General features: G+C 63.1%; 4 protein-coding genes across 5 annotated transcripts; 2 read left to right on the top strand and 2 right to left on the bottom strand.

Annotated features, from left to right (window-relative positions):
* Positions 1 to 966: 966 nt before the first annotated feature.
* EIF4A3 (eukaryotic translation initiation factor 4A3) lies at positions 967 to 8230 on the bottom strand. The gene is made up of 12 exons (XM_037064004.1): positions 7982 to 8230; positions 5951 to 6023; positions 4963 to 5029; positions 4522 to 4584; positions 3941 to 4073; positions 3734 to 3814; positions 2950 to 3091; positions 2509 to 2647; positions 2195 to 2310; positions 1523 to 1630; positions 1316 to 1443; positions 967 to 1182 (listed from the first exon to the last, which is right to left on the bottom strand). Exons 1-12 carry the CDS (start codon positions 8148 to 8150, stop codon positions 1166 to 1168), a joined length of 1236 nt encoding a protein of 411 aa, XP_036919899.1. The 5' UTR covers positions 8151 to 8230; the 3' UTR covers positions 967 to 1165.
* Positions 8231 to 8313: 83 nt separating this feature from the next.
* CARD14 (caspase recruitment domain family member 14) lies at positions 8314 to 34919 on the top strand. The gene is made up of 27 exons (XM_037063932.1): positions 8314 to 8701; positions 9618 to 9687; positions 10563 to 10857; positions 10970 to 10978; positions 11189 to 12293; positions 15871 to 16099; positions 16217 to 16481; positions 17810 to 18031; positions 18978 to 19115; positions 20020 to 20345; positions 21135 to 21302; positions 22063 to 22182; positions 22713 to 22838; positions 23223 to 23372; positions 24268 to 24384; positions 24855 to 24997; positions 25114 to 25208; positions 26665 to 26725; positions 26896 to 27085; positions 28080 to 28206; positions 28478 to 28715; positions 29469 to 29544; positions 30221 to 30335; positions 30925 to 31098; positions 32656 to 32777; positions 33409 to 33524; positions 34028 to 34919. Exons 8-27 carry the CDS (start codon positions 17821 to 17823, stop codon positions 34233 to 34235), a joined length of 3021 nt encoding a protein of 1006 aa, XP_036919827.1. The 5' UTR covers positions 8314 to 8701; positions 9618 to 9687; positions 10563 to 10857; positions 10970 to 10978; positions 11189 to 12293; positions 15871 to 16099; positions 16217 to 16481; positions 17810 to 17820; the 3' UTR covers positions 34236 to 34919.
* SGSH (N-sulfoglucosamine sulfohydrolase) lies at positions 34874 to 41725 on the bottom strand. Its single transcript, XM_037063990.1, has 8 exons — positions 41627 to 41725; positions 40397 to 40557; positions 39631 to 39736; positions 39313 to 39463; positions 38854 to 39010; positions 38416 to 38497; positions 36787 to 36990; positions 34874 to 36204 (listed from the first exon to the last, which is right to left on the bottom strand). The coding sequence occupies exons 1-8, from the start codon at positions 41721 to 41723 to the stop codon at positions 35645 to 35647; spliced, it is 1518 nt and encodes a 505-aa protein (XP_036919885.1). The 5' UTR covers positions 41724 to 41725; the 3' UTR covers positions 34874 to 35644.
* Positions 41726 to 41787: 62 nt separating this feature from the next.
* Positions 41788 to 58059, top strand: SLC26A11 (solute carrier family 26 member 11). 2 transcript variants are annotated; one of them, XM_037063966.1, is made up of 17 exons: positions 41788 to 41887; positions 42874 to 43109; positions 43583 to 43775; positions 44061 to 44146; positions 46020 to 46099; positions 47926 to 48068; positions 50157 to 50332; positions 50967 to 51039; positions 51285 to 51335; positions 53133 to 53193; positions 53857 to 53912; positions 54078 to 54218; positions 55090 to 55217; positions 55507 to 55612; positions 56034 to 56167; positions 56540 to 56612; positions 57280 to 58059. In XM_037063966.1, the coding sequence occupies exons 2-17, from the start codon at positions 42876 to 42878 to the stop codon at positions 57369 to 57371; spliced, it is 1827 nt and encodes a 608-aa protein (XP_036919861.1). In that variant the 5' UTR covers positions 41788 to 41887; positions 42874 to 42875; the 3' UTR covers positions 57372 to 58059. The 2 variants fall into 2 exon arrangements, with proteins under 2 accessions (XP_036919861.1, XP_036919871.1); XM_037063976.1 differs by having other exon boundaries at positions 41808 to 41899; positions 42867 to 43109.
* Positions 58060 to 58664: the final 605 nt, after the last annotated feature.

Genomic DNA, 58664 nt, shown 5'->3' with positions numbered 1-58664 from the left:
ACAGTCAAGGGCACGGGGCTGTGGCAGAGCTCGCCCCTACAACACTGGAGATCGCCATCTAGGGTTATTTCGCAACTTTTCCTCCCATGGACGCAGAGTTTTATAGTCAAGGAACAGTGTCTTCAAAAATTCAACTAGTTGAGCCCCGACTGGCATGCGTCAGTAGATTGAGCGCAGGACTGTGAACCAAAGGGTCGCAGGTTCAATTCCCAGTCAGGGCACATGCCTAGGTTGCTGGCCAGGTCCCCAGTAGGGGGCATGCAAGAGGCAACCACACATTGATGTTTCTTTCCCTTTTTGCTTCCGTTCCCCTCAACTGGTTGAAAGCGGACAACTTTCTAAGCCCAAGTCTGTGAAGGGCCTGGAGGCAGGACAACAGATGCCACCCAGGGCACACCCACATACCACGTCACCGATACCCAGGGTAGTGGTGACTACACCTTTGCTGACAACCACAGGCCACTTCTTGGTCACCAGCCAGGTCAGGCACTGGTGTGACTGCCTCATCTTTAACTGTGACCTGTCCCCTCCACAAGGATACTGAGTCCACCTGTCATCTCCCATCCACAGGAATGAGGCCAGGTGGCAGGTGCGGCCCCTCCTCTCGCCGCCACTTTCTTGGTGGGGGATGAGGGGACGGCTGTGCCCGAGCTGTGCTGTGTCCGTGCCGCTGCTCAGCGCCCGCCCCAGACACGCTAAGTCCCGAGTGACCCCCCCCCGTTGGCAAGTCAGAGGAGAGCCCCTCCCCGAGCGACCCGATCTCACGTGCTGAGTGCGCTGCCTGAGGAGCTTTCGAAATACGGCCAGGCCCCCGCAGCCCCCACCAATTGGCACTGTTCCTGTCCATCCCACCCAGCCAAGCCAGCACTCCCCCCGCCCCGTGGCCGGGTTCCACGGCAAACGACCTGCCAGGGCTGCCCAGCAGGTGACGAGGAGAGCTGGCAGCACCGTAAGAATAGGAGTTCATGGGAAAAGTGTAACTGTTTAATGAAAAAGACAGGCAACAAAGCAGTATGTACACATAGAAGGAGGGCGATAGGACTCTGGCTGCGTCCTGGGAGCCAGGGCGGGACAGCAGGCGGACCTCCTGACACAGGAGTTGCCCCGCAGTGGCCCCCCGGGGCCACCGCCAGCCCAACGGGTCCTTGGTGTTGCAGGCAGGCCCTCAGATCAGGTCAGCAACTGAAAGGAGACAGCACACGGGAGAACGCAGTCGTGATTAGAGGCTCACAGTCAATCTCTGAAACACTCGAGCAACAAAACCGAAAAGGGGACGACCGCCCGGCGCCCCGACCGCCGCCCGGCGCCCCCGCACCGTTCATGGGCATCTCGTCGATCTGTGTGGAGTAGTACTGCTCGATGTCCCGCAGGATGCGGATGTCGTCGTTCTTCACAAAGTTGATGGCCACGCCCTTCCGGCCGTACCGCCCCGACCGCCCGATTCTGGGGAAGAGGCAGAACTGTCAGGTGTGCGCCGTGGCGGGACCCGGCAGCCCGCGGGGGCCCGCGCCCTGCGCCGCACCTGTGGATGTAGAGCTCCCGGTTGTTGGGCAGGTCATAGTTGATGATGAGGGACACCTGCGGCACGTCCAGGCCCCGGGCCCAGACGTCTGTCGAGATGAGCACCCGGCTGCGGGGAGAGAGGCGGTTGGGGCGTACCCAGTGGCCGTGGTCCGGCACAGGATGTGTGTCCAACACACGCCAGGGCCCCAGCACGACACACTCAGAAAGGGCGTTTGGATCGTTGCCCCTCAGGCCACGTGTGCCGGCGAGCAAACAGCTCAGATCCCCTCACTGCACCTCCCGTGACCCCCCAAAGCCCCAGCGGTCCCGGGACAGACGCCGTGCCTCTGCAAACAAGGCCGACAGAGCCTCTGGGAGCCCTCATCCATGGCAGCCACCCTGCCTGTGCGCACGGAGCGTGTGCGCACGGACCCTGTTGGGCCACCAGGCGGCTGTGGAGATGCCGCAAGAGAGCAGCCACACGAAACACGTTCTTTGACCACCACGGAACAGAGCTAAAGACCAACTACACAAACGAAACCTAGACATCCCGTCTACGTGACAGCAAAGACACGTCCTTCTATGGGAGGCCTGGACCCACTGCCCATCCCACCACGGCAGCGGGGCGCCCCCACGCCCAGGAGGAGAGGGCTGGCTGGAGCTGGGCGCAGGTGCCGAGGGGCCCGCCCACCTGGCGCCGGACCGGAACTCCTTCATGATGGACTCGCGCTCCTTCTGTGGCATGTCCCCGTGCATGGACGACACCGTGAAGTTGGCCTCCCGCATCTTCTCCGTCAGCCAGTCGACCTGCCGCCCGAACCCGCACGTGCTACGTGAGCCCGCATGCACGGCCGCGGCACGGGGCTCAGTGCGGCCACCCCCGAGACACGTGCCCACCGAGCCTGGAGCCCCGCACCCCGGGCCCCCACAGTGGCAGAACCGAGTCTGCAGAGACCCGAGCTGCAGCCCGCAGCGCGGGGTGTGACGAGCCAGGCCAGCGCCCACCTTCCTCTTAGTGTTGCAGAAGATGACCGCCTGGGTGATGGTCAGCGTGTCGTAGAGGTCACACAGCGTGTCAAACTTCCACTCTTCCCTTTCCACCGCCACGAAGAACTGTTTGATGCCTTCCAGGGTCAACTCGTCACTAGAGGACAGAGACAAAGCCTGTCACCCACTCTCCCAAGACTGGAGGACGGCCCAGACAAACACCTCTGGACTGGCCTGGGGCCTTCCCACACAACCACCCCCTCCACCCGCCCCACTCTGGGTCAGAGACGACACTTCTCACCACTCTGACCTCGGGTCAGAACAAAACCCTCTATCGCTCAGCGTCACACTCATTTGGCTCTCAAACCACCAACGAGCACTGGCAGCTAACTTTAACATTCGGGGTTGCTGGGTCCGAGCGGAGTCTGCTCAGCACCGCAGGGAGGCAGGTGCGCTCACCGCTTCACCAGGATGCGGATGGGGTCTGTCATGAACTTGTTGGTCATCTCCAGGATCTCGTGTGGCAGGGTGGCGCTGATGAGCACCACCTGTGTGGCCGGGGGCAGGTACCTGTACACGTCGTAAATCTGCTCCTTGAAGCCTGGGGTGGGGGCGAGATGCGGGGCCCGTAAGGCCGCACATCCAGTCTCACGCGTGATCAGGCACAGCTTCGGCGTGACTGTGCGGCCCGGTGTCACCAGGAGCCCTTCCCTGACAGAAACCCCCCAGTCCCTCTCCTCTCCTCAAACCCCTAAATCCTGACGGTCACGGCCCCACCAGCGGGTCCCGAAGGCCCAGTTACGAGTCGTCCCGGACACGGCAGCACTGGGTTCTGGGCTCAGCTGCAGCTACTGCCGCCTGGGAGGACTGGCACCCACAGTGGCCAGATCGGCCACGTTGTAAGAGTCCAGAGATCTGGGTTTTTACCCCAAAAATCTCCCAATGAAAACCCTCACAAATTTCAAATCATGACGTGTACCCGAAACTGCCGTTACACGTTAACTAAATCTCAGTAAAAACACCTCCCAATTGAAAATACAACTAGTTCGCGTTGGATGACGTGGCACAGGCTGAATAAACAGCCCGGAGAACCTGCAAGACGACAGGCCCAGGGGCGAGGGTCATCTGCAGGACAGAGCGCCAGCTGCCCCCCACCCCTCCACTGCTGCCTGCCCCTCCCCACCCCCCAGTGTTGCCACGGTCTCGGGTCTGGGTGCCCACCCAGCCCTCCCGTGACGCGTACCTTTATTCAACATCTCGTCGGCCTCATCCAGGACCAACATCTTGATGGCGCGCGTCCTCAAACTCCTGCGACGGATCATGTCTGTGGAGTCGGATTTGAGAAGAGTCAGAGGCCTCCCCTCTCGCCACAGGTGATCCAGCCGTGCAGGCTCGCGGAGTGTGGGCACCAGTACCACCCTCGGTGCACAGCTGCAGGCAAAGTGCTCACCAAAGACACGGCCGGGCGTGCCGGCCACCACGTGCTGCCCGTAGTCCAGTTTCCGGATGTCCTCCCCCACGTTGGTGCCCCCGATGCAGGCATGGCACTGCACGCTCATGTAGTCGCCCAGTGCGAGCAGGCCCTGGTGGGGACACAGCGTCAGCTCCACTCCGATCCCAGACAGCCGCCAAGTGGCGTCCACGCCCCATGCTCACCGCCAGTAAGCCCCTCCTCCCCTCTCCGTGACAGTGGAGGGGAGGTCAGTGTTGGCGGCTTCCCGCTACAAAAGTGTGACAATTACAGGAGAGCCAGGGGACACATGAGACTCACACCCCTGCCCACCAGGGAACTTAACATGCTGACAGGCAGCTTTCCACTGTGTCCGCTGTCAGCAGAAAAGCCGCAGCTCTGAGACTGCCGAGAACCACTGCAACCGCACAAGCCATGCCAGAAACGCCTGGCACAAACGAGCAAGTCACGCAATGCGTGACACTTTGTGGTGGCACATCAGGGTTCAGGACAGGTCTGTGGGAGCAGAAAGCCCGGCCCCACCGGCCCGCAGGACGACGCGGCACCCGCAGCCGCCTCACCTTCTGGATCTGCACGGCCAGCTCCCTGGTCGGCGCCAGGATGAGCGCCTGAGTTTCACGGACCTGGTGGGACGATTGGCAGAAACGGATGTTAGCGGTTTTGAGGCAGACTGCGCTGGTTCAGACTCAGTCTCAAGCGCTGTGTCTCGCCAACCGCACAGACTCCGAACAGAGGCGAACAGACGTCCTGCCCCGAACCCACGCAGCCCCGGTACATGCTGCTGGCGAGCGCTCCTTTACGCAGACGGGAGCCTCCCCCTGCCTGTAACAGCCCCCCAAACAAGACGGGCTTTGTGACGGGGCACGAGTCGGCTCGGACACCAGTGCACAGGGAAGGGTCTCTCTGCAAAGGAGCCAGCCCCACCCAGACGCGTAAAAGCTGTGCCTTCCAATACCGCGGTGACAGTGAAGCGAGGTGCCCAATGGAGTGGCGGCGGTTACCTGGATGTCCAGGCACTGGAGGACGGAGATGCTGAAGGTGGCCGTTTTACCTGTGCCCGACTGGGACCTAGGGGAGACGGCACAGGTGAGCGGGACCGGCACCCGCAGGCCACACAACACTGTCCCTGTTCCCGGAGCCCCGCCCTGGCTGTGCGCCGAGGCGGGGGGCACAGGCAGCTTCTCCCAATCTGGCGCCCCCACCCCGAAACAGACCACACCTTAGCTGCGAGCGCATGGGATGCAGGCAGGACACCACCACTTTTTAGTTGCAGGGGACAAGGACAACAGCTGCGCTGTGTCTCAGGGCTGACAGAGCTGCAGAATCCGGCCCCGGCAGGCGGCAGCCCCTTCGGCAGTACCATCTGCACCAAAGCCGCCCTGCAGGTTATGTCTGTGGGTTTGGTTTGTTTTTTCGGTAAATGAGTCTCTAAAAATGAGGCGAACCGGGACTAAAGCTGTTTAAAGAGTATTACGAACAATTCTACAGGCCAATGGGGAGGTGACAGAGCTGAGAAACAGAAGCGCTCTGCAACAGAGCGCACACAGATGCAGACACACAGAACACCCCGGGGCTGAGTCACGGACACAGCTGGTAACATGCGGAGAAAACCGCCATCTGCCCGAGTCAGCCACAGTGCCGACCCTCGACAACACAGGGTCGGCAGGGCCGGGCTCCTGCACTGCAAGTTTGGACCCCTGACCCTAACTGCTCCCACCGGCTGCTGACCACAGTCTCAGCACCGACACCGGCAGCTGTCAGTGAACACACACCCGTACGTTACACGCCAGCTTCGTGCAGTAAAGCAAGCTAAAGGAAACGTCAGTAAGAAAACCGTGAGAAAAAAACCCACATTTACTGATCTACTGAAGAGACAATCCACGTACAAGCGGACCCGAACAGCTCAACCACAGGCCGTTCAAAGGTCCTTAGACGCACTCCCCACCCGGCCCCTGGCCACCCCGCCCCTGCCCAGGCGAGCGGACTCACTGCGCGATGACGTCCCTCCCTTTGATGATCTGCTTGATGGCCCGCTGCTGGATGGCAGACGGCTTCTCAAACCCTGCAACCAGGACAGAGGAAGGGGCTCTCACCAGCAGGCCGCATGCTGTAGGCGCCTCGGGGCGGAGATGAGGTCTTCTTTAACCCTCTGCCCCCACCCCGCTCTGGCCACACCCATGTCCAACGTGCTAAGCTCTCACGAAGCTGCTGCTGCGCGAACTGGGCTGAAGCGGGTTTCCCCACACAACACGGGTTGGGATCTTATTCGTGGAGACAGAGGTTTCTGTTACAGGAACGTCCTTGTGGGATGGAGACCCCAGAGGCCAGAAACAGACATCGGTGGTGGAGCCCCGGTGAGGACGGGGGGGCGGGGGGGCTCACTTTCCAACCAGAGTGGAAAGTGAGCCACTGTCTGACTACCTCACAAAAACCTGCATTTTCCTTTTCGTTACTTTCTAAATTAACAAAGAAAACCAACCCATCAGTGTCACAGTCCCCCCACTTTCCTACTCTGCGGCTGGGGCGGCACTGCGGGCGGCCTGCACCCCAGCCCTCTCTTGGGGTGGTCCAAATCCCCGCGGAATGAGGCCACTCTGAAGGAGGACCCGTACTTCCCAAGTAAATAAACAAAACTCCACATGCAAAACTGTATTTGAAAAATTTCTGGTGCTCTTTTAGGATGCAGCACAATTTCCCACCGAACGTGAAGCGGGCGGGCAGGTGACGTAAACCCCTGCTGAGGACCGAGCACACTGGAGACTCCAGGGGTTCGGGGGGGGGGGGGGGGCCCAGGGGCGGGACTGGCTGTCCGCCTCCGACCAGGCCAAAGGGCTGGTTCTTCACCTCCCATCCTCACAGTAAGTCCTGTCCCGTCAAAACGGCCCTGACACCAAGGACTGCTGGGCCACAGCTGTCCAGTCACAGGCCCTCTGTGCAGGCGCAGAGCACTCCCATCGACATCCCTGGTGCCAACTGAGATAACTGCCTCCCACAGGCTCACAGGCCCCTCAAGCTCACCTCCTACAGGACCAAACCCCGACTTCGCCTCCCTCGAGCGCTGCTCGCCTACACTGACCGCAGCATGACCTGCGGGGTCACTGAGGACACCCAGGAGTCAGAGGCCCTCTGCTGCTCACACTCACCCCCAGAGAGGCCGGGCAGCTGCACTCCTCAGCCTCAGAGCTGAGACCCCTCAGCTCTGCCTCTCCCCATGACACGAAGAAAAAGCCTCCTAGTTCCACCCTCACCTAGTTTCCTCACCTCCCCACAAACCCAGGAAAACCCCTGCAACGTGCACTGGTCCCTTGCCAGCCCGCAGCCCTCCTCTGGCTTCCTGGGCACTTGGTCAACACTGCATCACCTCGCGGGACGCTGCGCAAGCTCTGGAGCCCGCCTCGCACTCCCAGCGCATCCCTGGGCTCCCGGGCCAGGAGGCTCTGCTCTTGGGACGCACCCAGTGTCACCGCAGTCTTCTCCCAACGGGCCCCTTAATCCCGACCGCAGCGCAAACGTCACCCATCCCGGGAACCCTCGCATCTCTTTGCTATTCCAGCTTTCGTCACCTCTCCTACCGGGACAGAGCCGATCCCACGGTCCTACTTGTCTTCACAGCCGCCGCCGAAGCGCCCTTCTCCCAGACACAACTAAAGCTCTCCAGGGTACAAGCTGGTCTGGCTCACTGCTCAACACCCGGAGCCTAGAGCAGCGCCCGAACCTCACCTCGGGAACTGCGAGACTCCGGTCCGCTAAATGAATGACTCCGAACGCCTAGAAGGCTGTGCAACCTTTGAGGGACCCGCACGTTGCTCCGCACCGAGGACAACACGCCAGGACCAGGGACGGGGAGTGATGACGGCGCGCTGGAAGGGGTTCGCCCACCAGCGGCCACGGCTCGGAGCCCCGGCGTCCGGGCCCGGCCGGGGCCTCTCAGCACCCAGGATCGGCCCCGCCCGCCCTCCCTCTACCCGGCTCGCGTAGGCTGGCCGCAGCCCCGCGCCCTCCCGGTCCATGCCCACCAACCGTAGGCGTAGATGCCGCGCAGCAGGTCCTCCCGCAGGCCCATGGTGTCGAATGTGGGGGTCACGTCCACCTCCTCGCTGGTCTCGAATTCCACCTTGGTCATGTCCTCCTCTTTGAGCAGTCGCTTCCGCGCCGAGCCCGAATTCGCCATCGTGGCCGCGGCCGCCATGATCCCGAGTCGGCCAAGAGCGGAGAGCGCGCTGCGGGGAAAAGCGGAAGCAGGGCCCTGCGCAGCCGCCGCCGCCAGGAACTGACGTCACCGCGCGCGCCGACGTGCGTACGAGCGGGCGTCCGGGCCGCTCCTCGGGAGGGCGGGGAGCTCTCGTCACGTGAGAGGGGAAGGGAAGCCTGCCGCAGGAAAAGGGGCGGGCTGCTGAGTCTCACGCGACACGCGAGCTCTCGCAGGATCTCGCGGGGCCGGGGCCTCGCCCACCCCCGATAAAAGTTGCGGAGACGGCGCGATGTCGACGTCAGCTGTGTTAGGAGTAGGGTGTTTGTGTTTATCGCTTGCCGTGCGCCGGCCGAGCCTCGCCGGCCCTGCCCCGAGGGAGAACCTGGGCGCGGGCCGCCGAGCGCGTATACGTGTGTGCGGTGTCACTGCCCGGACTCGGAGGGCGCCGGACACAGCGTGGGAAACGGGCTATTACCTGTTGTTATTGATGTCGGGTGGAAATGTTCGCTGCAAACAGTGTGTTTTGGGAAAACCTGGAATCAGCTCTGGTTAGGTCGCCGTTTTTGAACCCCTTAAGGAGTAGCCCCTCCTCGGCTTCGAGTGTGGAGACAGGGCCACGCCTGGGGGTGTGCACGCCTGGGTCCCCCGACGACCCCGGGGCTGGCCGCGTGACCGTGAGGACGCGCCTTCGTTTGACTGCAGCGCCCTCTTCACTGCGGCCTCAGACCAAATCCTGCCGTGCAGACAGCCCCATAGGCGCTGGCTTCTTGCTGCCCCGCCAGCACGCCCCCCACGCACACACTTCCTTAAGTACCCGGGCGCTGAACCAGCCTCTCCGCCCGACCCGTGTTCATTCTCTGTGGTATGAGACTCCACGTTTGTGAGAGTCGCGCTCTTTCCCGTTGTTTTCTTGGTTCACCTCCTGGCCACGCCCTCACATCCAGGGCCGCCTTCCCGTTCCAAAGCACCGCGGGAACTCCCTCCTGTGAGAGTTCATTGAGTGAAAAAAGCTGGGTAATCGGTTCACCGGCTCGGCCAGGCCCAGCGAGAGGGGTGTGACAGGTTGACAGCAAGGAAGCGAGTGTGGGCTTGCTTCTGTGAGGTTCTCGGTCCTCAGGAGAATCTCCCGAACAAGTGTGCCCAGCAAGGATGCCGCTATTAATCCAATATTTAATGCTCATAAACCTGAATTCCTTCCTTAGACTTCCAGTAAATGTAAGTTCTTCGGTCTTCTCACTACGCGGAAGACGTCCGGTGCCTCTTCTGAGGTTGCACGCACTCCTTTGGAAGCCGTGCAATAGGGCCGAGTTGTGAAATACAGATCTCTTGAGACAGTACGAGAAAGGAATGTAAAAGGTGTCGATGATGTTTCCATTGACTTGATGTAGACATGGCCCCTTTAGATATACCGAGTTAAATGTGTTACTTTAACGTCACCGGTTTCTTTGTACTATGGAAACATAGCTACGTTATGGAAACATTGTAACGTGGAAACATTTCACTCCCTGTAATACTCCTGGGAAAGGGCGCCGTGGTAAGTGCCTCATGGCGGGGAAATGAACGGGCTGGCACTGGGGGGAGGGCCACTGAAGGTGGGCTCCCCCAACCCTCCTGCCTGTGACCAGGGGTCGTGGCCTCTGTGGTGCTTGCTGGGCGTTTTAGACTAAATCTCACTCCGGAGCCACCCACTCTTGTCTTTGGCCTTCCCGCTTTCGCGTCGCTTCCCGCTGTTCTGGCAATGTTCCTGTCGCAGTGTGAATGCGCCTCCCTACAGCCTCCTCCTCTTGTTTGGCACCAGAGTTCCATGACAATGACGGGAGCTGTGGGGTGGGACAGGTGTAGGGGGCCTCCCAGTGGCAGTGGGGAGCACAGCAGACTTGTCCTCCTTGGGGTGAGTCTAATCAGGTGGGGTGCCCATCCCTCAAAACGCAGACTGCCTCCAGGGCCCCCCTCCCACCCCGTTATATTTGGTGGAGGAAGTCTAATGTCTCGCCCGATTAGACTCAACCCAAGGAGAGCCCATGTCCGTCTGGTTCTCCGAGGCTGCCCTAGCACACAGTAGGTGTGCCTGGATCCAGGGCAGGGAAGGCAGAAGCCAGGGCCCGGCAGCCCAGGAGCCCCTGGAGCTCAGGCCAGAGCAGCAGGGCAGGCCGGAGCGGCTCCGCGGGCTGCACCTCCTGACCGGCAGGTTGCCCTGGGCCCCTGCTGGACTGGCTTAGATGGGCGCGGTGGCTCGTTCAGTCCTGGGGCAGAGGAGGTTCGGGGGCAGTGCTCCTAGGCCAGCTGGGCTTCCGTGAGTCACCACCATAGGAGGCGGTAGGAGGTGCAGCAGAGGGGCTGCCCCTAAAGACGGACTTCCTGCCAGGGACCCCGCCCAGTACGCAGTGGCAAACACTTGTTCCTTTCTAGGTGAGGCCCCTCCAGCCCCCTCCCCCAAGGAAGCACAGGATGAAGCCCAAAGCCCTGCCTGACCCCACCCGACTGGACGTTGGACCCCCCACTGCCAGCGTCCAGCATCGGGCAGCAGATGCGCACGGGGCATCTGTGGGAGGCAAAAGGGACAGACAGCGCTGCCCTCCCAGAGCTGTGCTCCCGGAGGGGGCAGGCCCGACAGGACGTGCCAACAGAGACATCATGGCAGACAGGAACGTGATTGCAGTTGTCACAGCTTCTGTGATGCAAATGAAATGAGGCCAGTGGAGAGGTGAGTGGGTTGGGGACACACCAGCCGTGGGGGCCGGGGCGGGAGGAAGGCACCCTCCAGGTTGTGAGAGGAGGTGCCCGCGCAACCTCCGGGAGGAGTGTTCTAGGAAGAGGGGACAGGGGTTCGAAGACCCACAGGTGGGCAGGCTGTTGGCAGGATCCCGGGCCGCAAGGCCAGGGCGGTAGTGGCACCAGGAATGTGGGCGGTGGGGAGTGGGAGGAGGGGAGCAGGGGCAGGGCAGGGGAGGCCTGGCAGGTAGTGAAACGGCATTTGGATGCATCACGGTCGCCCTGGCAGCCACTTCAGGGTGCTCTATCCTCGGGGGACAGAGACACGGGCAGCCCCGGATGAAAGATGACCTGGCTGTACAAGAGAAAGACAGGGTGCTTGTCCTCTGGAGGCCCCGCTCCAGGTGGGGAGGCAGGCGAGAAACCGCAAGGACGTGGAATGCACAGTGTGTCGGGAGCAGTGGGTCCAGTGCAGAAAAATGACCTGGGGGGACGGGGAGAGAGGGCACGGCGTGGGGGCTATGAGTTTAGATAGAATGGCCTGGAAGACCTCGCTGGGAAGGCGGCCCTTGTGTGGAGTCCTGGAGGAGGCTAGGGAGAGGGCCTTGCCCTCAGAACCGCAAGTGCAAAGGCCCTGGGGCAGGTGCGTGCATATGCATCAGACTGACAAGGAGGCCCGTGTGTGGGGCAGGCGAGTGGAGACGGGGGTAATAAGCACAGGACACGCAGGGCTTGTGCCTGGGCAGTGGGGAGGACTCAGAGGCTCGTGGACTAAAGAGAATGGCCTGACCAGACCCCCAGTGGCTGTGGCGGGCGGGGTGCTGTGCCAGCTGTGTTGAGAGCTGGCACTGGGGGCAACAAGGAGATGGCTAGGACGTGATTGCAGGGCTCCAGGTGGGTGGTGACTGGGGCACAGCCATGTGGGTGGCCCCCAGGCGAGCACTCTGGGTGTGCGCTCACAGAGGAGGACCAGGGCTGAGAGGTAACCGGGGACACCGATTTTGGGTGGCCTACCGGCATTGCTTAGCTGCGCCCCCGCCCATCACGAGAACCGCCGAGGGGCTCCAGCGTGGGTCCTGGGGTGCGGGACTCTTTCTGAGGGTTTGTGGGGACCCAGGCTGACCATTCACACACAGCTGGAGGCTCTCCCCTGCTCTCAGACCAGGGGCAAGGTCAGTTTCTAGAAGGTTCCCATGGCACCCACAAGGGCAAAACAAGCTCTCCGAGCACAGCAGTCGTGCCGTGAGAAAACTCCGGAGCTTCGGTGAGGTGTGGAGCCCGAGTGAAACATCACTTCCCCGGGCAGGGCAGCGGGATACGCCTGCCAAACCTGTTCCCCCACCGCTCGTCAGCAGGGGCTGTCCCAGTCCTCGGTCGCAAGAGGCGGGTCCTCCAGCAGCAGCGTGGAGTCGGTCCCCATGAGAGCAGGTCAGTGCACTGGCAGAGGGCAGACAGGCCCGGAGCCGGGTCTGAGAGCCATCAGGGGGAGCTTGAGGGGCGGCTTCTTCCCCTGGAGGAGGGGTGGTGCCTGTCTGTGGTCCCTCCCGCCGGAGGAGGGTCTGGGCCGGGATGGGTAAGGGAAGGGTGCTCTGCTTTGCTCTCTGATGTCCGCGCTGCTGCCCCGGGTGGAAGGAAGGGGAGGGGGTGTGGCCTGGAGAGGGCCTGCTGCTCTCTGGGTGGTGAGGGCTGAGCCGACGTGGAAGGGGCACTTCGGTGCCGGATTGGAGGGGAGCAAGGGGGCGTTGCTGCTTCCTTGTGTGCTTGCTGCCCACCTGCCTCACCCACCGCGTTGGGGTTCATCAGACCCCCCAAGAGCTCTCCAACACACTCCTCCCTGTGCTGGGGGTCCTGTGCGCGTGCATGCGTGTGAGGGTGCGGGTACGAGGAGAGTGTGGATGGGAAGGGGCAGACGGGAGGGCACACGTCTGTGGCACTCAGGTGACCATCTGTAGGGTCACCGGAGGGTGAGACCCCCTGGGGGTCTCCACTAGGACAGGACGCACCCCCGCTCAACCCGGGGCTCAGGTGCGAAGGAGCCCTCCGTTCTTGCTGCCGTTCGGGTCCACCGGGAGCTGCTTTGCTGCAGGGAGAAGGGGCCAGAGTGGCCGCTCCTTGGCCGCAGCCACTTACACCTGGGCCCCAATATGGCTGGGGGGGCCTAGGAGCCGAGGGCAGTTGGTCGGGCCTCCGAGAGTCCTGGAGAAATCTCCGTCTCCAGCTGCCCGAGCAAGGCAGCTGCCAGCTTGAGGCCAGACCCTCTGTGCTGGCGGGAGGCCTGAGAAAAGCCGGGTGCTCTCAGGGCCTGCGTGGGAGGCTAGTGGGGCGGGGTGGTGGACAGGCCAGAAGGCCCTCCCAGAGCCCGCTGCCACCCTGGCCCAGCCTGGGGAAGGCACCGAGGACCTGCACTCCCTGCGGGTCCAGGCTGCCAGGCCCCTCAGGACCTGCGTGCTGGAGCCGGAGGGCAATTTGCTAAAGACAGAAGTTCATGCTCAGGGAGCTTGGATTTGGGGGTCGCTGACTCCTGGCCCCAACCTCATCCAGGGCCATCGGTCCCAGGTCCCAGGTCCCAGGTTCCAGGCTGTGGAACCTCTCAAGTCAGGATCAATGGTATTAAAGTGGGTGCTTTGTGAGAAAATTTGAGGGAAAAGAAGGAGGTTTCATAAAGATGCTCCATTCTCCTGTATTAAGTGGAGGGTTAGATCCTGTCCCGGGAGTGAGAAGCAGCCGCCTTGCCCACCGACCCAGGCCTGGGCCAGCCGAGTCCTCCTGCCCCTCCCCCCGGCTTTTCCAGCACTCTCCCCACTCAGCAGCCCCTGCCACCCCTGGTCTGCTCCCACTTTCCCTGCCCACATCCGCCCCTGGCGGGTCTTCCTCGCAGGACAGGACAGAGGAAGGGCAGTGGGGGGCTGGGCCTCCTCCATGACACTTGGTTACCCGAACTGTCACTGAGAGTTCACGCCAGGGCAGGAAGTGCCCCGGACAGCGTGGAGCAGAAGAACGCACAGCCCCAGTTCCTTCTCCGTTTGGTTGAATTAATGGCGTTGTTTTCTGAAATATTGACTCTGGTTTCATGGAACCGACACTCATGAAAGTTTCATCAGCAACAGAAAAGGGGGCATCAGGAACCCCGAAGTTGCACCGACAGGAATGTGACAAGAGGGGGCGCCAGGGAACAGCCTTCCGGAATCTGTGCCGGCACCTACACTCCGTCCGTCCGTCCCACGAGTCTGTGTGCACAGGACTGGCGAGCGGCCGTAGGCGGCGGCGGGAGGGATGGGGCAGGGGGGTGGGCGAGTGCGCAGACTGGAGGACTCCCACAGGGACAGACACACTGACGCTGTTCCACAACAGGGCCACATTCCACGTGGCTTTAAAGGGACATGCACGTTTGACCTACATCCCAGTCATCGTGCAGACAACGGCTGAGTGCGGCGCAGTTGTTCCCGGATGCCCGCGGGCCCGGGGTGAGGGGCGCGGCTGCCACCCTGTTCTTCTCACCGCACGGGAACTGAATTCGCGCAACACCAAAAACGTGTTCTTTTTGCCAATCTGACCAAAAAATAGGTGTAATTTTGCTTGGTTTGCAAAAAGTAATAATAGTCATTACCTACCTTTTTTGCTCTAACGGGACTTTTTAAAAATCGGGTGCCTGGACTTGTGTAGAAGGGTTTCTGGTGCCGAGAATGAACCAATCAGGTCCAACCTTGCTATGCCGGGTGCCCAGTAAGACGCAGCTCTTACCATGTGACCAAGACGGGCCGCTCACACCGCATGGCTGTTGGCCATTGTCATTCTTTGTTGGGTTTTTTTTTAAATCCTCACCCAAGGATATGTTCATTGATTTTAGAGGTGAGAGGAGAGAGAGAGAGACAAGGAAACATTGATGTGAGAGAGAAAGTGGTCAGTTGAATCCTGTAGACGCCCCAACCAGGGGTCGAACCCGCAGCCTCCTGGTGTGCAGGATGACACAGCAGCCACCCGGCCAGGGCCTTTGTCCTGTTTTTATCTGAGAATCTGAAGGACAGCAGGTCAGTGCATGTCTGAGTTAGAGACGTCACAGAAATCGACAGCCTCGTTTGAGATGGCGTCCACCCCTGGCCTGAGCTCCCAGGTGGCCGTCTCCCTGTGCACCCTGCCCACGGCTCCGCGTGCGTGCTAACGCTTGCTCCGCTTTGCTTCGTCAGGGCAGAGAATCTCCCCCTAGGATTTCAGGACTGCGGTCCCCACAAAGTCCTAGGTCTGTGGTGAGACAGCCCCCATGCGCGCCACGCAGTGAGGCGTGCTCGCGGGGTCCGGCGCTCTTCGTGGACCCCCCAGCCCAGGGTGGTCACCCTGCCTGGGGGATCGGAGAGCTTCCTGTGGGGGACGGTGTAGGGGCTCTGGGGTGCTGTCTCTGACCTCCCCAGATCTCCCCAGAGTGGGGAGGCCGCTGGCGCTGCCGCCCGCTCCGTCACGAGGCCCCTGCCCTCGGAGCCCTCCACTGGCTCCAGGGCTTGTCTGACGCTTTCCAAAGTTTTTGGCAGAAAGTTCTTTCCTTTCCGCCTTTCCTTGTTTGTGGCCTCCTTTTTTCCTTTCTTTTTTTAAAAGATTTTATTTATTTGCCCTGGCTGGTGTGCCTCAGTGGACTGAGTGCCAGCCTGCCAAACAAGAGGGAGCTGGCTCAGTGCCCAGACAGGGCACACGCCTGAGTTAGGGGCCAGGTCCCCAGTAGGGGGCGCACAAGAGGTCAACTACACACTGATGTTTCTCTTCCCCCTAGAAATAAATAAGTAAATAAATAAAATCTTTGTTACTTTTAAAAATCTTTTTTAAGAGAAGATTTTATTTATTTTTGGAGAGAAGGAGGGAAGGAGAAGGCGGGAGAGCGGAGACGAGGCAGCGGGGAGAGACGAGACACCTGCTGCTCGTGCCGAGGAAGCGTCTATATTTGCTGAACAAACCACGAGGGTGAAAGGTCTGCCCCTTGTTTCCTGGATCTGAGTTTGCCTTTCCCACCCTGCACTAGTCTTCGTTTCCTGAACTTTGAGTTTCGGAGCAAGTCACACGGCGTGAAACAGTCGTCAGGTGGCCTCGGCGCTGGCGGGGCCGGCTCCTCCTGCCCAGCCCTGTCCCAGCCGCCGCTGGGACCCTGCAGAGGAGGCAGCACCACGCCTGGCCTCCTGGCCCGGGGGCAGGGGCTCCGGGTCCCCTTCCACCGTGAGCAGTCCCTGCGCAGACGGACTGAGCGTCTCCCGGTGAGTGTGCTGTGGCCGGTCCCCGGGGGTGGGCTGTGGGGTGCAGCCCAGGCTGCTTCGTGTCCTCGGCGACTCGCTCTGGTTCCTGAGCATTTCCGGTGTCCCCACCTCTTCCAGAGGCGCCGGACACCAGCCAGGGCAGCCTGTTGCCCCAAGTGAAAAGAACCGTCACAGGTGTTCTCGGGTCCAAGAGACACATCCCACCTGTGCCCGGCCTGTGTACAGGGCGTCACCACAGCACCGAGTGTGCCAGGAAGAGTAGACACAAGGCAACGCCCAGCCCGGGGCCATCAAGAAACCTGTCTGTCGCTGACTCGGGCACTCAGCTGAGGGAGGGGTGTGGCCGAGTGTCACCCTGCACTAACCCTCGTGGCCTGTCCAGGTGACACTGTCTCTGTGAAGTGAGAGTGAGCAGTGAAGCTGTCGTGCGTGTGACGTTGCCAGAACCCTGCCTGGTGCTGTGTGTAGTGGGGCTGAGGGGGAGGGGCAGCGGGAGAGGGGCAGACGGAGCTCTGTCTGAGGGTGCATCTCTACACAGGGGTCTGAAGTCCCAGCTGTTAGCGTGGGGGGGGAGGGGCGGGGGGTGGACAGCCCAGGTTCAGAGACGTTTTGGAATGGTTTCGATGCACCGATAGGCTCCAGACCTCGTGCGGGGCCAGGGGGCAGTGGGGAGGGGAGAGTCGGAAGCAGTGGCTGAGGAGGTGGGAGGGAGGCAGGGAGGAGCCCTTGGGAGGCAGTCGTGCCCCCGGGACCTCGGACTGGGGATGCTCTAGGCTGAGCTGCTGCAGGGCCTTTACCCACACAGGCCGGGAGCTCAGGGCCCACCTGAGTCTGCCCGGCCCGGCCATCTCACCCCAACCAAGGGGGCGTGGCCTTTCCTTCTCACCCCGAGTTGGCTCGGTGTTTTAAAATTTTTTATTTATTTGTAGAGGGAAAGAAGAGAGGGAGAGAAACATCAGTGTGTGGCTGCCTCTTACACGCCCCCTACTGGGGACCTGGCCTGCAACCCAGGCACGTGCCCTGACCGGGAATCCTGCCCTTTGGTTCACAGGCTGGTGCTCAGTCCACTGAGCCACACCAGCCAGGGCCGGTTGACTCCGTTTTGTATCAATCTAGGATGTGCTGTTAACAGTGTCCCCCCACCCCCCAACCTGTCCCTTGCGTGTCCTAGCATGAGTGCCCACCATGCCAGGCATAAGCAGCAGCCTCCCACGAGAGTGCCCGTCCCCCAGCCCTGCAACACGGGCCCAGCTCACAGCCTCACGATCACCCAGGCTGCTGTCTCAGGGCTCCCCCACCACCACCCTCGGGAGCCTTTCCAGACGCCTTCCCCTCCACGTCCTGCCCTGAGGTGTGGCTGTCACAGGGGTGCTGCTGTCTGTCCCCATCCCCCTGCTGGTGTGGGGTCATGCTCTAGGCCCACCTCCCCAGCTGACCCCCCTGGGCAGGGGCAGCGGCCTGTGTGCTAGAGGCAAACCCAGTCTCCCGAAGGCAGAGTGAACCCAGGTCCCTCTCTGCCCCGGATCCTGGACTGGTGTCCCTCCCGCTGGTCCCAGGGCACCGGGGCCAGGGCAGGTGTCACTGTCCTCTCCGAATTGGTCATTTCCTTCCCTGCCTGTGATGAGGGGAAGGGTGGCTTGCAGGGGAAGACCCCCCAACCCCTCGGTCCGGGAGCCACCGCACTGGGCGCTCACCGTCCTCTCCGCCCAGGGGGCCCAGGCATGGCAGGACTGCACCGCACCGAGTCCGCACTCGCAGCCCTGGACGAGGAGACGCTGTGGGACATGACCGAGAGCCACCGCTGCAGGATCGTGCGCAGCATCTGCCCCGGCCGCCTCACGCCCTACCTGCGCCAGGCCAAGGTGCTGGGGCAGCTGGACGAGGAGGAGGTTCTGCACAGCCCCCGGCTCACCAACAACGCCATGAGAGCCGGTGAGGCCGCGCCCGGGCCTCTCTGCCCGGCCAGGGGCTAGGGGGCCGAGTTCTGGGTGTGGGGACCCGTGGAGCACATGGCCTCAAATAGCAGAAATGGTTCGCACACAGTGTGGGGCTACCACCCGAGACCCAGGTGCTGGTGGGGCTGCGCCCCCTCTGAGGGCTCCAGGGGCGGGTCCTTCCTGGAGGACCAGCTTCGGGGGCCCATCACTCCAGCCTGTGCCCCTGCTTCACGCTCTTCTCTGAGGGTGTCTCCTCTCCTGTCTGTTGAAAGGACACCTGTCACTGGGTTGGGGCCCGCCCAGATCATACAGGACGCTCTCCCCTTGAGGTCCGTCACTTAAACACAGCCACAGAGACCCTTTTTCCTAATGAGGTCCTATTGGCAGGTTCTGGGGGGCATGTCCTGGGGGCCACCTTCAACCTGTTCCAGATGTCTTTGGAGCCCACGGGGGCTCCAAGGGGAGGCTGGCAGCTGCATCTGTTCAGCCATACACGGGGGCGCTCACGGCTTTGCCCTGTTGGGTGGCTGAGAACAGAACCGGTTTCTGTGGTGCTGTCTCAGAGCCTGGGCCACGGACAGCCGCCAGGGAGCAGCAGCTTCTGACGTGGCGCCCCACCTGCCTGCTGCCTGGTGAACCCCAAACGCAGGAGCAATGTATCCAAGCTCCTGCTCCCAGCTGAGAGCAGGGGGCCTGCGGGGGCCCTGCCCCCGGGTGGGCCTTTTTCCCCCACGAGTGCGGCACACACGGGCAGGCCTGAGAGCACCCGTCATCTTCCTTGGTTTCTTATTTCCAACCCTTGGCACTTGGCTCTTAACGGTTGCTCAGTAAATGTCAGCCTCGCCCTTCTTAAGGCGCCTGCGGCTGCGTGAGCCCAAGGAGCCTAGGGGAGCGTCGGGGCCCACCCCGCCCCCCACTAGCCAAGCCCTCTGTCTCCCAAGGACACTTGCTGGACTTGCTGAGGACTCGAGGGAAGGACGGGGCCATCGCCTTCCTGGAGAGCCTCAAGTTCCACAACCCCGACATCTACACCCTGGTCACTGGGCTGCAGCCGGACGTCGATGGCAGCAGCTTCAGTGGTGAGCGGGCGGCCGTCTCCGGGAGGCCTTGGCGGGGGCTCCTGGGCCCTGCTGGTGCCTAGGAGCCCGTGGGGTCCCGCTTTGCTGGCAGGCTGTTCCCCACGCTTCTCCTGCCGCCCACAGGCAGCCATTCCGTCTCTGCACCCCATCCAGCACTGTGGGGTGAGAAGAGCCCCGAGCTAATTGTCGTGGGGGCGGAGGAGGAGCCCAGGCCTCAGGCTCTGAAAGAAAAAGTCTGCCCCTGATTAGCCAGCGCCAAGAAGGGCCCCCATGGTCATGGTCACAGGCGAAGGAGAAGTGTCCTTTCCTGGGGTGCTCTCCGCTTGGGGCAGAGGGCAGCCCGGTCCCAGGGTCCCAGCCTGGCTCTTGGCAGGGGCCACCCGCACAGAGAGGCGCCTGCAGGGCTGTGGTGGGGGGCGAGTAGAGTGCAGGCTGCAGCCCTGTTTGCGGTGCTCAGGCCTGGCTTGGGGGCAGGTGAGGCCAGTCTGTTGAGGGAGTGAGTTTAGGCTTCCGTGGAGGAGCTGGTGAAAGACCGTGGTGTCCCGAGAAGCGGCCGGGGAAGCACGCCGTCCGCCTGGCCTCACAGCTGCGTGTGCGCCGCTTGGAGACGTGTGTGCGGACTCCGCTGCTCCTTGTGTTCGTAGGACGAGGTCGGACCGGTCCAGCCCGGCAGAGGAGGGGCAGTCGGGCCTGAGCGGCCGGGTGGCACGGGGAGGCCTGGTGCCAGTCTCGAGTCACACCGTTTATTCACCCAGAGTTGAGTGCAGTTCAGCCAGGAAGCCTTTGAAGAGATGGACAGACCAGGGTGGGACCCTCTGGAGAGTCTGGGTGCAGGAGGCAGAGTCCTGCAGGACCAGGTAGGGGCCGAGGTGGTGACGCCTGGGCCCCCGCCCCGCCCCCGCAGGGCTCATGGAGACGTCCAAGCTCACCGAGTGCCTGGCCGGCGCCATCGGCAGCCTGCAGGAGGAGCTGAGCCAGGAGAAGGGGCAGAAGGAGGCCCTGGCGCAGCAGTGCCGGCGGCTGAGGGAGCGCCTGCGCGAGGCCGAGGCCCGTGCCGAGGGCCTGCGGCAGCTGGGGGCAGACCACGGCCGCATGAAGCGCGAGGTCAGCGCCCACTTCCACGAGGTGCTGAAGCTGAAGGACGAGATGCTCAGCCTCTCGCTGCACTACAGCAGCGCGCTGCAGGAGAAGGAGCTGGCCTCCACGCGCTGCCGGGGGCTGCAGGAGGAGGTGGGTCTCCGCCCCGCCCAGGGCCTCTGCACCCGCCGCCCGCTAGGATGCCCGCCGCCCTCCCTGGGGCCACCTTCCTGCCCCGCCAGCCTAGGCCCAGGCTCCAGCAGGGGGCTGGCCCTTCCCCTCACCCCCAGGGCTCCCCCTTAGCCGGTGGGCAAGGAGCCTGCCCTGTAATTCCTCCGGGACTGGCTAGTCTTCGCACGTGGGTCAGCCCACCTGCCCCTGTCGGGGGTGGGTCTGGCTATTCTGGGCTCTGCAACAGTGGGCCCCCCAGGCCCCACTCCCGTCCAGCTGCCGTCCGTACCCTAAGGACAGTGGGCCTCAGTCTCCCTCCGCCTTCCTCAGCTGGCCCTGGACCGAGGCCCCTCGAACCCTACGGCATCCCTCACTCCTTTCTCTGCTGGCCCATTACCGTGCTGATCGGTGGGGTTCTTTCAGTATTGAGGTTGTTCCCGAGGTGTCATTTTGCTTCTTGCCCTTAACTGTGCCATCATTTCTTCTTTAATTTTAAACTTTGGAAGGACTTTGAAATTTGTCTTTAAAAGCACACAAATGCAATAGCATGGAAGACATCCATGCACCTCAGTTCATCACTTGTGCTCTCTGCGTCTCCCCGGTGTGTGCACACATGCATGTGAGCACATGAGCACATATGTACACACAAGCACACGAGCACACATGCACACAAGCACATGCACACACAGGTACACACCTGCACACACACACTGTCCCCCTGTGCCCGGCCCTGCGTGGGGCACTCAGCGCTCTCGGTGCCTCTCCCCGCAGCTGTACCTGACGCAGCAGGAGCTGCAGCGAGAGAGGCTGGCTGCCTCCTGTGAACGGGAGTTCCGGGAGCGGTCGCTGAGGGTGGCCGATGGCCTGGAGCCCGGAGCCGAGGAGCTGAGCCGCCTGAAGGAGGAGAATGAGAAACTCCGCTCGCTGACCTTCAGCCTGGTAGGTCCCGGTCCCCCCAATAAGGCTGCCTTCCTCCCTGTGGCCCTCAGGCCCTGGCACTCCTGCTGGGCGTCCCCCCATGAGCTGACATGGAGCCCGGGGATGCTGTCCTGTCGTTCCCCCGGATGCCGGCGGAATTAGCAGAACATCCAGCTCAGCTCCCCCACTGCAGCCATGCTGTTTCAGAGTGGACTGGGCTGGTAATGGGGTTCACTTTAAAACTGGGGGGACAGGGAATGAAAAACATCTGCCTGCAGAACGTGCTGCATTGGAGAGGGGGTTTCAGGGTGCAGAGGGTGAAGGGTCACCGCGCCCTGCAATTATGCCCGCCCAGAGCCCCCTTCACTGTCCCTTTCTGGGAATCAACAAGGCCCCCAATCTCGAGCCCTCAGCAGACGCCCCTGGATGAGGCGTGGCCGCCCGGGGCCCAGGTGTTGCCAGCACCCTGACCTGCCCGAGAAGCGTCCCCAGCAGGGTTGGTGTCCGCCGGTGTCTCCCTCTCTCCGAGGGCTCGGCTGCAAGCGCCCGGAGCAGGAGGTTCTCTCCTCGGAGGCCTCAGCTTCCAGCGCTTCCCGCCTTCTCCACCAGCCACGCACCGCAGAGCTGAGGTGCCGGAGCACCACCTGGGCGGACAGCCGTGCCGCCGCCCCCGCCCGCCCTGGGCTGTGCAGCTTTCCAGTCTTGGGCTGAGCTGCTGGGGGTGCTCCCCAGGGCAGGCCCTAGGGTGGGCAGGGCCCGGGCTGAGCTCTCTTTGCACCAGGCAGAGAAGGACATTCTGGAGCAGAGCCTGGACGAGGCCCTGGACAGCAAGCAGGAGCTGGTGGACCGCATCCACTCTCTGAGGCAGCGGGCGGCGGCTGCCGAGAGGCAGCGAAAGCAGGTGACTGTCTGCAGCTCCGCGTGCTGGGGCGGGGCCGCGTGCTGGAGAAGACGGGTTCTTTAGTCTGTGCTGCGCGTGGAGCCGAGTGGGCCTCACTCACGCGTCGTCCTTCATCGTGCACTCTTCCATCAAAGCTGGGTGGGCACCTGCTCGCAGTCTGAAACCAGAGGTCCCGGCCGGTGGGCGGGGTGGTGAGGAAACGGGCAGCCAGTTGGCGCGAGAGCAGGGCGCATCAAGGGTGTGGTGCCAGGGACCCGCCGAGCCGCCACAAACAGGGAAGGGCGGACGGCGGTGAGGAAGCCGGCAGACGGGAGCGAGGCGGGGNGGGGGCGGGGGGGGGGGGGGGGGGGGGGGGGGGGGGGGGGCACCGAGAGAACAAAGCCACCACGTGCACCACGCCCTTGAGAGCCGTGGTGGCCACGCCGGCGAGCGTCATTCCCCTTGTTTCTCCCGGAGCTGCTGTGCTGCCCCCGAGGCTCCCTGTCCCACCCGTCCTCCCAGCCATGTCTGTCCCCCCCTGCCCTGTCCAGTACTGGGAGGAGAAGGAGCAGACCCTGCTGCAGTTCCAGAAGAGCAAGGTGGACTGCGAGATCTACAAGGAGAAGATGACAGCCCTGCAGAGCCAGCTGGCAGAGCTGCAGAAGGAGCGGGACCAGGTGCCCGGGAGGCAGGGGGCCCAGCACAGCAGGGGCTGGTGGCTGAGGGTGGGCTGGCCGCCTCTCACCGCTGGCCCTGCCCTGTGGGTGCTGCCTCCAGATTTGGGGTCTCTCAACCCCCACCCTCATCCCCTGCGACGTGCTCACTGTCCCAGACTAGAGGTCACAGCCTGCGCCTCCTTCCGTTCTCTGCCCGCCCAGGGACCTGGGTGCTGGGGACTCACGAGACACTGTGGTAAACCAGGGGCGTGTGCCTGTCGGGCGAGCTTGGTGCTTGCTGCACAGAGCGCAGACGACAGGCCAGGGGCTTGCTCTGACTGGGGCTCCTGCGTGGTGCCTCCACGGCCATTCACGCTCTGGGCGCCCTCCTGTCCTGGCCCGCAGGCCTACTCAGCCCGGGATGCGGCCCAAGTGGAGATATCTCAGAGTCTGACGGAGAAGGATGCCCTCCGCAGGAAAGTGTTCGAGCTGACGGACCAGGTCTGCGACCTGCGCCAGCACCTCCGCAGGCTGCAGGCTGAGTCCTCGCAAGCGGTGAGCACTTCCCTGTCCAGTGGGCACTGGGAGCAGGGCCAGGGCTGCAGGCCCCCAGGCAGCATGTGCGTAGGGTGGGGCCAGCTGGCCACGCACGTCCCTGCTGGAGCTGGGACACCAGGTGCGACTCCGGCCGCTGCATGCTGGGTCCCGTGAGGGAGCCTCGCTGTCCTACGCTGAAGATGCACCAGTGGGCAGCTGGGGCTGCTGCTGTTCCCCTTTTGTGATGTCATACACGCCTTGGAAGGGTAGCCTAGCAGAAGGTTCTGGAACCCATAAAGCGTGGTGTGGGGATGAGGAAAGGAAGCAGCAGACAGAATCATGCTCAAACTGCTATAAAATCTCTAGTTACAACCTAGCTGGCAGCTCCAACTCCAGGCACCCTGGTGGGCGGGTGGGACTCCTGAGAGGTGTCTGGGGGCCTGGGTGGGAGACAGAGCTGGACCCTCCCTTCCCTGCACAGGGCCCCCTGCCCTTCCTCCTGTACCCTCAGCCTGCATCAGGCATCACACACACACACACACACACACACACACACACGGAGCAGGGGCTGCCGGACACACCCCAGACTGCTGCCTACTGCGTCCCATCACTCGGGGTGGGGGGCGCCCGAGGCGCTGTGTACAGCATGTAGAGAGGTGCACACGTTATGTACCATTCACGTGACCAGGAGAGGAGCGCGTGTGGCCTCCAACCACAGTGAAGTGCCCTCACCAAGCCCGCCACTGCGTGTCCCCGGGGTGGTCAGCTGGTCCCAGGCTGAGTAGAGGGGATGTGATGGCTGTGCCTGGAGGGCCAGGAGAGGAGTGGGGAGGGGAGCGGTGACTGAGTGGAAATGCCGAGAGCATCGAGGGGAACCTTCCCTGAACCAACCAGCCTGCGGGCGTGTCTGCAGCCCAAGCAGGAGGCGGGGCCCCAGGAACCCAGCCGGCGGGGGAAGCAGCGGTTGGTGCGCATGTTCGCCGTCTGCCCCCGCGAGGACAGTGACCACAGCTACCTCAGCTCCTCTGAGGTACGGCCACCATCCCATGCTGCTGGGGGCGCACCAGGTGCAGACGGGGGGAGGGGGTCTGCCATGTGGTGGACACTTAAGTGGATGAGGGCTGCACCCAGGCCTGCACAGTACACTGGGCGTCCTCTGGCCCCCACTGGGCATCTTGCTCGTATAGCCTGTCTGCACAGGACCCTCACTAGCCAGTCGCCTGGTCTCCCGGGGCCTCCGTTGCTCTGTATGTCGAGTGGGGTGCTGTGGCCTCGTCGCAGCTGTTCTGTGAGAAGCAAGTGATAGTATAGAGAGCAGCCAATAGGGTGCTGGCACGAAGTAGGTGCTCAATTAATGCGCCCTGGCTGTGTGCTCTGCCCTCCTCTCCCTCTTACCTCCTGGCCCTGACATTAGAGGCCGTGGCTCACTCCTCCCCCGCCAGCAGGGAGGGACGTGGGGGTCCCACGTGGGCTCCACACTGACCAGCCTGTCACCACCAGTCCCAGCTCTGGTCCGACCTGAGCCCTGCGTCCAGCCGTGAGCTGATGGACAGCTTTCGCTCCAGCAGCCCTGCACCTCCCAGCCAGCTGTCCCTGTATAAACGAGCCACAGAGGACTTGCGGGACGAGCCCTGGTCTTTCAGGTACAGAGGGACCAGCGTCCGGGTTGGAGGGTGCGACCCCTGGCAGTTGGCTGAGTGCAGGGCCTGGTGGGTTCCGGGGGCTCCAGGTGAGGCCTGAGCTGTCTCCCTCTGCTCAGCAGCTTCTCGGAGACCCTGGAGGTGGACCGGGGGGCCTCCCCGGGACCTCAGGAGGAAGATGCAGACCTGGACTACGAGATCGTAGACGGGGCAGGTGAGTGCCCCCTCTGCCGGTCTCCGCAGCCCCCCCACCCTGGCCTGAGCCTGGATCTGCAGGGAGGCAGGTGAGAAGGCCAGGCCTCCCTCCAGGGTCTGGGCAGAGAGAAGTGGACTTGACCACCGCCCTGACCGTGGCCCAGCTGCTCTGTGTCCTGGGTGTCCTTTCTGTGGCCAGCTGGAGGCCCAGGGAGGGATCCACCTCCACATCCAGCTCAGACTGATGCACCCTCTGCCCGCCCCTGCCCTGGGCCCTGGGCTCTCAGGCCTCCCAGGGGCAGCAGGCGACAGCAGGCAGCATCCCCTCGTTCCTGCGGAGCCTCCTTCTTGCGTTGGCACCCAGGACCTTCCCGTTTCTCCTGTGGGTCAAGTGTGTGACCCAACTGGTTCTCCCCTTCTCAACCCTGGGCCCCTCCCGGACAGCCTCCCTACCTCTCCTACTCTGCACATCAGCCCCAGCCTGGGCCTTGCACACAGTAGGTGCTCAGCACCATCTCTGGAATTCACTGCCACCAGGGGGCGCACGCACCCCATGCTGGTCCGCCCCTCGGCGCCTGTGTGGTGGGGCCATGGGTCCCATGACCAGAGCCTTACCCCTTCCGAGATCATTAGGGTTTTATTTGTAACTGTGATGAACTGAGGGGCCGTGCCCAAGTGGATCCGGCCTGGGTCTGAGGGGGTGGTCGTCACTCTCTCGTGCTGTGAGCACACATCGAGCCCCGCTTCACGCCCTGGCAGTGGGACAGGCCTCTCGCGCACCGCACACCCCGGGTCTGGTCGGCTTCCCTCAGCTTGCACACAGTGAGGAAGATCTTTGCCTGTGAGCTGGGCTCGGGCTGCTGGTGGCAGGTGACAGGCTGCTGCCCACCGTCTGCAGGCTCGAGTCCTCTGGGCTGGCGGGCGGGCCCCCAGGCGAGAAGAGCAGCCCCTACTGCCTCCGGGGAACCGCCGTCTGGCCCGTGCGCCACCCAGGCTGCGGGTTGAAGTGCAGAGCTGGGAGGCCCCTGGGGACCTCGAGTCCCAGGATTGCCAGCTCAGGGGCGGCCCCGGCCAGCTGCAGGTCTGGCCCAACAGTTGCGGCGGCCTCGGGTCGGCGGGAGGTAGCCGAAGGCCAGCAGTGATCACTGCCCTGCAGACAAGTGGGTCAGCACAGAAGCGCAGGCGGGGGTTCCACCCAATGGACTTGTCTGCGTGAAGCCGGAAGTCCCAATTCTAGAGTCCCTGTCTTTGAGAGGGTGCCGGCAGCCCTCACGTACCACAAGGGACACAGTGCAGGTTGAGCCCTGGTGGGTGTGGCCCTCCACCAGCTCCTCCCCCTCAGGGGAAGGTGACCCCAGGTCTCAGCATCCAGGACGTGGATGGTGGGCTTCAGCAAAGGGGGCTGAGGGGCAGAGCAAGCACAGGGGACCTCGAGGGCCAGTCCTGCTGGCGGCAAAGTCTCTGCTTCTACCTAGACCTTCTGGAGTCCGAGAGCTGTCCGCAGCCGGTCTCCGGGGCCCTCTGCGTCTCAGCCTGGTGAGTGGAGGGCGGGGCCAGGGCCAGCAGGTGGCAGAGTGCAGGGTGTAGGCAGGCAACAGCCTTTAGGAGGGTGGGGGCATTGTGGGAAGGGGGCAGTGGGGGGAGGCGTCGGCGGCCCCTCCTGCTCGGGGCTGCATGTGAGCTCCGTCCCCCACTCCCTGCCACAGCGCCCCCGTGCGGCGCAGGCTGGCCCGGAAGATCCTGAGCCAGGTCACAGTGCTGGCCTTCCAGGGGGACGCGCTGCTGGAGCAGATCCGCGTCATCGGCGGGAACCGTACGGGCATCTTCATCCACCGGGTCACCCCGGGCTCGGCAGCGGACGAGATGGCCTTGCGCCCGGGCACCCAGATCCTGATGGTGAGAAGGGGGGCCTTCGTCACGGCCACCCGTGTCTCGGCGGGGCGTGTGCATGCACGTCTGCGTGTCAAGTCACACACAACACGCAGCATGCCGTTTTAACCGTTGGGGGCAGCTGTTCAGACTTTCTGGCATAAGGTGTTCATGAAGCTGCCAGAAACACAGATGCGCGCGGTTCCGCCAGTTACTGGGAAGTGAGCGCAGTGGCGGGGTGGCGACCCCCACGTAGGCAGAGACAGGATGACCGAGCGCCGAGCTTTCCCAAACACCGAGAAACCGTGGTGCAGGCACCTCGCGGGGGTGGGGGCTGGGGTAGGTGGGTGCGGGGTGTGAGGCGGGCCCTGAGGGGTGGGAGGGAGGCAGGGCCCCTGGCCCAGGAGCCCCACAGGCTTCCCCCACTGCACGGCCGCCCACGTGCCAAGCCGGTTCCCCTGTGATCTGGAATCGAGCTCCTGACGTGCGCAGCTCTGTGCTCTCCACTCCACACAACGGGGAAGGCCCCCATTCTCTTCCTAGCGGTCCTTGCAGGGTCTCAGCAGTCAGGTCACACCCTGAGTCCCCAGCAGCAGGGCCTGTCAGTGAACCTTCACCTCGGGGGGTGGGGGAGTGGCCTTGGCACCTAGCAGGTGGAGGCCAGGGAGACCCTAAAACCCTGTGGGGTCCAGGGTGGTCCCTGACCCAGAGTGCCCCGCTCCAGAGGCCCACAGTCCCAAAGCTGAGAGTCTCTGCTCCAGAACACTCCAGAACGCTCTAGAACACAGGCCCCTTTGGAGTCCAGAAGCTCAGTCCTCAGTGCTGACCCTGGTGTGTGGCGTGTTGGGAAGGTCTGGCAGTTGACTCTCAGGGTGGGGACATGTGTGGCTCAGAGGAACTAAATCGAGATGTCTGGTCTGGGACTGTGACAAAGGCGCTGGCGGGTGCCTGCGCTGGCTGGGAGGGTGGGCGGGGCCCACTGGGGGCCTCTACAGAGGCCGACCTGGTACTGGGCCCTCAGGTGGACCACGAGGCGACAGAGCCCTCCTTCAAGGCCGTCCTGGAGGGCACAACGCTGGAGCAGGCTGTCGGCCTCTTGCAGAGGGTGAATGGCTTCTGCTGCCTGTCTGTGAAGGTCAACATGGAGGGTACACACACCCCCGCCCCACACCCTGAGCTCACCTCACAAGCTGTACCCAGCTGCCCAGTCCCATCCCTGAGCCCTGGGCAAGTGGACGCCAGCCTGCACCCCAGGCCTGCGGAGGCCCCAGCCAGCGGGGCATGCCTGCCCACTGACTCTGCCCCCGAACAGCTCCCGGGGCATGGGGGCAGCGCCTTCTGTCTCCTCTCACATTCCGGCATCTTCCTCAGGTGGGGTCACTGCCCGGGCTGACCTGTGCTCGTGTCCTCTGTGATCAGGTTATAAGAAGCTGGTGCAGGACCTGGAGGCTAAAGTGGCCACGTCAGGAGACTCCTTCTATGTCCGAGTCAACCTGACCTTGGAGGGGCGGGCAGAGGGGGAGCTGCAGGCTCATTGCGGCGATGTCCTGCACGTCACCGACACCATGTTCCAGGGCCGCAGCTGCTGGCACGCCTGCCGCGTGGGGCCCTACAGCACGCAGCACGGCGAGCGAGGCACCATCCCCAGCTACTCGAGGTGAGCGACAGTGTGGGCGTGGGAGACGCCCCGAGGGTGGAACCCCGCTCACCAGCGCCCAGGCTCACTGCTTGGGACGGTCTTGTTTGGGAAGGGGGTGGGCCTCGGCTCTAGAGTGTTCCGGAGCTCGGGACCAGATCTCCTCAGCCTCAGCACGGCCGACACGCGGGCCTCGCGCTCTCCACTGTGGGGGCTTCCTGGGCGCTGTCCCGTGTTGAGCAGCATCCCTCGGTCCCCCTAGTGTGACAACCAAAAATGTCTTCAGACGCTGCCAGTGTTCCCAGGAGGTGGGGTGACAGGTCATGCTGTGTGTCCTAGACTGTGTTGGTTTTAGCCCAGAAAGTCCCACACCCTGGGGAACCCTCAGCCCCAGGACAGCAGTTGCCCCCCTGGGAAGCTGCATCACACTGCTGAGACCTTGTCCCTACGTCAGCCGTCACACACGGAGCATGGTGTCAGGTGCAGCCCCTGCCAGCCTCCTGGTCAGCCCGCACCCTAGCGCTCAGTTCAGCAGGTGCAGCGAGGCCCGGGGCTGGGGTCCTGAGAGATGCCCTCCAGGGCAGGCGCGTGTCCTCAGGCCGTGCTGGCGTGGGGGCGTCGAGAGCTGCGTCTGCCCCAGGGCCGCCGCAGGGCAGTCAGCTGGCGTCTCGGGGTGGGCTGAGGTGCTGCAGGGTTTCTGCAGGGCCCAGCCTGGCGAGGGATGGGGGGTGGGGCGTCTGGGGCCTCCGTGCAGCGAGGTCTCCCTCTGTGCAGGGCCCAGTGGCTGCTCTTCGCCCTGCTCCGGGATGAGGCTCGGCAGACCGCTGCCGCCCGCAAGGTGAGGCACAAGGTGAGGCGGCACCTGGTTGGCCCTGAGGCTGGGCTCTGGGCGGGCCTGCCTACACCTCCCCCACCCCCGGGCCCCTCCTCCCCCAGCTCGTATCACCTGCTGGGAGCACCCGATCCACCCATCCTCCCACCTGGCGTGGGCTGGAAGAGGGCTGGGAACCTTGGGGTCCTGTTGGCAGGGTATGGGTGACCGATTGGGAGGTCGCCCCTGTGCCCCTACAACCCTTCGCTGTGGCCGCACTCTGCACCCAGCTGCACGCTCTTCAAGCATGAGTGACTATGTGCACGGGTGCTCTCTCCCTGGGGTGCCCAGTGCACCCCTCTCCGTCCCCCGCACCTCACCCTTTCTCCCTCTGAGGTTGGGGACCTGGCACTGTCCCGACATAGAACACTCAGCCGCCCTGAGCAGGGCACAGGGTGCCTTACCATCGCAGCAGGGTGGGGGGGCCCACACTTCCTCCCTGCCTCCTAGGGCTGCCTCCTCCACGGGCCCCGCGGGGGGACCGCTGCCCGAGCACCCTCTGCTGCCCCCCTTCATCTACCCCGGTGTGGGACCTCATTCAGTGCACACAGCCTGAAGGCCTGGGGTTGCCCAGGCACCCTGGTGGGGTGGGCCCCAGGCCCCCAGTCCTGTGTGGAGGGCTGGGACAACTTCTGGTCCCTCCTTCCTTCTCTAGCAGACTTCTGGGCGACCCCAGAAGTTGGTCCGCATCGTCACTGTGGACAGAACCAAGGCCAGCCCCCCGTGCTCCCCCTCCGACGGAGCCCAGTCAGACCCCCGTGGGCTGGGAGGTGAGCCGAGAGTGCTGGTGCAGGGGCTGGTGGCGCCTCGAGGCGAGGGTGCTGGGAGGGGCCCCAGGCTGAGGCTGGGTCAGGGCGCCTTCACTGATCTGTGTCGCAAGAACTGTGATTGACGGCTGTGCCTTTCGGGAGAGCAGGTACGCTGTCGGTCTTTAATGGCCTTCCGCCTGCCACCTGTGCAGTTGCAGGCAAAGCCACTGGGACAGCTGTGTGGAGGGCAGTCCCTTAGACTAGTGACAGAGAGACACTGCCCACGCCTTGCACGACCCGGGGGCCCCCCAAGGGAACCCCCCTGAGTGGTCGGTGTGGGCCTGGGGCCATGATGGGGTCCGCAGAGCACAGGCCCCGAGCAGGTAGAGTGGAGCCACGGAGACGGTCGGAAGTGGTTTCAAAGGATAGCTCAGTCAGTCGGGGGGGGACGGGCACTGCCAGGGGGGGCAGGGCAGAGCTGGCCCTGGAGCATTCGGGGCTCCGTGACTGAGGGCACACGGCAGGGCCTGCGCTCCTGGTGGAGCTGGGGCTGGCGGGCGGGGGGTGGCGGCTGGCGGCTGGGGGCCCTGACGGCTCTTGTCCCCCGCAGACCCCTCCCCAGGGAGCTTCTGGGCCGAGAGCTGCGTCACCTTGGCACCCTACTCTCTCCTGCGCCCCCACCGGCCCAGCCGGCCCCGGCCCGTGCTCTTCGTGCCCAGGCTGCTGGGGAAGATCCTGAGTGAGAAGCTCTGCCTCTTCCAGGGGTTTAAGAAATGCCATGCAGGTACGTCCTCACAGGCCCGGGCAGACTCTGGACCGGCTTCTGGGAGAGCAGCTGCAGTCCCCGGGTGGATCTGGGGGCCAGCCACTGCCGCAAATCGCCACGCGTCGGGGGCTTCAGGCAACCGAGATGTGCTCTCTGGCAGTCCGGAGGCAGGAGCTCGGCCGCAGGCTGCTCTGTGGGCCGCCTGACCACCGGAAGCTCTTGGGGGAGGGCCCCTTCTGCTTCTGGCAGCTGCCTCCCTCCTGTCTCCACCCCCTGGTCACACAGCCTCCTCCCCATGAGTCTGTCTTCTCCTGACCTTCATAAAGGAGCCAGTCCTTGGGTTAGGGCCGCCTAGTCCCCTGCGACCTCACCCTAACCAACTTGGCCTGCAGAGACCCCGTCTCTCTCCGGGTGGGGCCCCATTCTGGGGCTCCGGGTGGACGTGCGTTTGAGGCATCTCGTCCCATCCTGCAGCAGGTCCCAGTGAACAGGCTGTCAGGCTGTGNTCCCCATGAGTCTGTCTTCTCCTGACCTTCATAAAGGAGCCAGTCCTTGGGTTAGGGCCGCCTAGTCCCCTGCGACCTCACCCTAACCAACTTGGCCTGCAGAGACCCCGTCTCTCTCCGGGTGGGGCCCCATTCTGGGGCTCCGGGTGGACGTGCGTTTGAGGCATCTCGTCCCATCCTGCAGCCAGTCCCAGTGAACAGGCTGTCAGGCTGTGCTTCACTGGGCGCTGACACCAGAGGGTGCCAGCCACCTGCCAATGGCTGGTCTGCAGAGGTGGAGACGCCCTGCTGGTCAGGCCCTGGACCCCAGGGGACAGAGGCTGCGTGTCTGCCCGGAGCAGGAGGGTGGCCCCCGGGGGATAGGGGGAGGGAGGTGCTGGTCGGAGCTTTGGTTCACCTGCCCCTTGCTCGTCACTTGTCCATGGCCGCCGAGGGGCTGTCTTTAAGCCGAGGCTGCCGCAACCCAGGGGCGGTTCCGCCTTGGGAGCCACCATTCCAGAAGGCGGCACAGTGGCTGTGCTCCCAAAGGGCTCTGGACAGTGGGGTCTTGGCCTCTTGCTGACATTGTATGGGGCCATCCTTGGCAGTGTAGGGTACCAACAGACACCCGTGGCCTCCACCCGCTAGATGCCAAGAGCTCACGCCTGTCCCCCAGTTGTGATGGCCAAAACATCCCCAGACATTACCAGTGCCGCTGGGGGCAAAACTGCCCCTGGTTGGAAACTGCTGATTTCAGGGACCTAAGGAGTTTCTGGGTGGGAGAAGGCAGGCTCATAAGTTTGGAGTTTGGGGAAGTACTGGAGGGGGTTGTTCATCCACATCTCCCCCTTCCTTCCCTCCCACCCCCACCCAGCGCTGATGGAGCCCTGCTCTGTCCCGAGGTCCAAGTGCAAGTGTAGGCTATAACCTGGTCTGCATAGAAAGAGCAGGGCCAGGCTATGAAGAAGACACCCCAGAAAGAGCTTCCCCCAGAGCTGGCGGGGCCCCTGGGTGGGGGTGCACAGTGTGGGGCTCCCTTAGGACCCCATGCAGGTGGCTGAGTGACATCCCTACCCACTGTCACCTTCAGAGTATTTGAGCCAGGAGGAGTATGCGGCCTGCTACCAGAGAGGAGATGTCATCCAGGAGAGCGAGGCCTCCGGGGGCCGCCGCTGTGTGACCCGCTCGGCCGTAGAGCTCCTCATGGAGAAGGTACCAGGTGGGGCGGGGGCTCCACCTCCAGGGGGCGCTGGCTGGGACACTGAGGGACTCGGGTCACCGACCTGCTGGCCCTGGACACCCCAGGACGGTGCTCGGCTGTCTTGGGCTCCATGTTCAGCGGCCACAGCACGGGGAGACCAGCCCCACCCTCGGCGTCCAGGACCCTTGTGCCCTCACTTCCTGAGCCGGTCACCCCAACACAGGGGACACTTGGTAACATTTACTAAGTGTAACACGTGAGCTCCATGTGTGCAAAGAAGCTCGCTGTGATACGGACACCGAGCGGCCAGCCACCAGCCGCAGCCAGGAGCCCTGCTTGTCCCCACCCCGTCTCCCGGGGACGGAGCCCAGGCAAAGGCACCCTCAGCCCCAGCTTGCACCCTCTAGTTGCCCCGGGTGAAAACCGAACAGAGGGAAGTTCTTCCCTCACTAGCGTTTTTGCCCCCTCCCCCGCCATTTTTGCTTTTTAAATCGGACTTATTTCACTTCCCACAACACCCTCAAGGGGAACAGCCAGCACCCCACACGCCCAGGGGTACATGCAAACTCTCTGCCCACACCTCCTGGGCAAAGGCTGCCCCACCTGGTCCCCTCCCTCCCATGTGTGGTCTTAACCCCCTAGAACACCCATGCCCTGCTGGACGTCCGGCTGGACAGCGTGCGCGCCTTGCACAGGGTGGACATCTTCCCCATTGTCCTGCACGTCTCCATCAATGAGAAGGCGGCAAGGAAACTCAAGTAGGCACGCCCTGGGGGCTGGCGGCGGGCGTTGCCCCTGGCGGAGCTCCTCCTGCCTCTGCAGCCTGGAACAGGGTTTCCTGGGAGTGTCCCAGGGCAGGTCCCCCGCAACTCTGGGACAAAGGTCTCACTGTCCCCCACCCCCACCTTAACCCACCAAGGCCTCCCCTTCACTGGGTGCACATAGGGGGCAGCCCCGCCACGGTAGGTGAGGGCCACGCTGAAAGCCGGGCCTGGGTTCATGGCGGGGATGAGCCCAGATTTCTGGTGACCCCTGTGTAATCTGACAACTGAAGTTAGAAACCAGAGGCTGGTGCCCATCCAAGCCATGCCATCTGTCTGGGGCCATGTCTTGCCAAGGATCCCTGGAAACGGACCACCTGCATCCAGGGGTATTTGGTCCACTGGAACCCTGAGTCGGGGTGGGGACAACTCCCTGAGGGTCCACCCTGGCAGAGGGACACTGCTCTCTGAGCTGGGCCCACTGTCTCCGGCCCCCGCAGGAAGGCCCTGCAGCGGCTGGGCACCTCGGAGGAACAGCTCCTGGAGGCCTGCAGGGAGGAAGAGGGCGCGCTGGACCAGGCGCCCTGTATGCACTGCAGCCTGGCTGCCGACGGCTGGAGTGACCTGGACTCCCTGCTCGGCTGCGTCCGCTTTGCCATCTCGGACGAGCAGAAGAAGGTCGTGTGGACAGAGCAGAGCCCCCCCTGAGGCCCCTGTCCCCTCCTGAGTCTGCGGGGACCTTCATGTCCTGTTCTTGGAGCTTGGGGCCTCGCAGGCCCGACTTCGGGTGCTCACCTGACAGGCCCCCGTCAGCTCCTTCCCTGGAGTCCCACCACGAACTCAGACACTTGTAGGTCAAGGGCAGTGTTCTGACTGCCTCTCTGTGTCGCCCTGGGCTCGTGTAGTCTGGGCCGGCCACGAAGAAAGTTTCCACAGCCGGAGGTGAGCCCTGTCCAGATAACTGCCCATCTGACCACTGCACTTCCTTCTCGTGTTTCAGCGTGGCAAAGCGGGGTGGCAAAGCGGGGTGGCGGCCCCAGTGGCCCCTGTGCCCCTGCCCGGAGCCGACTCCCCTCAGCAACTCTCGTTCAGAGACTGCCCGCCGGTCAGTACAGTCTCCCAGTGACGGAGACGGTATTCGCACCAGGTTTGTGCCCAGCTAGGGACCATGGGGGCCCCTCGGTAGGGTGTCCTCCTGAGGTGCAGAACTGCCCCTCTGCCCATCACCCCCTACCCCACCTCCAGCCCCGACTCTGCCCCAGGTGCCCCATCAGGCTGCCGCTTCCCCGTCGTGGACTGCAGGTCCCCAGGGCCGTTGCTCTGGAACCCCAGTCAGCACGGTCAAGTTCAGGAGTGGACTTGGGTGTATTTTACAAAATGCGCTTTTACAGTGTCGTGGCTGTGGCTCTCTCTCCATGCCCCCAGGGGGCAGCTGATGGGGTGGGAAGGGCCACAGGAGCCCCCTCGAGGGAGAAAGGGGTTCCCCAGGCAGAGCTCTGTCCCTCGGTGGGCGGTGGCGGGGCAGGACTGGAGACCCTGGTGCTCCCCTCACAGAAGGAACCAGCTCAAGGACGGGAGTGTCTTTGGTCATTTAAAAGGACAGACGACACAGGATCGAAGGATCAAACCCATCAGTCAGGAGCTGTCAGGAATGGGTGGCCTAGTGGGATCCAGCCCGGGGGTCGGGAACCTGGCCAAGGCCCGTGCCCAGATTTCAAGACCAGAGGTCGATAAAGTCCCGATGATGCGTTCTGTGTAGAGTGGACCCACCTGGCACCCACGCAGCACATGGGCCCTGCCCCCTGTCGCAGGCTGGGCACAGGGAGAGCTGTGGTTCCCAGAGAGTGGGGAGGGTCTCAAGTCCTGGGTCCCACCCAGAAAACAAGACCCTTTGCCCAGACCACCCTCGCCTGTCCGGGTTGGACACCCCCGGCCTAGGTCCCCCTGGAACCCCTGTGCTGGCACATGGCCCAGACGCAAGGACAGCAACGCCCCTCACCGCGGCGGGGGTGGCGCTGGGGTGCACACCCTCCACTCCACGGCAGCTGGAGACCCTCAGATGGTGCAGGGGCAGGCCGTGGTCCTGGGTCTGGGGGAGGAGGGGTGCGCGCCCGGCCTCACAGCTCGTTGTGCAGCGGCCGGCACTGGGGCGAGAGCTTCTCCTCCAGCACCCCGTCTGGGGCGCACACCCAGGGGTCATGCGTGTCCCACTGCCACTTGGCCAGCTGGCTCCGGAGCAGCTCCAGCACCTGGGCGTAACGCGGCTCGGTGGCCAGGTTCTGGGTCTCACGGGGGTCCCGGCTGTGGTCGTAGAGCTCCCAGCGCTCCCGGTAGTAGTAATGGTGGAGGTCCTTGTACCAGCCCGTGGACTGGCCGGCCACGGTGCGGTTGAGCAGGTCCTGGAAGGTGGGCGAGACGTAGACGTCCTGGTCAATGGGGAAGGGCATCTTGAAGTGGAGGTTGTGCACCAGGCGGAGGCCCCCGCGCTGCACGGAGCGCATAGGGTAGGCCATGGTGATCTCGTGGAGGCTCTGGCTGCCGAAGACGGTGGTCCAGGGCGGCTCGGCCTCCAGAGCCGGCAGAAGGGACTGGCCAGTGAGCTGGACGGTCTTCGAGCCAAAGATGGCGTAATGGGGGTAGGGGATGGAGAACCAGTCCAGGATGGTGGGCGTGAGGTCTGCAAAGGAGGCGGTGTCAGCAGGCTGCCGTGTGGGGCACGAGGTCCACTCCCTGGGCCTGTGTCCGATCCAACCTGGAGAGCTGGTGGGCTGCCTCACAGGTCAAGTCACCAATAGGGAGAGGCTTCTGCGGGCCTGACACTCGTCCCCACTGCCTGTCCCTCTGGGCCACCATGCCTCTCATAGTGGTGCTCGGGGCCCTTCTAAACCCTTTAGCCAGTAAGACCATCCCCACGGGGGCTCATCTACTCCTGCTCCTCCCTGCTGTGGTCACCGTGTACCAGCATCACCAAGAACTTGGCAGAAACACACACTCTCGGTCTCTGCCCCAGACCTGCTGAGTCAGGCACTTCTGGGGTAGGGTATTCTGACGGTAGCAAGGGGAGCTAAAATGTGAGCTGCGTGCTTACATGCTGTGTGACCTTGGGCAACTTACTGAGCCTCTCTGAGCCTCATGTTTGCCTCATTACATAGGCTGGGGACCCTTCCTCACCCAAGTAGTGTGGGAGCCCCATGAGGTAGTGGATGCAGAGCAGTCTGGATGCCGCCCCTCCCCACCCCCAGGCAATGCTGAGCCTTACCTAGGAGGCTCACGTAGGCTTCGCTGACCTGGCCCCAGCGCTTAGGGTGTTCCGGGGAAGACACCAGCAAGGGCTCTGCAGAGCCTGGCCAGTACAGGTTGGTCCTGCCGCTGGGGAAGGGGATCCCGTTGTCGGACGTGAAGATCACCAGCGTGTTGTTCAGGACACTGGCGTCCTGCAGCTCCTGGAGAACCAGTCCAACTCCTGAGGGCGGGAGGGGCCCTGGGCTCAGCTGCAAGGGCAGGAGGCACAGGCCGCGGGAGCCCAAACCATCGGACCCTCCGCCCAGAGCCCCAACCTGAGCCCTCCCCTCCGGGGACGCCAGCCATTCCTTGGCACCCCCACGTTTCCCCACAGCTCCGTGTCACCCCACACGGCTGCGCATGCTGGCCTCTGTGTGTTCTGGGATCTCACATCTGCCCCGTGAGGCAGGAGATGGCACAGGAAGACCCTGGAGACTGCACTTCGGTTGCTGGCCAGCATCTGGCCTCCTGGTCGCCAGGCAACGCCGTTTAGTACTCAGGTAGAATGAAGAGCAGAGCCAGGCAGCGAGGAGGAGGGGGGGACACGTCTCCCCTGTGACTCAGCAGCCCTGAGTCTGGTCAGACAGCGCTGCGGGTGCCCCGACGTCACCAGAAACACCGTGCTAGCACTGGAGGAGGGGGGCCTCGAATCTGTGCAGCGTCTCCCCTCTCTGGGAAAGTCAGCCTCAGAGCTGCTTTTATCCCAAGGCTTGGAATGCGTGCGGGAGAAGGGGCACAGCGCCCCAAGAAGAACGTGTCACACAACTGGGCAACTGCCCCAACTGTAACTGACTGCCTCCTGTCACGCATCTGTGTTGCAACCAGATGAACAAATGGAGTCCAAGCAAGAAAAGGATTCAAGCCAACAGACCCCCGCACATGCCTATGTTTGGGCGGTCACATCCCCCGGTGAAGGCTGGCACCCCCTACCTGTGAATCAACGCATAGCATCTTTACTTCCGCCCCACCAACTACGGAAGTCCTCAGAACGAAGGGTTCCCGCTCCTGGCTGCCCGGCCTCAGGCCACCCGGGGTCTTGCCACTCCGGCCTTCAGCCACCCTGCTTTGCCCTGAACCTCACCCCACGCCCCCCACTCCAGCTAGGCCCATTCCCTTCTATGGGAATAAACCCCTCATGAACTGATTGCGTGCCAATCTATTTGCTGGTCTGTAATTCTTCACGTGTGTCAGCGAGAAGAACCAGGTCTCTCCCGTCACCAGGGCTCACAAGGACAGCCTCAGGCAGAGGGCACTGTGAACGAGTGGCACCAGCAGGGAGGTGACGAAGGTACCCATGTCCTGCAGTGGGGGGAAAGGTGGTCCCCCTACACATATGTCCACCCAGAATCTGATCACAACCTTATTTCGAAAGAGTTTTTTCAGGTGTAATTATCATTGCCCATGAAATAAGACTGTCCCAGAGCACACAGGTGGCCCTGACTCCAAGGACCAGTGACAAGAGGAGGCCACATGACCACGGAGACTGCAGGGAGGCGAACCTGGGGGAGGCGAGCAAGGACCCGGCCCGGAGGGCACAGGCCCTGCCCCCTCCAGGCCAGCACAGGTGCTGGGCTGGGGCTCACCCGCCGCCGGCTCCCCAACTTGCCTTGGTCCATCCGGCCGATGGTGGTATACTGAGCGGCCAGGTCAGCCCGGGCTGCCGGGGTGTCTGGGACGAAGTAAGGCACCTGGGGGGAGCAGGTGGATGGAGAGTCCAAGTCAGAACCAAGACGGGGGGATGGGTGCCAGCCCGTGAATTAGGGAGGAGACAGAGGTGCCAGCATCCCCGCAGGGCCTGAAGTCCCCTCCTTCCTATGAAGGGATGAGCCCTGGAGTCCACGATTCCGCATTTGCCACCCACGTCTGCAGCCTTCTCTCTGCAGCCCCCCGACGGGGCCCAGGGTCCAGCAAGTCAAAGGATCACTGCTCCTGCACTGCGTCGGACCCCTGGGGTTGTGCGGGGTCGGGGGGCAGGGTCCTGGGATTGCCCAGGCAGAGGAATCGGTGGGCGGGTGCCTTGGGAACTCAGGGAGGGCCCTGTTACCTGCACATCCTCAGGGGCATAGACTTGTGGGGTCCAGTCTGGGATCCGCCCCATGCCACTCTCCCCGTTGCCAAACTTCTCACAGAAGGCCCCGTACTGCGGCTGGGAGTGCCCGCAGCGATGGGGGTCGTGGAAGGCCACGTACAGGAAGAAGGGCCTGTGGGGGGCGGGGGGGGTGAGTGCTGAGGCCTGGCTTCTGACCTGGGGAGACCCCCAATTCAGGAAAGAATGCCCTCTTGGCTTCATCTACTCCCGTCACTGAAAGTCCCTGTGACCCTCACTGCCTCAGCTTTCCCGTGTCCCCTCTTCCCCCGACCTGGCTGACCCAAGTGTCTGGGACTCCTCCCCTGCCCCCACCCTGCCGTCTGCAGAATTCCACAGGAAGACAGGGACCTTGCCCCGAGGTGGCTGGCAGGAGGGCCAGCCCTGGAGGGGGGGAGGGGCAGCAGCCCGCAGCACCTGTCGGCCCCGGTCTGCAGGAATTTCCGGACCAGCAGCTTGATCCTAGTGATGTTGCGCCCCACCTGGAGAACGGAGTCGTTCTCCTCCGTGTGGGCAAAGTCAAACGGGAACACGGCCTCTGGCCCCACGTGCTTCTTCCCAATGATGCCTGAGGGCAAGAGCAGCCGTCCGGAGCGCCTTCCGAGGCCTCCCACTCCCCTCTGCTCCCTTCTGGGCCCCCAGCCCCGCACCCTGCGCAGCCTCTGCGAAGGCACCCAGACCCTCATTCGCCGGGCCCTTGGAGAGCAGTGCTCCGGGCAGCCAGAAGCCCCTCACCTGTGCGGATGGCAGCTCCTCGGAGCAGCAGTGGCAGGCTCCGCACCCCGTCGAAGGCGCTGAAGTGGTGGACGTCCTGGTGCAGGCCGTACATCCCGTTCTGATGCTGCCGGTGGCAGGGAGGCGGTGAGCCAGGGACGGGGGCCACCACCACGTGGAGCCCTGCTCCTGCCCGCCCCACGGCCCACCACCCGGGCCCTTCGTGGGTCCGATTTGGCCTCCAGGCGGCCCTGCAGGCCCACAGGCCCCTCCCCGGACATGCGCAGACATGCTCGGGAGATGCCAGACTGGGGCCCTGTTCGCCCAGACAGGGAGGCCTCCATTCCCCCTTGCATCCTGTGATTTCCAACTCTCCTGTCACGCGTGAGCCCGCATCACGGAGAGGAAAGAAGAAACAGCTGCAGGCCTCTCTTTACGGACCAGCTGTCTCACAGCGTGAAAGGAACTGCCACGTGTGTTCCGAGCCCCAGACAGTTAGACAGCAGCTGACGAGGAAAAGCCCCCGCCTTGTGGCTGCGGCCCCTGTGCCCAGCGGCCTGATTAACCTCTGGTGGGTGGTGGTCTGTGCTCACGCTGCTGTCCCCAGTCTAAGAGAACCCCTCCCCCAGCCTCCCCCTCGCTGGCTGGCAGGGAGGCCCTGAGCACACCTGCTCACTGATGTCGTGCAGGGAGTGGGCGAGGACGGGGAGCACGTCCTGAAGCTGGGGGCGGTTGGCGCACCAGGGCCTCTCCCACCACCAGGCCCTGCTCCAGCCCGAGCCCTCACCTGGGGCAGGCCGGTAAGGAGGCTGGCGCGGCTGGGAGAGCAGCTGCTGACGGAGGTGAAGGCATTGCGGAAGACCAGGCTGCGGCGGGCCAAGGCGTCCAGGTGCGGGGTGGCGATGGCGCTGTTGTTGTAGGCGCCACTCTCAAAGCCGGCGTCGTCCGCTGAGGAGGGCGGGGGACACAGAGGACACGGTGGCTGGGCGCAGGAGCAGCCACGGGTGGGAGGGAAGGAGGCCCAGGTCCTGCAGCAGTGGCCTGGGCCAACAATGTCCAGGCGAGTGTGCCACCCAGCCAGGCAGATACCTGGGAGGCTGGGATGCCCAGATGGGTGTGATACCCAGGTGGGCGTGACCTGAGACAGAACGATACTGCGGCAAGTGTGACGATGTTCAGCAGGCCTAGGACTCCAGCAGCACTGCTACTGGGCAGGTGGGAAAACAGGTGCACAGCAGGCACTGGATGCAGGTGGGTGGGTGCTCAGGTGGGCACATGATTGGGCAAGTGTGACAGAGCCAGGCAGGGACCTGCAGGCAGTCTCCACTGGTGTCTTTGCGGGGGAGGGGGGGATTAACCAGAACCCAGGGGAGAGCTGTCTGTCACCATTGGCTGAAGGGCCTGGGGGAGGTCAGAGTTCATCAGAAAGAGCCACCTTGGCAGAAGGCCAGACCTCAAAAGAGGAAATAACGGGATTGCCTTGTGACCGCCTGCTGGTCACCCACAGGCAGGGCTCGTGGGCAGCAGAGCGCTGGAGGAACTTGGAGTTTCTGGGGCGGGTGCTGTGGTTGGGAAAGAGGGCAGGTGTGGAGTGAGGGGCAGAGCTGCCCCGCAGAGCCCTGGGGGTCCGAAAAAACGCTGCGGAGGAGATGCCAGTCTCTGGGAACTCCTTCTGTCATCCCGTCTGGGATCTGTGGACCCGATTCTGGAAAGCCACCGGCCTTCCGAGCTGGAGGATCGGAGCACCGGAGGGGGTGCAGAGCCCACGGCAAGAGTCGGGTGCTGAATGCTGGGGCTGATGGGGTCTTGCGACGCGGTGGGCGAGGCTGGGGTGCCTCGCTCTCCAAGGGGTCGACCGTGAAGTGTCGGGGAGACGCGGAGAAGGGGACCGGGAGGGAATGGCAGTAAAGGTTTCAGGGCATGTTGGGTCCACAGTGACCGCGGCTGCAGAGGGGCAAGTAGCGGCTTTCGGGGGTGACAAAGCGCAGTGGCGGCGGGTCCGCGAGGGCGCACTCACCGAGGATCAACAGCACGTTCCGGGGTCGCGCCTGGTGTGCGCGGCAGAGCCCCAAGGCCAGCAGTAGCGCCCAGCAGACGGGCCCCGGGCAGCGCATGGCGACGGTCACGTGAGCGACGGGCCCCGCCCCGCACGGTCACGAGGCTCCGGGCCCCGCCTTTGTCCCGCCTCCCGCTCCCCCTCCCGAGCGTTCCTGCGGACGCCGCTGCGGCGACGAGGGGAGACCTGCTGCTGCGGCTCTTGGTGAGGCTGCAGTTCTCGGTGAGCCCGCGGAGGATGGGGGGTGGTGAGGGGCCCGGGTGGGGTGGGCGCACTGCCGGGGACCGGCCGGGGTCGCCGGGGGCGACCAACGCGGCGGGCGGCACGCCCCGCGGCGCCTCCCTCGGGGACCCCCGCTGCCCACCGACCGCATCTCTACCCAAGTCCCTACCGCCTTTGGTCTTGCTGGGGTCTGTGGGCTGCGGATCGTCGGCTGCGGATCGTCGGCTGGTGTGGGGTCCTCATTCTTAGTCCCCATGGGCCGGGATAGGCTCCCGGGGAGGGGGATGGTTCCTCCCAGAGCGACCCCGCGGGGGCCCGGGGATGGGGGTGCCTCTGGCAGATGCTGCGCACTTGGAATTGGTGGAGGGGCCGTTGCCGTTTTTCCAGAACCAACTAGAATTCTTGGGGCCCCTCTAGGGATGCGAATGCCACAGGTGGGGGTTGGAGTAACGCGCAGCCTCAGTGTGGGAGAGCCCCCCAGCTCCAGCCCCGCGTCAGCGCCGCAGTGGGCCTTAGTGCGCACTTAGAAAATCGGGGCTCCTCAGGGCTTCCAGTCCCCCCCACACCCCAGCAGCCAGACAAGGGGTCCCCCCCATGAACCTGCCTCTCTCTGCAGTTGGATTCTCACAGAAAGGGGAAAAAAAAAGGAAACAAATTCTCTTCCTGAGTACAAAGCTTGAGTGTAATTAGTGTCGAGTCTTCTCATTGAGAAATCGGTGAGTGTGTTCTTCCTGGCGAGCATTGATGGAGGGAGAGCAGGTGGGGTGTAGGCAGGTGGGATTCAGTGAGAGCAGGGGGGGGGGATGAGGGGGTTCCATCATCGGTTGAGGCTCCCTAACCCAGGTGGCTAAACCCCAACACACACACACACACACTCTGTCTAGAGGCAGACAGACAGACAGATGAGGTCTCTCCTGGATCCTCTCCCTATTGCTGGGGTCTCTGAAGCCCAGACCCTGATCGCTGGTCTGTGTGCCCCTCCACAGGCATGTCGTCATCTTTGAAGGCGATGGACCGGGGCAATCCCTGGCCGCCTGGCCTGGCCCCGATGGCCTGCTGCTGCTCCCGGGCAACCCTGCAGAAGTGGCTGCCCATCCTGGCCTGGCTGCCCGACTACTCCATGCAGTGGCTGAAGATGGACTTCATTGCGGGGCTCTCGGTCGGGCTCACAGTCATACCCCAGGCGCTGGCCTATGCCGAGGTGGCCGGGCTCCCGGCCCAGGTGAGGGGTCTGCCCCCATGCCCCCTCCACACTGCCTGACCCCTCTCTGGGCCTCAGTGCCCGCCCAGAGGCTCAGCAGGAATGCACAGCATTGCCTCCAGACAGGGGTGCCCCGGGCTCGAGACTCTTTGGTTACAGCCTAGAGCACGTGACTGCCCTTGGGCAGACACAGCACTGTAACTACCCTTGTCACACAGCCACACGGGCACCCAGCTGGCCCTGGGGTGCCTGATGGGGCCAGTGGGATGCTCAGAGGCAGACCCCGATGTCCGCACGCTTTTACGGCTGGTAGAGCAAAGGACCCCCGAAGGTTGCAGGTCGGGCTGCGTGGGTAGGAGAGGGAGAGAGAGCGGTTTTCCTGCCTGTGGTCGCCAGGGCGCCCTGGGTCCACATGGGGCCCCTCGGACACCTGCACCAGCCACCCCGTGAGCCTGCCTCCTGGGAGGGAGCTCACAGCTTTCTCTCCCCAACAGTACGGCCTGTACTCTGCCTTCATGGGGTGCTTTGTGTATTTACTCCTGGGCACCTCCCGGGACGTGACGCTGGGCCCCACAGCTATCATGTCCCTCCTGGTCTCCTCCTACACCTTCCACGAGCCTGCCTACGCTGTGCTGCTGGCCTTCTTGTCGGGCTGCATCCAGTTGGCCATGAGCTTCCTGGGCCTGGGTGAGACCCCCGGGCCTTCCTGCCGGGGGGCGGGTGCCCTGCCCTCGACATTTCTTTCTTGGCATTGCAAGGGCTAGCCCTATGAGGGTGGGATGGGGGTGCCCCAGCCCCTGCCCCGCCATTTTGCTTGGGGGCCGTGCTCCTTGGAGGAGAGCCCAGTGCCTTGCACCCTTCCTGCTCTCCAAACCAACTGGATGGTGCGCCCGCCCCACCCACACCCCTCTCCCAGCCCGTGTCCACCTGAGTCCTCTGGGGCCAGCTCAGTGCTCCCCCCTCACCCCTCAGGGATCCTGCTGGACTTCATCTCCTGCCCCGTCATCAAAGGCTTCACTTCTGCTGCCGCCATCACCATTGGCTTCGGGCAGATCAAGGTGAGCGGTTCCAGAGCTCAGAGCTCAGGGCGCTGCTCCCAGGGTCTCCTGGAACAGTGAGCCCTGGGGGAGATGTCGAGTGACGGTCAGAGTCTAGAGCAGGAAGCCCACAGGGTGGGCGGACAGGACGCCCGCCGTGGTGCTGGGCTCAGCTCACAGAGCCGCCCTGTTCTCTCTCTAGAGCGCACTGCCAATTTCCAGCAAGGTACTCCCCACGCTAATGTGGTGGATTTCATCTCATGTTTTCTTTAAAATCTGCGCTTAATATTTTCGAAATGCAGTGCTGCTTTATATTTACGTTTACACATCATTACAAGTACAGGAATGGTTTACTCAGCCTCTGGTAGCTTTCAGATTTTCAGAGCAGGCGCTGGCTTTGCTCCGTCTCGGGCAAGTGAGTGCTCGCTCGGTTGGAAGTGCAGCCTGAGCTGGCCCAACAGCATAGGCGGAGCCCAGGGCACTGGCCCTGGCAGACACACAGACACCTTTGCTCCTCCTGGTGACCACACACACACACACACACACCTTTGCTCCTCCTGGTGACCACACACACACACACACACACACCTTTGCTCCTCCTGGTGACCACACAAACACACACACACACACACACCCCTTTGCTCCTCCTGGTGACCACACACACACACACACACACACACACACCCCTTTGCTCCTCCTGGTGTCCTGGCCTCACCATGGCAGCCCCTCCCCACCCGGTGCCCCCTGCAAGGCTCTGCCCCCTGCTGGCCCCTGAGGTTCCCCAGGGAGAGAACACCAAGGAGGGGAGGGGTGTGAAAACAAAGCAGTCCTCCTCCTCCCGTGTGCGAGGTACTGGGGTCGGCGCGCTCCTGCGTTTCATCCTCATGACACCCGTGGGAGGTAGGTGCGTCATTACCTGCAGGGAGGGAGGAAGAAGCTGCCAGCGGAGAGAGGCGGGGGTGGTGCCTCCTGCAGGGGGTGGGGCGTGCCGGGGGAAGCACAGGGCGCGCTGAGTTTGTCCGGTGCTGTGCCGTGGGTTGGTCTGTTCTTTATCAGCAAACGAGGCCCTCCATGTTTCACCAGCGATGGCGATTTACGTGAACATAATGGGCACAGAGGGTGGCTGCTTGTTGCATTGATACTGAGACCCCAGGTCCCAGAAGTCCAGGTTGCAGCAGCCACCTGAGAGAGCCCCTGGGCTGTGCTGCCAGTGGGGGTCCCCCAGACCTCCCCAGGACAGTGGCCCCAGCCCGTGTCTGCCCACCTCTATGCCCTTTCCCTTCGGGGCTGTGTGTGCACGGGTTGGGGTCCTGGGAGCTGACCGCCTTGGAGCGTGGACCCGGGCTCCCCCTCAGACGCTCCCCGCCTGGTCTCCAAATGGATAAAGGACTGAAGCACAGAGTGGGGCCCCTGTTCCCTTTTGGGGACCCAGTTTCCAGTGGGAGGTCCGGTCCCCCAGCTACTCTGGGATCCGGGAGGTGTTGCCGCGGAGTCTGCCCTTTGTAATTGTCCCTCCCGGCAGGGGGTGGTGCCAGGGGCGGGCCTCCGAGTGGTGGACAGAGCCTGGGGCCAATGGTGGCAGGGTCTACGTGGCGGGGGGGCGGGCTGCTTAGTGTCAGATGCGGCTGACAGCCAATGGCAATAGGGACTGCGTACCGGGCGGGCCGGGCTGTGCATAGGACCGCTGCACAGTCGAACCTATCTCCCTGCTTTGAGATCGCCCGTTTTCCCAGAAATGTAAATAATTGGCCAGGGTGTGTCATTTACCCCCGGCTTTATGAAATGCCCTTTCCCCTGAGGGTAGCTTTGACCTGGCGGGGGGAATGGGCAGGCGGTCTCCCGGAGGGGCCCGTGTGGGGAAGGCTGACCAATCGGAGCTTCTGTGTTTGCACAGAACCTGCTGGGGCTACAGCACATCCCGCGACAGTTCTTCCTGCAGGTGTACTACACCTTCCACAACATCGGACAGACCAGGTATCCCGCTGGCGTCTGTTTGTCCCCCACTCCCGGCCCCTTCCCCGCCACTCCGCCTGGCATTTGTTGCATCCTCGGGGGCCTTGCTGCGCCCGCAGGGGGACCAGCGGCGGCGCTGGCAGGACCACCAGAGAGCTGAGCAGCCAGTCTGTTGAATAGGTCAGGTGCACGGGGAAGGGGAGGAGTCTGCCCTGGGCGACCTGAGAGCCGGACCCTGTGGCCCGGCGAGGAGCCTGTCTTGCAGGTAACAGTAGGAAAGAGACCTGGTCGTAGAGGCGGGTCAGGCAGTCTCGAAAAGCCTGTAGTTCTGAGGAAGAGAGAGCGCAGAGCAGGAGGGAGACGGAGGCCAGTAGGTGGTGCTGGTGCCCAAGCGATGGCTGGCAGGTCGGGCAGGGTGGGAACCAGGGCTCCTGCCTCAAGCGATCTCTCTGTGGAGGGGTCACTCCCAGGGGCGGGCAGGCCAAAGAGGCAAACAGGAGACCCTGCAGATGAGTCCAGCTGGAAGCCAAGATGCCTCTGGTGGAAGGAGCAATCCGAGGGAAGGAGGTGCTGCTCTGGGAGGCAGAGCCCAGGGATGCGCGTCGCCAGTGGGGGGTCAGAAATGGAGAGTGACGGGATAGAGACCATCCTAGGTTGTCAGGAGTGAACCTTCTGGAACTGATGAGGCCTGTGCAGCCCAGGGAACCACGTGACCAGAAATGGGGGCTGCAGCCCTGCTGCCTCTGTGGCTGCTGCCTCGGCTCCCGATCCTGCACCGACCCGTGCACCTACCGAGTTTTGGAGGAGAACAGGGGTGTGGATTTCCTAGGAAAATGCGAAAACGTTTTTCTAGAACCGCAATGGGGAGAGGAGGCTTTTCAGCAGAAGGATCACTTATGGGCCAGGAGGCGTGTGCTGCCGGGGTCCAGCCTCGGCAGGTCTCAGGGTCCCCGAAGGATGGACGGTGCAGGTGACTAATGACAAGTTGGACACCCGGTTGGACACCAGAGAACAGCCAGCCTCTGAGTGTCTGGCCGAACTCACAGAGTTTGATCTAGGCTTTATTTTTATAGAGATTGTTGTATAACATTAAAGGAACAGGTGCGTGGCATGATCGGTTAAGCAGAAAAAAACAATACAGAGATAATCAGGAAAAGGACAAGCATTTCCATAGATTCAGTTACGTTAAGCAACGGTTGTTTTGACCAGGAGAGCCATTAATCAGACAATTAGAAATAGCTGTATGGACAGAGTGTAAGTGTCTCATTGTTTATTTTAGTTCTTAGAATTTGGCGTGGGGCAAAAGGATATGAACAGAGAGTGAACAGAGGTTATAGGAAAGTTATTATAAGGCCTTTGTGCTGTCTAACTTATCTATCTTTCTGTCTAGAATGTTTCTTTATGTACTGTGGACTCTGACTCCTTGGTAATTGTTTCTACGTGCTTAGTTTGTAATAGTCAACCAGCTTCTCCTGCTTCTTTACCTGTTTAATCCCATTAACATATATTCCTGTCCAAGGTAGAGGAGGGGTTGTGACTCCATCAACTTTTAGACGTTTGGGGGCTACCCCATCAGGGGGCACTTTGCTCTCTCGCCAAGAAATCATTTCGTACAACTTCATTGGAATTCTGAGGATCGTTGACCTTGAAATGCAGGTGTCTAAAAATCCCACCTATTAATCTCAACAACACACATGCAGGAAGAGAGAGACCGGAAGTCCAGCCACAGTTGCCCCTGCTGTGCAGATGCATCTCATCTGTCCTGACTGTGTCAAGGGACGGGTGCAGGTTGGCTCCCGACACTGTGCCCTTGGCCAGGCTGGGCGGTGACCGGCGTCCGTCTGCAGGGCGGGCGACGTCGTGCTGGGGATGGTATGCATGCTGCTGCTGGTCATGCTGAAGATGATGCGGGACCACGTGCCTCCTTCCTACCACGACATGCCCACCGGCATGCGCATCAGCTGCGGGCTGGTTTGGACCGCCACGACAGGTAAGGGGCCCTCCGGCCGGGGACCTGCTCCCCGGCCATCCACTGGTCGGGGGCCATCTCTGGGTAGGTAGGGACCTTTCCTCAGAGGTCCCCGAGCCTCAGCTACCAGTTGGTGACTCCCAGAGAGGAAGGCAGGGACAGGACACTAAGGAAGCACAGGTGTGCACGGGACCTTCTCGGAGCTCAGGGGACATGGGAATCACACCGCACTCGGCCCTGCTCCTTCTCAGCCACAAAAACCAGTGGCTGTGGGAAGAGGGGTTGTTCAATTCAGCCCTTAAGTCACTTCCAGCTGCTCAGGTGGGCCCCAGTCCCCAGAGTCGCTCACCGGACCCTGTTCTGCAGACTGGAAGCGTGAGTAGGGGCTGAGGCTCCCCGGGGTGGAGGGGCATGGGCGTCACACATGTACAGCGTCCTTCCTCACCTGCCCACGCGTGCCTTCCACTCGACGTGGGCAGGAGCGCCTTCGTGCCGTTGCTGCGATGCGGTTTCCTCCCCAGGACCGGGGTCTCACTTTCCACGCACCTTGAAGAACAGAGGGCCTTGCGTCCGCCCGGGGGTCCGCCCTTCCTTTGTGCGGACGCTCCACTGGTGCCTTCCTGCCGCCCCGAGGACCCCTCCCGGGTCCCTGTGGTGCAGGTCGCTGGCGATGCGTTTCTCAGCTTCGATGGCTCTGCCAACGTCTTTATTTCGCTCTCATATTTGGAAGGTGGTTTTGCTAGATGTAGAATTCTAGACAGGTCTCCCCTGACCCTTCCGTACTTTATTTCCTTTTTAATGTTTTAAAAATTTCATTGAAGTTAGCCCTGGTTGGTGTAGCTCAGTGGATCCAGTGCTGGCCTGTGAACCTAAGGGTCAGCAGTTCGATTCCCAGTCGGGGCGCATGCCTGCCAGGTTCCCAACTGGGGGTGTGTGAGAGGCAACCACACATTGATGTTTCTCTCTCTCTCTCTCTCTAAAAATAAGTTAATAAAATCTTACAAAACGTTTTTTTTAAAGTGTATTGATTTTAGAGAGAGGACACGAGAGAGAAAGATGTATCGAGTTGCTATTCCACGTACTGAAGCATTTGTTGGCTGATTCTTGCATGTGCCCTGACTGGGGATTGAACCCACAACCTTGGTGTATCGGGAGGACACTAACCAACTGAGCTCCCTGGCCAGGCGCCCCCTTTTGGTACTTTAAGGTACTGCTGTGTCTTCCATCCTGCCTCCTGTGTGACAGGACGTCTTCTGTCATTCTTATCTCCGTCCCTCTCTGTGTGGCCTTTTTCTCCAGCCGCGTTCACGGTTCTGTCACTGGTGTGACACTGTCACAGGTTGTCTAACTAAGATGTGTCTTGTAGCTTGTTCTCCCCACCCCCATTTCTTCTCGGAGGTCACTGGGCTTCTGGGAGATGCGAGTTGGCAGTTTTCGTCGAATTTGGAGCATGATGATTCGGCCGCTATTTCTTTGAGCCTGGGTGCTGCCCCCCCCCCCCCCCAGCACGGGCTCCCATGTGGGTCTGCTGCGTGCAGATCGGCTCCTTGGGACGGCCACATGGTTCCGTGCAGCCCGTCAGGGCCCGTCTGCGCTCTGGGCGCGTCTTGGGTGGCGTGTGCACCGCCTTCCGGGTCACGGGCCACCCCCACCTCAGTATCTGATCCGTGTGCCGCTCCACCCGGCATGTATGTTTTCACGTCAGATGCTCAGGTTTTCGTTTCCCGGACCTCGGCCTGAGGCCGTCTGCACACGCACACGCCGTTCCCCACGCACTTTGTCCAGGTTCAGTGCTCTCAGGTGCCGGGAAAGCTCTCACCCCGTGCTGCTTCAAAGCAGAACTGCCCGGGGCCATCTGATCTCAAAGGGCTTCTGCTGCACAGCTGGCTCTGCGGGCCCCGTGACCGGTGGATGACGCTGTGTGCTGCCTGTCCTGTCCCGCCTCAGTGCATTCCCCACGGTGTCATGAGTTCGTTGTGCCACGAATGTCCCCCCTGCGTCCCCAGTGTCCCCAGGCTGGAGTGCACGGGGTGGTGGCTGGAGCGGGGTCTTCCGCCTCCTCCCCCAGAACGTGGGGGTGCCACCCACAGGCCTCTCTCTCTGTCCTAGCTCGAAATGCCCTGGTGGTCTCCTTTGCGGCGCTGATCGCCTACTCCTTCGAGGTGACTGGGTGCCAGCCATTCATCCTCACTGGGAAGATAGTCGAGGGGCTCCCTCCCCTGCAGGTCCCTCCCTTCTCTCTGTCCACTGCCAACGGCACAGTCTCCTTCACCGAGATGGTGCAGGTGAGTGGAGACAGGAGCCAGGCCAGCCTGGCTGCAGCCGCCGTGGCCCCTGGGCCTGGTTCTGTCCCTCATCCACCTGCTTGGTGGCAGGGAGCCCTGAGCTCAGCTAGGAGCTCACCACACGAAGGGGCGTCTGTGGGTGTAGGGGCCGGCGGGAGGGAACTCCAGATGGATGGGGCCCAGCCTCAGGGGTTCCCACGCCGACTTTCCTGCCTTGGGCTGGGGTATTCCTGCCACTGTGCACGCTGGCGGGGCGGGGATTCGCTGCCTCCTGCTCCTTGTCCAGTCGGGAGAGGCCGCCTTGGTTGTGCCGTCTCCCGGCCCCGCCTCCAGGCCCACAGGCTTGCTCCACCGCCACATCTGGGGTCTGCAAGGCTTCCCAAGTCAGGGCCGGCGGGCGGTTGACTTCGAAGGAGTGCAGTTCTCTAAGTCACAACCAAGATGCATGAAAGCCCCGAGATGTAGCTTCTAGGGTCCCCCCCAAAAAATAACCAGAAAGACGAAGAACAAAGGCAGGTGGGGGAGCGGGATGTGCTGCAAAGTGATCCCCGGTTCGACCCTGAGCCGCTCCTGCTCCGGAAGGGAAGCCGCTCTGGAGTGGCCACAGCCGTGCGTCCTCTCCTCCCTCTCCCAGGACATGGGGGCCGGGCTGGCCGTCGTGCCCCTCATGGGTCTCCTGGAGAGCATCGCCGTGGCCAGATCCTTTGGTGAGGTGCCCTGCCCCCTGCACCGCCCCCCGTGCCCTCCTCACACCCTGCCTGCCTTTGTGTTCTGAGACTCACAGGCATGTCCTCACACACAGTCGTGTGCGTGTTTCAGATGCGTTGATCTGTTTGTATACAAAGCTTGGGGTCGTAGGTGGACACATGTGGCCTGTGTGTTCATTTCATGAACATTTTCCCACTGATGTCATCTGCTTAGTGACAGTGTTTTTATCATCTCTTCTCTGTAGCGTCTCAAAACAATTACCGCATCAACACCAACCAGGAGCTGCTGTCCATCGGTGAGACCCCAGCGCCGCTTCTCCGAGGCCGGGCACGCGTGTGCGCCCTCTGGAGTTGGGCCAGTGGCGGTGGTGGTCACAGTGAGGAGCAGGAAGCCCGGGTGGGCCTGGGTCAGGCGTTGGCAGCATCAGGGTGGACCCACTCTCAGGTCTCCAGGGGACCCTCTCTACCTGCCCAGAGCAGGGAGCTGGCACTTAGTGCCCATTCCGAGCCCCTGCCGTGGGCCAGACCCTGAGGTCTGTGTCCCGTTTTATGCCAGCAGGTGCCCAGGACGTTTCTCCTCGGGGGTCCGAGTGCTGAAGGGTGTGGCCAGGTAGCCCCTCGGTGGGCCTTGGCCCCGCCAGCGGCCTCCCTCCAGCCGGCAGGTGGCGCCGTGCAGCCGGGGGCTGCCCGGCTGTGGGTGGGGCGCCTGCACAGGCATCGCACTTTGTTTTCTGTTGTCTTTGTGTACCCGCCCCTGTGGTGGTTCGTTTGGAGACCACAGCACCAATCTTCATTTTGGTTATCCCTGCTGTTTTTATTTTTGTTTTTAAAAAATTTTTAAAAGACTTTATACATTTACTTTTAGAGGAAAGGGAGGGAGAAAGAAAGGGAGAGACACACTGATCAGCGTCCGGGGCTTGAACAGGCGCCCTGCCGGAGTTGGCCCCGTGGCAGCGGTGGTCACAGTGAGGCTTCGTCGGGCAGCGCCCAGCTGGTGGAGCCACGCCGGCCAGGGCTGGCATTTCTGTTTTTCATTTTGTGGGTGCTGGGCCTTCTCGTACCCCTCTCGCGTGGGCAGGGGCTTCCTGGGCCGCACCGCCGGGCCCCTTCCCAGAGGTCGACCAGGAACCTCGTCAGGGCAGCGTCTGGGACCCCGGCCGTGGGGTCCCAGGGGGGCTCCCCTGCTGCTCTCTGAGCTCCGGGTGGATGGGGAGTTGCCCCGTGGGTCAGTGGAACTGGGCTGTCCCAGGAATCGCTCCCCTGGACAGAGAACGACCGACCCATGTGCCCACCCGCAGGTGCTCCCTGGGAGCCCGCAGAGCTGCTCGTCCTCACGTCTGCCAGGAGTTCGGAGCCCGCTCCTGATGGTGCGGGGGTCTGGGGTGCAGCCCAGACGGAGGCGACCAGCCGGGGGTGCCAGGCAGGCAGCTCTCGGCCAGTGCAGAGCGGGAGGCTGGCCCGGGGAGGGTCCCCACCTGAGTCCTGCGGAGCTGGGGCCACACCTGCTGCTGTCTGCCCCTGATCTTAGGGCGTGGGCTGCAGGCCCCCCAAGGGCCTGGTTCTAAGTGGAGACCACCCTAGCTGGACCTGGGCCTGGGGCCCCGCTGTGGGCTCTGTGGGGCAGGGAGACCATGGCCTGTGGGAAGGTTCCCAGATGAGACGGACGCTGTGGGCCGATGGACAGGCGTGGGCTGACGTCCTTGGGTCCCGGGTCCCAGCCCCAGGTGTGGGTTCCGTTCTGTGTGGGGTCGTCATCGTCACGTGGGGAAGACCATTCGCTGGCCATGACCCGCCCCTCAACTTGGAGAATGGCGGGTGGCAGCCAACTCCCGACTCTGGGGCTCTCTCTCCTGGAGGCGGGCCTGTTTCCACCACGTCTACTCACGGCCGAGGCCGGAGCACGTGGGTCCACCCAGGGAACTGGGTTTCTTTGTCCTTCCCTGTGAGAGTATTAGGAAGGGGCCGCCCCTCGGGGTCCCCCTGCCTTCCGTCTTCCTGTTTCCTTCTGGCTTCACCTCCTTCCCACCACCACCACCCCTCCCCCGCGCCACCCCCCCTCTCCCCACATGTCCACCTCCTCCCTGTCCCCCCAGGCCTGACCAACATGCTGGGCTCCTTTTTCTCGTCCTTCCCGGTCACCGGCAGCTTTGGACGGTGAGTGCCTGCTGTCCTCCTCTGTGCCTCTGGGTGGTCCCAGCCCCAGCCAGAGGGTCCTGTCCCGCTCCCAGCCCCGCTCCCCTCAGGGTCTGCTCGGGTTTTCTTTAGCCTGTATGCTAGAGGCTAACCCTGAAAGGTTCGGGGGGTGTGTGTCTGGCACCCTGGCAGTGGGTGGGGGGTGCAGGCAGGGCTGGCTCCTCCCAACACCTCTGTCCTCGGCTGGCAGACATTGCCTTCTCGCCTGTCCCCAGAGTGGTTGTCCCTCTGTGTCCATCCTGGTGTCTCTGAGTCCTGATCCCCTCCCCTTAGAGGGGTTCCCATCGGAGGGGACGAGGGTCTTGTCCTAAGCAGCTGCGGAGCTGCGTTGGGGCCCAGCTGTGGGGGTGGAGGGGGCTCTGCCCCGCCCACAGTGGGGGTCAGTCCTGCAGGCCCTGTGGGGCGTCTGGATTTCTTGCTGCGTTTCCGGCAGGCGCGCCCATGGGTTGTTCCGGGTCTGGGACATCCCCCTTTGGTGAGGGACCCCCAAACTCCAGTTTCTCTTAAGATTAGGGGTCCCGATGGTTCCAGTGGGCCCCCCCCCATCCCGAGACCAGCTGCCTGTGTGGACAGTCACTTCCCTTTCTCTTACTGCCACTAACGGGTCCCCATGCTGCCTTCCAGGACTGCCGTGAATGCCCAGTCGGGAGTGTGCACCCCGGCAGGCGGCCTGGTGACAGGTGAGTCCCCCACACCGAGCCCCTGTGCCCAGGCGGTGACACAGGAGAAAGGAGGGGTCCCAGTGCAGCCGGCCCGGAGCCCAGCGGTGCCCCCTGGGGCAGGGGGCAGACCACCCGCCTGGTGGGAGGCGCAGGGGCCTGGGGTCAGCAGTGTCCATCCTGCAGGCATCCTGGTGCTGCTGTCGCTGGACTACATGACGTCCGTCTTCTACTTCATCCCCAAGGCCGCTCTGGCGGCTGTCATCATCACGGCCGTGGCCCCCCTGGTGGACACCTCGATCGTGGGGACGCTGTGGCGCGTGAAGAGTGCGTAGTTCCTCGCCAGTCAGCATGAGGGCCCTGCCCTCCCTCCAAACCACAGTGGTCGGCTTGGAGCTGGAGGGCCGAACGCTTCTGGGAGGTGTCGGGTCCGAGGGTCAGGCTGCCCCTTTCCACGGGCACCTTAAACCAGCGCCATGGTGTGTTGGGCCTCCTCTCCCCCGGGGTGCCCAGCAGGGTCCCAGGTCCCTGCAGAGCCAGCGGCCCCTTCACTGAAACAAGTGTCCGTTTCCCCTGGTGGTTAAGGGGCTTCTGCAGCTCACTCAGCATCTTTCTCCCCATCCCCGCCCCCATCAGGGGTCTTCAAACGCAGGGAATGTGACTAGGTCACGTGCCGTGGTGGGTGGGGATGCTCGGGTGTCATCATATCCCCATCTTTGTGCAGCCCAGAGGGTGAGGGACAGTCTGAGCGAGCTGTGTGAGATCGAACTTGGGACCCACCCCCACCCTGACCACTCGGCCCTAGGACCTCCTTCTCCAGTGCAGAGAAGTCAGGTGTCTCACTTAAGGGCTCTCAGGTGGTCTCTTGGACTGTCACTTCCAGACCTGGCCCTGTCCCCAAGTTCCTTCTTCCTTTGTCCCTGTTGGCCACCTCTCAGAGGGCAGGTGGTTTTGGCCCCGGCAGGTAGGCCTCAGCTGCCCCCAGTCCAGGCGGGGAGTGCCTCTGCCTCTGATGTGTCCCTGAGCGAGCGTGGCCATTCACAGCTCCTGAGTCCCAGGTCTCCGGCCAGGGGGGACCTGGGGGCTGGTAGGGGTCTGATGCCTCCACTTGGCACATGCAAAGCTGTGCATGCCGGCTGGTGGCTGGGAGCCCAGCTCCATGCCGAGCAGCCTCTCAGCGGCTCATCTCCCCTCCCAGGGCTGGACTTACTGCCCCTGGCCGTGACCTTCCTGCTCTGCTTCTGGGAGGTGCAGTATGGCATCCTGGCTGGGACCCTGGTGTCAGCGCTGATTCTCCTGTACTCTGCAGCCAGACCCAAGATTCAGGTCCAGAAGGGGCTGGCCCTGGGCCCCAGGGGAGAAGCAAGCCCTGGGTGGGACCCCTTGGCCCTAAGTTTCGAGCTTTCAGTGAGGCCGTGGCCTGAGGCACTGCTGAGTGACGGGCCAGCTAGCAGGCCAGGACAATGCACGGGGCACTCCACTGCATAGGGCAGCGGTGTGTGGGCCAAAGGCTTGGGCTGGCTCTGACCCCTGTCCCCCTGTCCCACCCCGAGCATGGCACTGCTGGTCTCTTTGGCCTCCAGGACTCACTGCTTCCCCCGACCACTGTCCCCAGGTACTGGACGGAGAGGGGCCGGTGCTGATTCTGCAGCCAGCCAGCGGCCTGCACTTCCCCGCCATTGAGGCCCTCCGGAAGGTGGTGGTGAGCCGGGCTCTGGAAGGTGTGTGGCCCAGGCACGGTTGGCCGCAGTCACCCCTGAGCTCCTTGCTGTCCCCTCTGTGCCAGCCTGCTGCCAGACCTCAGGACTCTGCCCTCTGTCAGGGACAGGCTTGCCCCCCCACCCCGGGTAGACCAGTGGGTCGGGGGCATCTCAGCAGCATTCTCCGCGGCCAGGTGTGGTCCTCTCATTCCAGAGGGCGCTGGCTTTCTGCACACAGTCCAGAGCAAGGGTGACACTTCCCTGACACTGGTTCCCGAGGACCTGCTCCTTCTCTTGGGGGCTGGTGTTCGGGGAGAGAAGGGCTGGCTGTCCCTCGGAGGGAGACCACTGCTCCTGCCTTGGGCCCCTGAGCCCACCTTCACCCCCCTCCCCACCATGGCCGCCTCCACCAGCTGTGACCCGCCCACGCCTGTCTCCGCAGCGTCGCCCCCACGCTGCGCCATCCTGGAGTGCAGCCGTGTCTGCAGCATGGACGCCACCGTGGCGCTGGGGCTCAGCGAGCTGATGGAGGATTTCGACAGGGCGGGCGTCACCCTCGTCTTCGTCGGCCTGCAGGTGGGCACCCCACTGCAGCTGGCCCTGGTCACGCCCAGCCAGCCGTGAGGCCAGTGTCATCGCCCCTTATGTCGGCACAAACGTGCTGAGGCCCAGGGGAGCTGAGTGACTGCCCAAGGTCACACGGCCGGGACGGCAGCCCGTCCGCCTGGGACGTCTGTGTGCCGTTTGTGGGGCACACACCTGTGTGTCCTCCAGAAAGTGCTCATTTAAAAGCCCCCTGGACACTCTTCCAGAGGCAGTCTTCTCTCCGGCTCCCTGGGTGGGGGCAGGGGAGTCGGCCCAGAGACCGCTGCTGAGCTCGAGGCTGGCCTGTCCCCGGGCCGCAGCTGAGGCTTCACTGCCTGGCACTCACATCTGTCCGTCCCACAGGGGTCCATCCTCCAAGCCCTGCTGTCCGCTGACCTGAGGGGTGTCTGGCACTTCCCCACCATGGAAGCAGCAGGTGGGTGTAGGCAAGGTCATGGGCAAGACAGCCCAGCCTGCCCACAGCATGGGCTGGGACGGCGGACAGGACTCTGGGGGACCTGAGGGTTGGATGCTGGGGTCCAGTTTTGGGGACGTGAGGAACAGGCAGTCGGATCCTGTGGTGCTGGAGGTCGTTTCTCAAGTGTGTGTCTCCATAGAGGTTCAGTTTGCACACGGAGAAGCGTGCAGACCCCGCCCATCGGTTTCGGTTCTGAATGATTGGACCCAGCTGGGTGTGCACCAAGCAGGCGGAGCAGATCCCCTCGTTCCAGAACATCCCTTGGCCCCTGTCCAGGGACCCCCACAGCGGGACTGCTGTCCTGTTCCTCCCGCCGTGGTTGGCTCTGCCCCCCTAGCACGCCACACGAGACAGGGTGTAGGGGTCACTGGGTCTGGCTGCTTCTGCTCGGCCTGATAGCTGAGCCTCGCCCGTGTTGTCACTGGGAGGAAGCAGCCCAGACACCCCTCCATGGGAGGCAGTGACACACTGGTCCCCACCCACCAGAAAGGGTCACCGTGGCAGGGAAGGCGAGGTGGTGATGACAGGTGCGTGGACGTGGACCGGGGACCCTGACACCGGGCCGTTGGTCCCCTCCTGTGGGCTGACCCTGCTCGTTTCCACTGAAATGAGTCATCCTTTGCAGAGAAATTCCTGAGTCAGGAGCCGGGAACCCAGCCCTACAACGTCGGCGACGAGTCCGTCCCGGAGCACACGGTGGCCCTGTTGAAGGCCTGATGGGGACGCCGAGGGGACGCCGAGGTTTGGAGAGTTTGGCAGAAGGCTCTTGTCCTGGTGAGGCTGGGTGCCAGACCGGCCGGAGGGTCTGAGGAAGCCAGAGTGGCGACACTGTGGAGGAAGGAGGCAACGGGGCGTGGAGACCCAGGGGGTGACTCCCTGGCTCCCTTTGGGACAACCGTAGCATCACCCCCTCCTGTCCTGGGGCATGAGCCCCATTGTGAAGAGTGGTGTGGAGTGAGCTTTCTAGCAAGACACACCCACGGCAAGGGAAGGAGCAGGTGCGGCCGCCTGGCCCCTGGGCGGAGGCCCGGCAGCCCAGGGCCTCCCTGGGGTCCGGGTGGGGGCCGCGTCTCTGCGATTCTGGTTTGGACGACAGTGTCTGGCTGTTCTGGGGAGAGAGCCAAGGCGTCCCAATCACACGGTGTCCACACAGCTACTTCTGTGTTTTTTAAATTAAAAAACGTCATAGCTTTGGTGTTTTTGTAAAAACCATAAACGCTTACTGTGAGAACCACAGGAAACCATGGCCCGTCCCGGTGGGCAGTGGCCCCAGACCCCTGCCCCAGCACGCGGCACGTGCTCGGCGTCACGGGCACGAGCTGAGGCCGCCGTGGCGCCACGGGCCCCTCTCCCTGCAGTCATTGCTGTGAGCTATTTATTGTGATAATAAACGGAGAAGACACAGTTTTGTGTTGTGATTTCCTCTGTGGGCTTCTGCATGTGGGCTGGTGCCTGGTCAGCCCGCAGTGTGGGCACGTCTCAAATTCTACCTGGTCCTTGGAGGGGCGCCACCAAGTGACCAGAGGAGGTGTCCCTGGGCTCCTCCGGGCAGAGGCAGCACCCTGAGACTGTGGGCCCTGGGGCAGTCGTCCCCGCCCTGTCCAGGGGTGTGGGGTTGGGGGAGGAGGCATGAGCAGCGTCCTCAGGACAGGTGTGTGGTTCCTAAGGAGCCGCAGCTGTTGGAAGGGTCCTGTTGGCTTTATCACCTCCCCTCCATGTACCGGATGGGGGTGTCCCCCCCCCCCGCAGGGTCTGGTTGGCTAAGAAGGGTGCCTTTGGGACAGGAACCCTGCTGATAGAACAGGGAGGGGGCGGGGAGGGGGGAAGGGCCCAAGGACTTGGGCCTCAGTAACAGCCTAACAGCGTGTGTCGTACCCCCCCCCCTGCCGTGCCCCAGGAGTCTGTTCACCTGAACCAGGGCAGGGTCTGGTGGGGACACTAGCTGAGACTCTGTCCCTGCAGCCTGAACCAGCCCTGCCTGACAGCCCCATGGCAGCATTGTGCCACTGC

The sequence above is a fragment of the Sturnira hondurensis genome, unplaced genomic scaffold, assembly GCF_014824575.4.
Source record: "Sturnira hondurensis isolate 20B ecotype Veracruz unplaced genomic scaffold, ASM1482457v3 Scaffold0001221, whole genome shotgun sequence".
NCBI lineage: Eukaryota > Metazoa > Chordata > Mammalia > Chiroptera > Phyllostomidae > Sturnira > Sturnira hondurensis.
Note: the sequence above shows the minus strand (reverse complement) of the source record. Positions and strands in the feature narration are given on the sequence as shown.

Coding starts and splice junctions, on each gene's coding strand:
- EIF4A3 (XM_037064004.1), bottom strand. CDS start 8,150: ATGGCGGCCGCGGCCACGATGGCGAATTCGGGCTCGGCGCGGAAGCGA. Junction 5,030..5,950: donor GGGAGGGACGTCATCGCGCA/GTGAGTCCGCTC, acceptor CGTCTCCCCTAG/GTCCCAGTCGGGCACAGGTA. Junction 1,631..2,194: donor GAGTTCCGGTCCGGCGCCAG/GTGGGCGGGCCC, acceptor CTCTCCCCGCAG/CCGGGTGCTCATCTCGACAG.
- CARD14 (XM_037063932.1), top strand. CDS start 17,821: ATGGCAGGACTGCACCGCACCGAGTCCGCACTCGCAGCCCTGGACGAG. Junction 19,116..20,019: donor CGATGGCAGCAGCTTCAGTG/GTGAGCGGGCGG, acceptor CCGCCCCCGCAG/GGCTCATGGAGACGTCCAAG. Junction 28,716..29,468: donor ACCATCCCCAGCTACTCGAG/GTGAGCGACAGT, acceptor CCCTCTGTGCAG/GGCCCAGTGGCTGCTCTTCG.
- SGSH (XM_037063990.1), bottom strand. CDS start 41,723: ATGCGCTGCCCGGGGCCCGTCTGCTGGGCGCTACTGCTGGCCTTGGGG. Junction 39,737..40,396: donor TCCTTACCGGCCTGCCCCAG/GTGAGGGCTCGG, acceptor TGCCACCGGCAG/CATCAGAACGGGATGTACGG. Junction 38,498..38,853: donor ATGCCCCTGAGGATGTGCAG/GTAACAGGGCCC, acceptor TGCTCCCCCCAG/GTGCCTTACTTCGTCCCAGA.
- SLC26A11 (XM_037063966.1), top strand. CDS start 42,876: ATGTCGTCATCTTTGAAGGCGATGGACCGGGGCAATCCCTGGCCGCCT. Junction 43,776..44,060: donor CATGAGCTTCCTGGGCCTGG/GTGAGACCCCCG, acceptor CTCACCCCTCAG/GGATCCTGCTGGACTTCATC. Junction 56,168..56,539: donor TCGTCTTCGTCGGCCTGCAG/GTGGGCACCCCA, acceptor TCCGTCCCACAG/GGGTCCATCCTCCAAGCCCT.